The following is a 72089-nucleotide window of genomic DNA, read 5'->3' as shown; positions in this document are numbered from 1 at the left end:
TCTAACATACAAGAAAATAAATATCAGATCTAACAGGTGGCTTGTAGTATGTCCTAAGATCCTGCTTTTCTTATTCCTATGATGTGAAGTGTGTGTGTATGTGTGTATGTGTGTACATATGTGTGTACATACACATGTGTGTGCATGTGTGTGTATGCTAGTGTGTGTATATGTGTATGTATGTGTTTTATAAGTAACTATCTAATTCTACATTTTGAAAATGATTTCACTAAATTTGTAGTAGTACTTCAATATTTTGATGGAACAAAATGTGAGTTTTTTGCATGTCTGCTAATAGTTGAATTTTTGAAAATTTATGTTATGAGAAAAATTCAAGCTCATAGAAAAATTGCAAAAGCTACAAAACCCTTTTCCATCTAACTTTACTCAGATTCCCATGCCTTACTGTTTTCTGTGTGTGGAAAATACAGTGGCAGAATGATTTCCTGACAAATGCGTTGCCCTAGGAAGTTTGTATAGATATCTGTTTACAGCATACTTTGCACAGAACTTAGTATACATTTCCTAGCAGAAACAGCAACACAGCAAAATCCTCATTGAGATCGAACATCCAGAGTGTTCCTATCTATTTAGCAATATTATCTCATTAGCTAGTACCTTTCCCATTTCCCAATAATCACAATGGTGCATTGTGTAAGAAGAAAACAAAGTGTTCCTCTGAAAAATGTAAGCCAGGATTAAATATAGCATTTACTAACCTTCCTTCTCTACAGAATGCTTACATCCAAATCTTATATGGACATAAGATTAGGAAACCTATTGTCTAGGAGAAATGAGAAAATGTGAAATCCTATTTTCAGTTGTTTAGGAGCCAAGTGATAATGTCTGTAATATGCACAAATTGCTCACAGATAATGCATTATACTAGAAGAAAGAGTTGAATCACAGAAGACTTAAAATATTCAGTTTTATCACAAATATGGAAAATTGTTCTGTTTCGTGAAGATATCTTTTATCTTTATTTTCCTTTATACATGGTAGGTATTAAGCTCCTGATTCAAGTTCAAAAGTCAAGGCTTTCTACAACACTGTAGGGTTTCACCTCGCTGGCTTTTACTTTCCTTTAATGTGCAGAATGCTTTTCATTTCAAGCAACTCTACTTCTAAATACTTTGTGCAATGTCTCTATTATAGAGTCTTGTTGTGTCTACCTACATCTGTGTATTAGCAATTTCCTCTTATGGTTGTAGCATTTCAGCATTTCAATGAGTTGACAATTTTAGGACAAAGTGAGGTGATATAATCACAATCCAGTTTTTATGCACACTGATATCAATTTTATGAAAAATTATTCAGGGTCAGAAATTTTGACTACAAAACATTACAGTATGAAATTACTTTTTAAATTCTACCTGAGAACTGCTGAGTCTCAGTTGGGCAATTTGACAAAAACAAAGAGCAGGTCATGAAGCAGGAGTTGATGCAGAAGCCATGGAGGGATGTTTCTTACTGGCTTGCTTCCCCTGGCTTGCTCAGCCTGCTCTATTATAGAACCCAAGAGCACCAGCCCAAAGATGGTACCACCTACAAGGGGTCCTCCCCACTTGATCACTAATAGAAAAAATGCCCCACAGCTGGATCTCATGGAGGCACTTCCCCAACTGAAGCTCCTTTCTCTGTGATAACTCCAGCCTGTGTCAGGTTGACACACAAAACCAGCCAGTACGGAGCCTAAGAGCTCAGAATACCCAAGATTCAATTCACACACCACATGAAGCTTAAGAAGAAAAAAGACCAAAGAGTGGGTGCTGTTATCCTTCTTAGAATGGTTAACAAAATTCTCATGTATGCAAATAAGGAGACAAAATGTGGAGCAGAGACTGAAGGAAAAGCCATCCAGAGACTGCCTGCCCTGGGGATCCAGCCCATATACAGTCACCAAACACAGACACTATTGGGGATGCCAAGGAGCCTATGCTGACAGGAGCCTGATATAGTTGTCTCCTGAGAGGCTCTGTCAGAGCCTGACAAATACAGAAATGGATACTCACAGCCAACCATTGAACTGATCACAGGATCCTGAATGGAGTAGTTAGAAAAAGGACTGAAGTAGCTGAAGGGGTTTGCAACCCCACAGGAAGAACAACATTATCAACTAGTCAGAGCTCTCAGGGTCTAAACTACCAACCAAGGGGTACACATAGAGGGATCCATGGCTCCAGCTGTATATGTAGCAGAAGATGACCTTGTGGAGCATCAATGGGAGAAGAGGTTCTTGGTCCTGTGAAGGCTCGATGCCCAAGTTTTGGGGACTGTGAAGGCAAGGAGGTAGGACTGGGTGAGTTGGTGGAGACACACCCTTATAAAAGCAGGAGGAGGAGGGATAGAATATGGGGCTTCTGGAGGGAAAATTGGGAATGAGGATAACATTTGAAATGTAAATATATTGAATATCCAATAAAAAGTGGATTAAGCCCTATTTTGATTCCCCTACAAATCTTTCAGCTCTACTTCTTATTGTAATGGATGATTTAATAGACTGTGCAAGAACTGATGAAAAGACAGGAAAGCACTTACATAATAGTTCACTGGAGAAAGGAAGAAAGTAAATATCCATATAGAAAAATATAGCAATAAATTTCACAATATGTAGACTCTAACTCTGAATCTCAAGAGTAGACACCAAAGTTCAAAGAGTAACATCATGAGCAGTGTACGTAGGATTTCAAAGCTGATGAAAAAGCCAAAGAGCCATGACTATTTACTGAAATCTTCACCACACCAGTCACAAACCATTGGGGTTAAATCAGATCAGGACTGTACCTTCTGTCTCCCACATGAAACCCTCTTTGAAGAAGGGCTTTCTCGGGAGTTGATTGCATGTTCTTCAGGTGACTTAGAGAATCTAAACAAAATTATGTTTCTGTACAGACATACAGCAGTCTGAATGGGATGCAGACTGGCTTTAAGAAAGACTGAGCTTAGTAAGTGGAGATAAGAATGGATCGATTTGCATTCTTCTGCATGCTGAACTCCAGATGAACCAGCACCATTTGCTGAAAAGGCTATCTTTTTTCCATTGGATGGTTTCAGCTCCTTTGTCAAAGATCAAGTGACCATAATTGTGTGGGTTCCTTTCTGGGTCTTCAAGTCTAGTTCATTGATCTGCCTGCCTGTCACTGTACCAATACCATGCAGTTTTTAACACTATTGCTCTGTAGTACTGCTTGAGGTCTGCGATACTGATTCCCCCAGAAGTTCTTTTACTGGTGAGAATAGTTTTAGCTATCCTGGGTTTTTTGTTATTCCAGATGACTTTGAGAACTGCTCTTTCTAATTCTATAAAGAATTGAGTTGGGATTTTGATGGGGATTGCATTGAATCTGTATATTGCTTTTGGCAAGATGGCCATTGTTTACTATATTAATCCTGCCAATCCAAGAAACTGGAATATTCTTCCATCTTCTGAGGTCTTCTTCGGTTTATTTCTTCAAAGGCTTGAAGTTCTTGTCATACAGATCTTTCACTTGTTTGGTTACAATCACACCAAGATACTTTGTAATAAAGACACATGCTCTACTATGTTCATAGCATCCCTACGTATAATAGCCAGAAGCTGGAAAGAACCCAGATGTCCCTCAATGGAGGAATGGATACAGAAAATGTGGGATATTTACACTATGGGATACTACTCGGCTATTAAAAACAATAAATTCATTAAATTCTTAGGCAAATGGATGGAACTGGAGAATGTCATCCTGAGTGAAGTGACCCTATCACAAAAGAACACACATGGTATGCACTCACTGATAAGCAGATATTAACCCAGAAGCTCAGAATACCCAAGAAACAATTCACATATCAAAGGATGCCCAAGAAGAAGGAAGGAAAGGACCCTCATCCTGAAAAGGCTCAGTGCAGCAGTGTAGGGGAACACCAGGATAGGGGAATGGGAAGGGGGTGATTGGGGAACACGGGGAAGGAAGAGGGCTCATGGGACTTTTGGGAAGGAGGGATCCATGAAAGGGGATATCATTTGAAATGTAAATAAAGAATATACCGAATAAAAAAAAGTAAATCTGAATCAGAGACAAAATTTGTTAGGTTTTTTTTTCCCTTAAAATATCCAGCAGTTGGGCTGGAGAGATGGCTCAGTGGTTAAGAGCACTGACTGCTCTTCCAGAGGTCATGAGTTCAAATCCCAGTAACCACAAGGTGGCTCACAACCATCTGTAAAGAGATCTGATGCCCTCTTCTGATGTGTCTGAAGACAGCTACAGTGTACTTAGATATAATAATAAATAAATCTTTAAAAAAATATTCAGCAGTAGGCAAGACAGGAGTTGGAAGAAAGTAGAGATAGTGTATATTGAAAAGCAGTAGATAAGAATGAAAATCATGAAGCTTGCATAAGAAATCAGTAAGGGAAGGGCTATGAATTCCCAATTAAGAGAATGTCCCATAGCAGTGAGATAATTTTAGGCATCATTAACCTAGGATTCTGGGAGTTTTAAAAATAGGATGAGGATGAGAAAAAAAGTAAATATGAACTAGCTCCTTGACACATCCCAATAGCCTATATGGTGAACACCTCTCTCTCTCTCTCTCTCTCTCTCTCTCTCTCTCTCTCTCTCTCTCCCCCCCCCGTGTGTGTGTGTGTGTGTGTGTGTGTGTCTGTCTGTCTGTCTGTCTGTCTGTCTTTCTCCTTCCAGATAATGAATCTTCCTGGCAAAGTAAACTTTTTCTTCCTAAGGAAATAGGATAAGCCACTGAGCTTTACTGAAGAATTATCTTCAAGGAGCCAGGACAAATGAAATGGCTTTTAGCTGAAGACCTGGTGAATTAAGAGATAAATTCTACTTTCCAGAGACAGTGGTTCACTTTTCTCTGTGACAGAGGCTGTTTTATGCAGTCCTTCCACAGTAGACTTCAGAAGCTTACAAAGTCTTTCTCTAATAGTTTCAGATAAAATAACCAACTGGATCAACTCCCACAGTGTCCTCCTCCTAAATCCAACAGTTCCAAAGATGTGCTATAGTTCATAGAGAATCCCCTTGCATTTGTGGTTGATTTACATACGACAATGGAAAGCATGAAGGAGAAAGACGCAGGGGACATGTAAGAGAAGTGGCTGGAAGGAATGACATTAAACATAGAGCAGTTTTCACCTTCTCAAATGTGCTTTGCTCTTAATGGACAAGTCAGCATATGTCCATGAAACTGTGATTTGGGGACATGTAATTCCATGCTAATTTTTTCAGTGTATCTCCAGTCACCCTGATGGTCTCTATAAAAGCCTTGGACACTTACCAATCATTTAACTCTTGTGCTAAGGAGACTGATCTCTGTCTGTCTTCTTTTTTAAAAAAAGATTTATTCTCTGTCTTCTAATTATTGAAAATATATAGTGATTTAAAACAAATTAATAAGTCACAGAAGAATACAAAGAATTCCAACACAACATTTTTTTAAATCACTGATGCATGTTAAGTTGTAAAATGTTTGTAGTTGAGGCATTTGTCTGTATGTAATTCAAACACCGTACAGTTCACATTATCCTTTGAAGATAAACATTTGACAGTGATTGTTTATAATTAATGCTAGAAACTGTGAAACTGAAGTCTAGAACTCTATGAAGTCCCATGCTGCATAGATTAGCTTAGTTACTTGAATTTTCTGACTATCTTCACAGTATATTTGTGCTGCCTCATTGTACAAAATGCTTTCTTTCAAACACATATTCCTTTATAATTAGAAAAAATAAAAAAAATCTGAAGTTAAATATAAAATCCAAGAAATCATGACTATATATTAAGTATAGAATTTTCAAAATATTTATTTAGGTATAGGAATCAGAGGCAAGATGATCAAGAAATGAATTTGTACTACCAAATATTCTGCATCAAGAGTGGTAGAAGGAGAGAATTCTGATTAAGTAGCAAAAGTAGCAAGAAGGACCAGAAGAAAGAGGAAAAGAGAAAGAAAAAATAATCATCAACTATTGGATATCAAAGATCTATTGTAGGGTTTCAACAGATCATGGACAGTTTCATTGTTTATGATATTACTAAACTTTTTTGAGGTTAGGTAGTCTAGAGTTTTATTTGTGTTTTTTCAAATGGTTAATAATTTCTGAAATGTTCATTAAAGTGTGAATTACTTGAACTTGCAAAAAACCATAGACTTTCAACCAAAAGTTACCAATGATATGGGTAAGGACACTTTATATTCATCAAAGGAAAAATCCACCAAGAGGAATTTCAATCCAGAACATCTATGGCCCAAATTCAAGGACACTCACATTTGAAAAAAAAAACTTTAATAAACCTCAAAACACACATTCAACCTTGCATATTCATATTGAGAGACCTCAACACCACACCCTCACCAATCATCAGGTCATTAAAACAGAAACTAAAACAAGACACAGTGAGACTAACAGAAGTTTGAACCAAATGGATTTAACAGGTATATACAGAACATTTCATCCCCCAAACAAGAGAATATGTCTTCTTCCCAGCACTGGATGGAAACAACTCCAAACTGACCATATAATCAGGCACAAAACAAGCCTCAACAGGTACAAAGAGTTTGAAATAATCACAGTCAAATTTCTGAGCAAGATTGTTTATATCTGAAACAATTGCTGGGCCAAAAATGGAGGAGACTGAAGGAAAGGCTGCCCAGTGACTGGCCCAACTCGGGACCCTTCTCATTGGGGATGGAGCCAGCACAAAGACCTGACACTATTACTGATGCTATTATGTGCTTACATATAGGAGGCTGTAGTAGCTGGCCCTACCAGCAGCTGACTGAGACAGATGCAGAGACCTACACCCAGTCATTGGACTGAAGTTGGGGAAGCCATGGAGGAATTAGGGGAGGACTGAAGGAGTTGAAGGGGAGGGTGACCCCATAGGAAGACCATCGGTCTCAACTAAACAGACCTCTGGGAGATCTCTGTGACTGAGCCACCAACCAGACAGCATACACTGGCTGGACCAAGCCCCCGACCCCTCCCTCAGTGCCTCCATATGACACATATATAGCAGAGGATTGAGTGATCTGGCCCCAGTGGGAGAGGATGCACCTAATCCTGGAGAGATCTGAGGCCCCAGTAAAGAGAGATACCTGAGAAGGGAGAAACCCCCTCTTGGAAGCAAGGAGGAGGGAGAATGGGTAAAGGAACTGTGGAGGGGCATGGGAGAGGCAATGACTGGAATGTAAATAAATAAAATACTTTTAAAAAAATGAACAACAGGATTTTGGCTAGACTGTGGTGATATGCCTTTAAGCTCAGCAGAGAAGGCAGAAGCAGGAAGATCTCTGAGTTGAAACCAGCCTTCTGTACAATGCAAGTTTCAGAACATGCAGGACTACACAGAGAAACACTATCTTGTAGATAAGTTGGAGATTAAGAAAAACAGTTTTGCCCTGCATTCAGAGGTAAGCCCAACATCTTCCACTACTGTGACTGATCTACAGCCAGGAGCACCTGTGCTCCAGAACAGCTGGGACAGGGTCCGCCAGGGCCCCATCTGCACCCAGGATCTGGGCAGTACCACAGAAATCTGTGCCAGGGGAGATCCCATGAACCAGGGGTGCTGACACAGGTGTGCAGGCACACAGGAAGGACAAGCACTAACCAGAGACAGCAGGACCAACAAACACCAGAAATAACCGGATGGTGAAAGGCAAATGTAGGAACTTTACCAACAGAAATCAAAGCAACATGGCACCATCCAAACCCAATTTTCCCACAATAAGAAGACTTGGATACCCCAACACACCAGAAAAGCAAGATTTGAATTTAAAATCACAGCTCATGATGCTGATAGACGGTTTCAAGAAAGACATAAATAACTCCCTTAAGGAAATACAGGAGAACACAAGTAAAGAATTACAGGAAAGCACAACCAAACAGGTGAAGGAATTGAACAAAACCATGCAGGATCTAAAAATAGAGGTAGAAACAATAAAGAAATCACAAAGGGAAACAACTCTGGACATAGAAAACCTAGAAAAGAAGTCAGAAGTCATGGATGCAAGCATCAACAACAGAATACAAGAGACAGAAGATAGAATTTCAGATGCAGAAGATACCATAGAAAGCATTGACACAACAGTTAAAGAAAATGCAAAATGCAAAAAGATCCTGACCCAAAACATCCAGGAAATCCAGCACAAAATGAGAAGACCAAACCTAAGGATTATAGGTATAGAAGAGAGTGAAGATTTCCAACTTAAAGAGCCAGTAAATGACTTCAACAAAATTATAAAAGAAATCTTCCCTAACCAAAAGAAAGAGATACACATGAACATACAAGAACTCCAAATAGATTTGACCAGAAAAAAAATTCCTCTCATCACATAATAATTAAAATGCCAAATGTACTAAACAAAGAAAGAATATTAAAAGCAGTAAGGGAAAAAGGTCAAGTAACATATAAAGGCAGACCTATCCTAATTACACCAGACTTCTTACCAGAGACCATGAAAGCCAGAGAGCCTGGGCAGGTGTCATACAAACCCTCAGGGAACGCAAATGCCAACCCAGGCTACTATACCCAGCAAAACTCTCTATTACTATAGATGGAGAAACCAAGGTATTCCATGACAAAAACAAATTTACACAATATCTTTCCACAAACCCAGACCTTCAAAGGATAATGAATGGAAAACACCAACAAAAGAAGGGAAAATACACACAGGAAAAAGCAAGAACTTAATCTTCTTTTAACAAACCAAAAAGAAGAGAGCAACACAAACATAATTCCACCTCTAATAATAAAAATAACATGAAGCAACAATCACTTCTCCTTAATATCTCTTAATATCAATGAACTCAATTCTCCAATAAAAATACATACACTAACAGACTGGATGCATAAGTAGGATGCAGTATTTTGCTGCATACAGAAAAACCACCTTAGGCACACTGAGATTTTTACTCAGAGTAAAAGGCTGGAGAACAATTTTCCAAGTAAATGGTGCCAAGAAATAAGCAGGTGTGTCCATCCTAATATTAAATAAATTCCACTTTCAACCTGAAGAAATTAAAAAAGATAAGGGAGGGCACTTTATTCTCATCAAAGGAAAAATTTACCAAGATGAACTCTCAATTCTAAATGTATGTGCTTCAAACACAAAGGCACCAATATTCAAAAAAGAAACTTTAATAAAGCTCAAAGCACACATTGTACCCCACACAATAATAGTGGGAGACTTCAACAACCCATTCTCATCAATGGACAGATCAGAAAAACACAAAATAAACAGACAGAGTTCTAACAGAAATTATGAACTAAATGGATTTAACAGCTATCTATTGAACATTTTACCCTGAAACAAAAGAATATAACTACTTCTCAGCACCTCATGGTATCTTCGCCAAAATTGACCATATACTCGGTCACAAAATAGACCTCAGCAGATATAAGAAGATTGAGATAATTCCATGCACCCTCTCAGATCACTATGGAATAAAGCTAGTCTTCAATAACAACAAAAACAACAGAAATCCCACATACACATGGAAACTGATCAACTCTTTACTCAACAATAACTTGGTCAAGGAAGAAATAAAGAAAGAAATCAAAGACTTTTTAGAATTTAATGAAAACAAGGGCACAACATACCAAAATTTATGGGACACACTGAAAGTAGTGCTAAGAGGAAAACTCATAGGTCTGAATGTCTCCAAAAAGAAAACAGAAAGAACATACCTAAAAGCTTAACAGAACATCTGAAGGCTCCAGAACAAAAAGATGCAAATACAGCCAAGAGGAGCAGAGTGCAGGAAATCATCAAACTCAGGGCTGAAATCATCCAAGGAGGACCAAAAAGAAACTGTACAAACAATCAACAAAAGCAGGAGCTGGTTCTTTGAAAAAAACAACAAGATAGATAAACCCTTAGCCAGACTAACCAGAGGTCACAGAGACAGTATCCAAATCAGCAAACTCAGAAATGAAAAGAGAGACATAACAACAGAAACTGAGGAAATCCAAAAAGTCATCAGATCCCATTACAAAAGCCTATACTCAACAATACTGGAAAATCTAGATGAAATGGACAATTTTTATAGACTGATACCAGGTACCAAAGTTAAATCAGGATCAGATAAGTGATTTAAACAATCTGATAATTCCTAAAGAAATAGAAGCAGTCATTAATAGTCTCCCAAACAATGAAAGCCCAGGACCAGATGGGTTCAATGCCAAGTTCTACCAGACCTTCAAAGAAGATTTAACACCAATATTTTGCAAATTATTCCACAAAATATAAACAGAAGGAACACTACCTAACTCATTTTATGAAGCAACAATTATTCTGATACCTAAACCACACAAAGACCCAAGTAAGAAAGAGAGCTTTAGACCAATTCCCCATATGAATATTGATGCAAAAATGTGCAATAAAGTCCTTGCCAACCAAATCCAAGAACACATCAAAACAATCATCCACCATGATCAAGTGGGGTTCATCCCAGAGATGCAGGGATGGTTCAATATATGGAAATCTGTCATTGTAATCCAGTATTTAAAAAACTGAAAGATAAAAACTACATGATCATTTCATTAGATGCTGAAAAAGCATTTGACATAATCCAACACCTATTCATAATAAAAAGTCTTGGAAAGATCAGGAATTCAAACCCATATCTAAATATAGTAAAAGCAATATACAGCAAACCAGAAGCCAAAATCAAACTAAATGGAGAGAAAATTGAAGTAATCCTATTGAAATCAGGGCTAGACAAGGCTGTCTACTTTCTCCTTACCTATTCAATATAGTACTCGAAGTCCTAGTCACAACAATTAGACAACAAAAGTAGGTCAAAGGGATTCAAATTGGAAAAAAAAAATGGAAAGGAAGAACTCAAAGTATCACTATTTGCAGATGATATGATAGTATACTTAAGTGACCTATGGTCACTTGATCTTTGACAAAGGAGCTAAAATCACCCAGTGGGAAAAAAGACAGCATGTTCCACAAATGGTGCTGGGTCAAATGGCAGTCAACATGTAGAAGGATGCAAATTGATCCATTCTTATCTCCCTGTACAAAGCTCAAGACCAAGTGGATAAAACCAGAGAGGAGAAAGTGAAGAAGAAGCTGTAGCACATGGGCACAGGAGAAAAGTTCCTGAATAGAACACCAATAGCTTACGCTCTAAGATCAAGAATTGACAAATGGGACCTCATAAAATTACAAAGTTTCTGTAAGGAAAAGGACACTATCAATAGGACAAAACAGCAACCAACAAATTGGGAAAAGATCTTTACCAATCCTACATCTGATAGAGGGCTAATATCCAATATATACAAAGAACTCAAGAAGTTAGACTCTAGAGAATCAAATAATCCTATTAAAAAATGGGGTACAGAACTAAACAAAGAATTCTCAACTGAGGAATACCAGATGGCTGAGAAACATGGGAAGAGGGCTTATGGGACTTTCGGGGAGAGGGGGTCCAGGAAAGGAGATATCATTTGAAATGTAAATAAAGAATATATCAAATAAAAAATGCTCAACATCTTTAATCATCAGGGAAATGCAAATCAAAACAACCCTGAGATTTCATCTCACACCTCACCATTCCACCAGAATGACCAGGATCAAAAACTCAGGGGAGAGCAAATGCTGGAGAGGATGTGGAGAAAGAGGAACACCCCTTCATTGCTGGTGGGATTACAACCTGGTAAAACCACTCTGGAAATTAGTTTGGCAGTTCCTCAGAAAACTGGGCATAGCACTACCTGAGGACCCAGTTATACCACTCCTGGGCATATACCCAGAAGATGCTCCAACATGTAATAAGGACAGATGCTCCACCATGTTCATAGCAACCTTATTTATAATAGCTAGAAGCTGGAAAGAACCCAGATGTCCCTCAACAGAGGAATGAATACAGAAAATGTGGTACATTTACACAATGGAATACTACTCAGCTATTAATAATAATGAATTAATGAAATTCTTAGGCAAATGGATGGAGCTAGAAAATATCATTCTGAGTGAGGAAATGCAATCACAAAACAACACAAAAGGAAGGTACTCACTGAGAAGTGCATATTAGCCTAAAAGCTCAGAACACCCAAAATTCAGCTCACAGACCACATAAAGTTCAAGAAGAAGGAAGACCAAAGTGTGGATACTTTGATCCTTATTAGAACATGGATCAAAATACCCATGTCTCACAGCCACCTAATAGAATGAACATAGGGTCCCTAATGGAGCAGCTGGAGAAAGGACCCAAGGAGCTAAAGAGTTTACAGACTTGCAGAGGGAACAATAATATGTACTAACCAGTACAGGCAGAGCTCCCAGGATCTAAACCATCAACCAAAGAGTACACATGGCTTCAGCTACATATGTAGCAGAAGATGACCATTTCAGAAATCAATGAGAGGAGAGACTAGGGGTGTTGTGAAGGCTCGATTCCCCAGAATAGGGGAATGAACATCAGAATTGGGGCAGAGGGTCAGCAGAGGGGGATGGGAGTGGGGATTTTTGGAGGGATAATGCTGAAAGGGGATACAATTTGAAGTGTAAATAAAGCGAATATCTAATTAAAAAAAGAAAAACTTTTAAATACTAACACCTCCTTTTTTATTTTGGAAAGATCCATGGGAAAATACTATTTTAAATATCAAAATATAAAACTTGAAAGAAATAACTATTGCTAATTAATTGGAAAATTTATAGAAAATTATAAAAGTAGAAAAATTATTGAAGTGGGTATTTAAAGAACCAACATAATATTATCTTCAGATGCTAAGAAAAAAATATTTCCAATTTATGAGTCTGAGTAGTCAAAATTACATTTTAGGAAGTAAAAATGTTTAGTAAAATGCCAGTAAATAGTTCACCTCTAAGACACAGGACCTCACTAGTCCTTTGAATTTGGGTAAGGTGCCTAGCCTGATTTCTATCTTGTTGCGTAGACCTTAAGTACAATTAGACAGCTCTTGGTTAGTGCCAAGATAACAGTACCACTATTGCATTCGTAGGTCTGTCCTACCACCCTTGTCTTCATTGTGTATCAAAGGTGTTATTATAAAGTAGGATCATTGGTTGCTTCCCTCCTTCGGATGCTTGCATAGAAAGTTCAATACAACTCCATCAAAGGCTCAGGGTACATCTCCAGAATGGAAACCTGCTGTAAGATTGTATCTCTTAGAAATGATAGAGAAGCTGAACTTGTGGTACCTCAACAGTGTGACTGACTAAAGCAGACCTGAACAAGTACAGCATCAATTCTTGTGTTAACTTGGAAAGGGAAAATTTTATGGGGCTCCATCAGTGCCATTATTCAACCTTGAAATCACATACAAGTAACACTAAACATACTGAACAAATTGTGTGTGTGTGTGTGTGTGTGTGTGTGTGTGTGTGTGCGCGTGTGCATGTGCGTGTGCGTGTGCGTGTGCGTGTGCGTTTGTGTGTGTGTGTGTGTGTGTGTGTGTGTAATAATGAAAAAGGAGGGCATGACTCTGAGGGGGAGTAGCAGAGAGGACATGGGAAGGGACAAATTGGACTCAGAGTGTTACCAAAACAAAAACAAACAAAGAAACAAAGGATATGAATATGAGAAATATCAATGTATCAGAGACAGTCTGGGAAAGTCAGACTGAAGGAATCAGGGTTCAACATGATCAATATGCACTGAATTATTTAGTTTGGAATTTTCATAAAAATTTTTAAATGTTTTTTTAGGAAACAAAAGGAGCAAGGCACTGCAACCTGTAAATGGTGGGGCAATACAGCTAACTAGGATCAAGAATATGATTTTCCCTTGACTCTGTGTAACAGCCATGAGAGAGAGTTGGCTTTCATTAGAGAAATGCTATGTTTATCCTACTCCTGTTTGTCAGGAATAAAGTTGAAAATGAATATACTGATTTGTGCCTGTTATTGTTTGTGGATGTTCCATTTTAAAGGTGAGGTTTTTTTTTAAGCTGTTTTTCTTTTCTTTAACCTGTTTTTCTTTCAAGACAGGTTTCTTTATGTAGCACAGGCTGTCCTGGAACTCACTATGTTGGCCATGCTAGACTTGAACTCAGAGATCTACCGGGCTCTGCTTGTCAATTATTGGAATTAAAGATATTTTGACTCAGAAATAAGACAAAGCCATTACTCAACCTTACTTCAGATCAATAGTGAGCATCTCACTGACAAGCAACACAAAGGAAATAAGTAAGATATTCTTTATGTGGTTGTATACTATAATCATTCACATGCATTTCAGCCTTTGATATGGGGAGAGTTCCAAGGACATTACTCTATAACTGTTTTATCTCAGCAACATGCGAATGGTTTGATGATGACGAAGACAGTAGATATAAAGTAGAAACACAGTGTAAAAGGGAAGCAGATCTCCTGTTGATACTTATCTTTAATCAGAAATTAAAACTGGGACAGCAACATTAAGACTTAGGACGCTACACCTTTCTGCCCTACTACTCTCTTGTGAGTGCCCCCACATTACTGCCTAGCTTCCTTCTCTTCCTTAGTTGATATCATTCACAGGTTCACAGGCAGTGGGAGCCCCAATCATTCAGTGAGTTGCGGGCAGAATAGGGAAGAAGTTAAAAGAAAATGCTCCAAAGTCTCCTACAGAGGGCTCTACACTGACCTCCCTCACTCTGTAAATTTGGAATTCTTTCTTTAATGAAAATAAATCATGTTCCAGAGAATGTTCAGAGATTCTGATGAGTTTTTATGCAAGTGCCTTCCTGGGCAATGTAGAAAGCAACTGATCTCAATTATAATTAATGAGGGACAGTTAACCTGAAGATGAACCTTTTCCTTCAAGCTGTAAAGGATGCCAGAACATTTGATCCTGTAAATAGTGTAACTGACCAAGAGAATTGCAACACTTTTACTGAAGCAAAACAAATGGAGAGAAGATTCAGTTAGTGCATCGTAAGTTTGATCCCAAAGCTTCAAATTAAATCTCTGTAATTTTGCTGAACACGAGAGCACAAAAAGCAATGTGCAGGTGGACATCGTGGCAGAGACCGCAGAAGACGCCATGGATTCTTCTATTGCCATGCTCTACATAGCAATGCTAGGATTATAGACATCATACAGATAGATCTGGCTTTTTATGTAGGTGCTGGGAATTAAACTTCGGTTCTCTGGCTTGAACAGGTAATCTTACCCAGTGAGGAAGTAGAAGATGAAGTAGAAGATGAAACTCTGGAAAAGACTGACTTTTCTGATACAACAGACAGGTAATCAGGTCCTGTCTGTCACCACCTTTGGAAACATTTGCATCTTAGAGAACTACAATCTATTTATTTCTGGCTAGTTTTTCTGCTTTTATTAAAATACACTTGACTTTCAAAGATATCAAAAATTTTGAATTTCATGTAACAAAAGAAAATAAAAAATATTTTAAAAAAGAATAAAACACTTCAATCTATTTAGCATAACATGAGGATGTAAATAACAGCTTGTCTATCTAGCCTTGAAAGTCCCCAGGCCTCAACCCTAGTGCCACTGTTAAAGAAAAATGAGGAATCCAAAGAAATCTTTCTTCTAAAAGCCAAAAGAAGGAAGAAACATGCAAATATATAGATGCAGCAAGAAAGAAGAAGATAAAGACAACAACACAGAGAAGAGACAAAGAGAGAGGCTACATACAGACGAGTAGGGAGAAAATGAGGAAGAAAATGAGGAAGAAAATGAGGTGCTATCAGCGGTAGAGAGACTCAGCAGCAGCTTATTGGAGGAACAGGAGTCACTCTGCTGAGGGAGGATCTGAAACAGTCTACTCTGACCCGAGGTGGCAAGAGCTGCAGTTTCACACAAAAGTACATTTAAGTTCCCACTTTCTAAACAGTACCTGAGTGCCTTTCCCTTAACCTGCCTATGTCTTGAGTTTCTCTCCCTCTCTCTTTCCCTTCGTCCCTTCCTTCTTCCTTTCTGCCTTTATCTCTCCCTTCTTTACTTATTTCCTTCCTGTCTTTCTTCCACCTTCATTCCTTCCTGTCTTAGTCAGGGTTTCTATTCCTGCACAAACATCATGACCAAGAAGCAAGTTGGGGAGGAAAGGGTTTATGCAGCTTACACTTCCACATTGCAGTTCATCACCAAAGAAAGTCAGGACTGGAACTCAAGCAGGTCAGGAAGCAGGAGCTCATGCAGAGGCCATGGAGGGATGTTCCTTACTGGCTTGCTTCCCCTGGCTTGCTCAGCCTGCTCTCTTATAGAAACCAAGACCACCAGCCCAAAGATGGCACCACCCACAAGGGGCCCTCCCCACTTGATCACTAATTGAGAAAATGCCTTACAGCTGGATCTCATGGAGGCACTTTCCCAACTGAAGCTCCTTTGTCTGTGACAACTCCAGCTTGTGTCAAGTTGACACACAAACACTGCCAGCACACTGCCCTTTCTTTTTTCTTTCTTTTTTTAAAATTTCTTCCTTCTTCCCTTTATTCTTTCTTCCATCATTCTTGTTTGCAGCAGAGATTTTGAAATATATTCTTAATACATATTTTAAGTACAACTAAGATTTGGAGAGATACTCAGGAAGAAGTTAAGAGCACATGTCTGCTTTCTTCAAGAATTACTTTCTAATGTGTTTTACGTTTACTATTCCTGTGCTGTGCTCACTTATCTCAGTGCTTGATGACACCATGGTTATGCCTGTAACCTTGAGAGGTGAGTCTCTGCTGAAACCATAGTGAGATACTCCCCATCACTGAAAGGAGTAATGTTCTCCTGGTGTTCTTTCCCAGAGGGTTGGGGATTTTTAACCCAGTTCTGGACCCCTGATAACAGCATCTCCACAAGAATCTTCTGTAACTTTTATCACTTTCCTCTCATAAAAATATATATATATAACCTATTAACCCAAGATGTGTAAATTACAGGAGCTACCTACCCCAAGGAAGCAATTAGAAATCTGAACAGGAACTTTTTTTGTCAGTCTTTGGAGCAGAAAACTTATTGTAACGTGGAACAGAAACTAAACTTCAGAGCAATTAAAGTATAGGAAAGGTTTATGGACTTTTCCCTAAAGGGGCTTCCCCTACCACCCAGCCTCTCAGACAGTTTCCAAATTAAAAAAAAAAATTGGTATACAGACACACAGGACAACTTGCTAAATTAGGTGCCTATTAACACCCTAAAAACAGATCCCAGCTGCCATGCTCTCAGAGCCTTTCAAGTTCCTCTACAGAGTCTTGGATACTCTCCACAATTCTCACCCCAACCTTGTACGTTAATGCTGTTTAGCATTCTGTTCAGGTACTCTTCCCCTGTTCAGGTACTCTTCCCCTGTGCCTATGTCCTCAAGGATTTTCCCCAGGTTTTTTTTTTCTATTAGTTTCAGTGTGTCTGGTTTTAGCTTATGCTCTAAGATCAAGAATTGACGAATGGGATCTCATAAAATTACAAAGTTTCTGTAAGGCAAAGGACACCGTCAAAAGGACAAAATGCCAACCAACAAATTGGGAAAAGATCTTCACCAACCCTACATCCGATAGAGGGCTAATATCCAATATATACAGAGAACTCAAGAAGTTAGACCCCAGGGAACCAAATAACCCTATTAAAAAATGGGGTACGAACCTAAACAAAGAATTTTCACCTGAAGAAATTCGGATGGCCCAGAAGCACCTTAAGAAATGCTCAACATCATTAGCCATTAGGGAAATGCAAATCAAAACAACCCTGAGATTTCACCTCACACAGTCAGAATGGCTAAGGTTTAAAACTCAGGAGACAGCGGGTGTTGGTGAGGATGTGGAGAAAGAGGAACACTCCTCCACTGCTGGTGGGTCTGTAAGAGGGTACAACCACTCTGGAAATCAGTCTGGCGGTTCCTCAGAAAACCGGACATGCTGTAGCACAGCCTGCTCTGAGGTTGAAGTGGACTGTCTGACTGGGGCTCACAAGCTCCTGAGGACCGACATCTTTGTGGATGCTGTCTTCAGCATTAACCCCGCCCTGGATATCGGGCAGATTGAGGGAGCCTTTATCCAAGGCATGGGATTCTACACCACAGAGAAGCTGAAATACTCCCCAAAAGGTGTGCTCTATTCTCGGGGTCCCAATGACAACAAAATCCTCATTGTTACTGAGATACCAGAGGAGTTCTACATCACTCTGGTGCGCTCTCGAAATCCCATAGCCATCTACTCATCCAAGGGATTTGGTGAGGCTGGAATGTTCAGGGGTTCCTCAGTTTTTTTTTTTTTTAATTTTTTTATTCGATATAATTTATTTATATATCAAATGATTTCCCTTTTCTAGCCCCCCCACTCCCCGAAAGTCCCGTAAGCCCCCTTCTCTTCCCCTGTCCTCCCGCCCACCCCTTCCCACTTCCCCGTTCTGGTTTTGCCAAATACTGTTTCACTGAGTCTTTCCAGAACCAGGGGCCACTTCTCCTTTCTTCTTGTACCTCATTTGATGTGTAGATTATGTTTTGGGTATTCCAGTTTTCTAGGTTAATATCCACTTATTAGTGAGTGCATACCATGATTCACCTTTTGAGTCTGGGTTACCTCACTTAGTATGATATTCTCTAGCTCCATCCATTTGCCTAAGAATTTCATGAATTCATTGTTTCTAATGGCTGAATAGTACTCCATTGTGTAGATATACCACATTTTTTGCATCCACTCTTCTGTTGAGGGATACCTGGGTTCTTTCCAGCATCTGGCAATTATAAATACGGCTGCTATGAGGTCAGGGATACTGATTCCCCCAGATTTTCTTTTGTTGCTGAGAATAGTTTTAAACAAAGAATTCTCACCTGAAGAACTTCGGATGGCGGAGAAGCATCTTAAAAAATGCTCAACTTCATTAGTCATTAGGGAAATGCAAATCAAAACAACCCTAAGATTTCATCTTACACCAGTCAGAATGGCTAAGATTAAAAATTCAGAAGACAGCAGGTGTTGGAGAGGGTGTGGAGAAAGAGGAACACTCCTCCACTGCTGGTGGGGTTGCAAATTGGTACAACCACTCTGGAAATCAGTCTGGCGGTTCCTCCGAAAACTGGGCACCTCACTTCCAGAAGATCCTGCTATACCACTCCTGGGCATATACCCAGAGGATTCCCCACCATGTAATAAGGATACATGCTCTACTATGTTCATAGCAGCCCTATTTATAATTGCCAGATGCTGGAAAGAACCCAGGTATCCCTCAACAGAAGAGTGGATGCAAAAAATGTCGTATATCTACACAATGGAGTACTATTCAGCCATTAGAAACAATGAATTCATGAAATTCTTAGGCAAATGGATGGAGCTAGAGAACATCATACTAAGTGAGGTAACCCAGACTCAAAAGGTGAATCATGGTATGCACTCACTAATAAGTGGTTATTAACCTAGAAAACTGGAATACCCAAAACATAATCCACACATCAAATGAGATACAAGAAGAAAGGAGGAGTGGTCCCTGGTTCTGGAAAGACTCAGTGAAACAGAATTTGGCAAAACCAGAACGGGGAACTGGGAAGGGGTGGGAGGGAGGACAGGGGAAGAGAAGGGGGCTTATGGGACTTTCGGGGAGTGGGGGGGGCTAGAAAAGGGGAAATCATTTGAAATGTAAATAAATTATATAGAATAAAAAAATTAAAAAAATTAAACAATCCAAAACAAAGTTATCCATAAAAAAAAAAAAAAGAAGTGCTCAACATCATTAGTCATTAGGGAAATGCAAATCCAAACAACCATGAGATTTCACCTTACACCAGTCAAAATAGCTAAGGTTAAAAACTCAGGAGACAGCGGGTGTTGGCCAGGATGTGGAGAAAGAGGAACACTCCTCCACTGCTGGTGGGGCTGTAAGATGGTACAACCACTTTGGAAATCAGTCTGGCGGTTCCTCAGAAAACTGGACATGACACTTCCGGAGGACCCCGCTATACCTCTCCTGGGCATATACCCAAGGATTCCCCAGCATGCAATAAAGACACAAGTTCCATTATGTTCATACCAGCCTTATTTATAATAGCCAGAAGCTGGAAAGAATCCAGATGCCCCTCAAAGGAGGAATGGATACAGAAAACGTGGTATATTTACACAATGGAATACTACTCAGCAATTAGAAACAATGAATTCTCAAAATTTTTAGGCAAATGGTTTGATCTGGAAAATATCATCCTAAGTGAGGTAATACAGTCACAAAAGAATACACATGGAATGCAATCTCTGATACGTGGATATTAATTAGCCCAGAAGCCCTGAATACCCAAGGTACAAATCGCATAACAAAAAACTCCCATGCTGATGCTCATGTCTTAGCAATGTCACAGATATTTAACAAACAAAATATCAATGCTTCTTAAGAACAGCATGCTGGGTGATGGTGGAACATGCCTTTAATCCCAGTACTTTGGAGACAGAGGCAGGTAGACTTCTGTGAATTCAAAGCCAACCTAGTCTATAGAATGATTTCTAGGATTTTCAACATACATAAATAGACTATCACCAAAAATATAACAAATTAAAGCAAAGAAAGGAAAAGAATGGCTAGGTGTACTACAGAGCTATAATAATATCACTTATTGATATAAGTACAGAAATGCTGATCAATGGAATTGGATTAAGACCAAGAATTAAATCCACCAACCCCAGGATAACAGAATTTTGAGAAAGACTCAACAAATACACAATTTGGGGGAGGGGCATGTTTAACAACTGGTGCTGGTCTAAATAAAGAAGAATGCAAATCGATCTACAATTACATCCCTGAATAAAACTTAAGTCCAAGTGAATCAAAGACCTCAATATAAACCAGATAAACTGAATCTGATAGGAGAGATGTGGGGAACAATCTGAACCACTGGCACAGGGAACAATTTCTTGAACAGGACACAATGGGATGGGCACTAATATCATCAATTAATAAATTGGAATTTATGGAACCGAAATATCTTTAAGGCAAAGGATACCATCAATAGGACAAAATGGCTGTCAACCTAATGGGAAAAGACTTTTACCAACCCTCCATCTGACAGTGCACTAATATCCAAAACATATAAAGAACTCAAGTAATTAGATACCAATAAAACATATAACCCAATTAAAACTGGGGTACAAATCTAAACACAGAACTCTCCACACAGGTATCTCAAAAGAAGCATTTAATGTAATGTTCAATATTGTTAGATCCTTAAACATAGCCATCTGTAAAATGCAATAAACAATAACTTTGCAATTTCCTATGCTTCTGTCAGAATGGCCATGATGAAAGCCACAAGTGACAGATAATGCTGACAAGGACACTCAGCAATGGGAACGCTCTTCCCATGCTGGTGGTAGTAAAGTCTTGCACAGCTTCTTGGATAGCAACATGGCAATTTCACAGAAAATTGGGAGTCAGTCTACTTAAAAGCTCAGCTATAACAAATTTGGGCACATATCCAAAATATGCCCTATCACATCAAAAGCACTTACAAAGCTAGGTTCATAGCCACTTAATACATTATAGCCTGTAACTAGAAACAACTGAGATGTTCCTCAACAGGAGAATTGAGAATGGATAAAGAAAATCTGTCTTATTTCAGAAATGGAATATTCATCACCTATTAAAAACAATGCCTTCAGGAAGTTTGCAGACAAATGGATGGAACTAGAAAAGAGCTACCTGAGTGAGGTAATCTTGACCCATGAAAAATATGGAGCTTGCTTATAATTGATATTAGTTGAAAAGGAAAAGATGATAATACTATCATCAACAGGGCGAGAGAGGCTAGGTACAAATGAGGACTATAGGAGGAAACTTAAGGATGTCCCTGTTAAGGTGAACTAGAATTGATTTTTCAGGTGGACTGTGGGAGATAGTGCTTGATCATAAAAGTGAGCAAGTTGGGGAATGGTGAAAATACTTTGAGAACTGACAGAAATTAAGGACAGAATTTTGTGGATGAGATAGAAACCTAGTCAATAGAAACTTCATGGAATCTATGACAGCAGCACAGAATCCGTCACTGGCAGCTTCCTAGAGGGAAATGGACAGAGCTACAAATCTTCAACCTCCAGTTTGCTTTGCTTGCAAAGTGTTCTGGGACTGGAATCTGTCATAATTAACATCAAAGAGACCAGAGAGATTTTATCTATGCAACTGATGATAACAGAAGCAGAGTTCTACACACAAACATAGCCAGAGCTCTGAAAGTCATTCAGCTTGGATAGGGAGGAATCGTAGGAACTGGAGGGTTATGGACACCATCAGAACATGGGCTAGAAAATCAAATAGTTGGGACTTATAGGGAATCACAGAGATCAATGTGCTTGTAGAGATGTGACGTAGGTCCTTTGCATATTTTTTAATGGTTTCATAGCGTGATGTTACTGTAGGAAGCCTATCAGAGTAAAGAAATAGACACAATGGAATATTATTCAGCTATTAAAAGCAATGAATTCATGAAATTCTTATGCAAATGGATGGAACTAGAAAATATCATCCTGAGTGAGGTAACCCAATCACAAAAGAACACACATGGTATGCACTCCCGGATAAGTGGATATTAGCCCCGAAGCTAGGAATACCCAAGATACAATTCACAGACCAAACCAAGCTGAAGAAGAATGACCAAAGTATGGAGACTCTTGTCCTTCTTAGAAGGGGGAACAAAATAACCACAGGAGGTGATATAGAGACAGAGTGTGGAGCAAGACTGAAGGAAAATCCATCCAGAGACTGCCCCACATGGGGATCCATTCCATATACAGTTACAGAATCCAGACACTATTGTGTAGGCCAAGAAGTGCTTGCTGGCAAGAGCCTGATACAACTGTCTCCTGAGAGGCTCTGCCAGTGCATGATAAACAGAGTAAGGGATGCTCTCAGCCAACCATTAAACTGAACACAGGGCCCAATGGAGGAGCTGGAGAAAGGACCCAAGTTGCTGAAGGGGCTTGCAGCCCCATAGGAACCAACCAGTACCCCAGAGGTCCCAGGGACTAAACCACCAACCAATGAGTACACATATTCAGCTGCATATGTAGAAGAGGATGGCCTTGTTGGACATCAAAGGGAGGAGAGGCCCTTGGTCTTAAGAAGGCTCAAAGCCCCAGTATAGGGGAATGCTAGGAGAGGGAAGTGGGAGTGGGTGAGTTGGTGAGCTTGGGAATGGGAGCTGGGTTAGGAGGGTTTTGGAGGAGAAAAATAGGAAAGGGGATAGCATTTGAAATGTAAATAAAGAAAATATCTAATAAAAAAGAAAAATGTAAATAATAAAATAACCAATAAAATCTTTTTAAAAGGAAGAAAGAAAAAGAAAATATTGTCTGTTCCCTTGCTAGGTAGATCCTTGCATGTAGGATTGTGAGGCCTGCATCAGCTCCACCCCAGGGCACTGCTGCTCAGAGAAGCAGGACACAGGAATTGAGTGAGATTACTCCAAGCCAATGCTGGGTGCCTGTTGGGCAGTAGGGAAGCCCTGGGACCCTGCTCAGGCATGGGGAAGAGAAGTCTGAGGTGCTGGACAGCTGGGGCTGGCTCAGGGTAGTCAGGCTTACAAAGAGGTTGGGGCAATCTGGTTCTCTCACTATGGGACACCCAAGTGATGCTGTGAGCCATGGAAGAGCCTAGAGAAGAGTGGGGTCCTGTGGGCTGGATCTAGCCTGGGGTAGGGGCAAGGGGGAGCTCAAGATGGTCCCACGATAGAGTCTTTGGCTTGATGGTGATAGACTTGGCTTGAACTTGGTGGTAGCCATTACTGCGAGTGCAGATGCCTTCTACGGGAGGTTGGACAGCTGTGTCTATAGGTGAAGGACTTCTCCATGGCTCCCCAAGAAAAGATCCCAATGAAAAGATGCACGGCTCTAAGGCATTTATTGTCATGGCAGAAGTTGGATATGTAGAACCACACCCCACTTCACAGAATGGGCCTGAGATAAGTCACCTTTTGCAGGAAGGAGTGTCTGGGAAGGGAAGCTTATTGGCTGCACCCTCCAGGCCTCTATCTAGCTCATTAGCATGGCGATCTGTCTTGAGCAGACATGACCTGTGGTCACATCCTTTTCCTCATCTATATGTGGAGGGCTTAGGGTGTTGTCAGTACATGAGTGATGACCACAAATGGGGCAATGGGCTGCAGCTAGTGACAGGTGCCTGGATCCAGGATCAGGCAGAGCTCCTACTGTCCCTTCAGGGTCTCTGGGGCTTCTTTCCTTAGTTGTACTGGGGACCATGCTGCCTTTCACTGTCCCATACTTACTTCCTGACATCACCCCACCTCGTTACCCAGCCTCTCTGAATCTGTGGATTGTAGCATGATTATTTTTTATTTTACAGCTTATAAGTGGATATTCTCATTTATAAGTGAGTACATATCATGTTTGATTTTCATGCTCTGGTTTTCCTCAATCACAGTGATTTTTATTTTCTAATTCTGTTCAGCATGACTCTTTAGCCTATTCATAGGAACTTTCTCCTCATACTGGATTGCCTTTGTCCAGCCTGATGCCATCAAAGGTGTCTATTCTTATTGTAACTTGTTATGCACTCTTAGTTTGTTGTCCATGGCAGGCTAGATCTTTCTGAGGGAAGGCAGCAGGGGCAGTGGACCTTGTTTTTGGCAGATCTGTGTGACAGGACAGGTGGTAAGGATATACTTGGGGAGGGTTGGGAACAGGAAGCTGATGTAATATATGAGAAAAGAGTTTTTTTTTTAAGGCCAGAAAGGATGTTGCTAATGGCAGAATTTGAAGAATGCCTATTTGTTAATGTTTCCTCTCACCATGGAGATAGTGTCACTGTTCACACCTAGACTGTTAATACTTATATTATCAATGTGTGTATCCTCTGAGGAACAAAAGGCACTCAGCCAAGAACATTTTCATCTTTGTAGAAAAAGAGAATTTATTCTTAAGAAAAATTGCTATAAATTACGTGTGATAGACATGTAACTCCTCAGGAAAATGAGGAATCCAGAGATATTCTTATAAATATATGCAAAGAACATAATTGTACAAATTAAAGTATTTTAATGAATCTTCTGAAAACTGGATGTTATAGAAAATGGCATGGAGGAGCTAGAGTAGGGGAGATCATCATGCAAAGAAAATGAAGCAACTGGGCCACAGGCCTGTGATGACAGGTTTTAAATACATTTTATTTGAAAGAGGATATTAGTGATACATAAGAGATGATTGCACTGTGAAATTTCATATTTCTGTGTTACGTACTTGTCACATTTACCATTCATTATCACAAATATTTCTTCTTAATAGTTTATATTTCTACAACCATTTCAGCCCAGTAATGACACTGGAAGAACTGTATTGTTTTCATTTGAGAAGGAATAAACAACAGCTTGGAGCTATAAACAACATTATGCTGTGTGAGATCCAGTCGAAATGTAACTCACTGGATACTTCCAGTCTCAGAGAATTAACATTTTTTTTTTACAGAATGTAGGAGTAAGCCTTCCTTCAGAGTCTCTGTTTGTGGAATTCATCTGTATATACTGAAAGTCTGTATGTTACAAACAAGTTGCCGTGTGATTTGCCCTCATAAAGTTTTACATGTATATACATTTCAATGTTCTTATGATTAGAGGTATTTCTATATATATATATATGATTAATACCAGATTAATTTGACTGTAATTTGTCAGCTGTGGAAAGCCTTTTCTGAGCTATGCAAATTGCCTCACCTGTATTACTTGATAAACATAATTGTTGGTTTGTTTAGACAGGATTAGGGCATGGTCCCTCACTAGCATGATAATTTGAATCCTTCTCCCTCAACCTCTTGAATGATGGTTTTTAATCTTCCTAATACTGCAGACCTTTAATTCAGTTCATCATGTGGCCCCTACCCATAAAATTATTTTTGTTGCTACTTCATGATTATAATTGTGCAACTTTTATGAAATATAATACAAATGTCAGACATACAGCTCTATGAAAGTGTCATCCAGCCCCAATGGGGTTGCAACCCCCAGGTACAGAAGCCTGGTCTTGAAAGACAGTGTCAGTGTCAGAGAATTGCCCCTGCCCTGCCCTGCCCTGCCCTGCCCTGCCCCTGCCCTGCCCTGCCCTGCCCTGCCCCTGCCCTGCCCCTACCCCTTCCCTGCCCTGCCCTGCCCCTGCTTCTTCACCTGCCCTGCTCCTGCCTCTGCCAAGCACCCACAAAGGCCCCTGCCCAGGCCCCTACCTTTGCCATTGCCTTTTGAGTGCTAGGATTAAAGATTTTCCCCTCCATATCCTGGGATTTCTGTGAGTCTTTTTTATTCTTGCTTTGTTGTGTTTTAATCTACTGACTTTAGGAAAACTCTCTTTTTGGCTAAGGTAACATTGAAAACTCCTTGTAAAAGGGAATGCTTGAACTTCCATTTGTCCTGTTCACATATCCCAGGTGCAGTGGTTTCCAGAATGTTGCATACATTCTGGTAATACACCATTATCAGCTGTTATCTTCTGCTTCTCACCGGTACAGGGCTTAACCACCAATGTTAGGTTGTAAATTTCTCTGAAAAGGGCACTGATTCTAATTTAAAACTCTGGAATGTTTCAAAGGCTAGAATCTCAAAAGATAAAAGTCTAAAATATTCCCCAAACTCCAATACAGGAAGCTTTAATGTTAAAACCATGAGAACCTAAATCACCCAACATCACTAAGAAAAGAAAGATGAGAACACATAACATAAGCAATGGGATTAGAAAGCTAACTACTGAGGACTGGGTCCATAATAGGATATGCTAGAAATAAAATCCTCAGTGTGGAAATGCATAACTGGTGTTGGTATTCATGTTGGTATTCAGCTGAGGAAATTCTATATAATGGAAACTGGAACTGTCTGATTGCCTGCTGAAAGGCTGCACCAGGTACATCAGGGCAAAGTCAGAATATATCCTCAAAGCTTCTACATGATATGGGAACTTAAGTAACTCAGGGAAATCATGAGCACATACATAGATCCCAACAACTCAATCAGCCTATGCCCTCTTACTGCCGATCTGCATAGAATCCTGTTTCAAACATGACTCTTATTCCATTTAACATTCTTGACATTATTTCTTTTTGCTGTTATTCATGGAAAAAGATTTGCCTTTGTCAAATATTTTTCATCATGTAAAGCAATCTTCCATATAATCACCTCTACTCTGCAAGTTTTTATATAACCTAAAACCAGATCTATGCAGAGCATGGTAGGACCATAATGGACCAGGTAGGGGAGGCTCCTCTGAAGCACTGTGGATAACTGTAGCATTCCTTTTACTTTGGAAGTTTTTCTACTAATACAGAGAAATATTCTTGAAGTGTAAGCAGTACACAAGAGATGGGAGATGTATGAGAGGAAGATCCACTTACCTAATTAGCTTAAGACTTGAGTTGAATCCACAATGGTGTAGAAAAGTTCAGAGAGAATGGCATTTTACTGAAAGGGACCTCTACACATAGATGGGAACTGAAGACCAGACAATGTTTGGAATCTCTAGGGTCAGAAAGACTGGTGTATAAAGCTGCCAATGAAAAAGATCATGTCTCAAAGCAAGCCATCACTCAAGAAATGACTTCTAAGAATTATACTATCAATGCATGCTGTAGAAATAATAATGAAATACAGACAAAAAATATCACCCACACAATCACTACTCAACATATCCAAAATTGGAAATCCGGAAGTTACATGTTACATCTTTATTGGCTAAGTACTATTTAGTAGCTATATTCTTATTTGAACATGATGTAATGATCCCTCAGGAACTCTACTTGATAACTGGAGTTGCTTTGAATTCTTGTTCTGTTACCCCCATAAAATCCAAAGGAAATTCCTCCCCCTTCATGCTCAGCATACTACTCTTTCTAGGTAAAAAGGGGATGCATCTCATTTCCAGTACAACTGTCACCAATGTTTACTTCAGTAGAGCATCCAAGGAAGTATTGCAGCTATTTTCACTTTTTTTGTCTAGTGGAAAGAAGACAATCTATGATAATATGCCCCAAAATGGAACCCCACACAACATGCTTCTTCTGCTCAGGTTCCCTACTTACCTGTGGCCAGTAGTATATCTTGTGGGATATGCACTGAGTCCTTGAATTCTTCTTTATCTGACTAGCTGCTGATTTCTCTTGTTTCAAAAGCTTAATGAAATCTTTTAAGGGCATGCTTACTGAAAAGGGACCTTCCTGCCCCTGCATGGAGGCACAGACCTGCAAACAACACAAGGTTACTGTTGTCAGTGAATCTGTGGATTACTGATTCCTGCCCTCAACCTGCTTCTGAAGATTATTGGTCTACGGGTTAGCTCATTTGTCTAGGCCTTATGTCTAATGATCTTTTCCAGCCTTACACTAGTTCTGTTCCCTAAAGTCAATAAGAAATGCTGTGTTTTCAAATATTGAGTCACTGTTCTTAGAGAAGCACAAAGATATGTTCCTGTGAGCTCTGCACACTGTATTTTTGTCAGCTGCTAAATTCATTGAAGGAGCATTAGCTTTTCTTAAATGGGCCAGCTTATGTTTCCAGATAGCCCTAACATTACCTGATGGTCCTTCAAGTACATTGTCTCAAAGAAGCACAAGGTCTCTGCTCTTATGCTCATGACATGATATTATGGGAGCAGTATACTTGGAATGCAGTTTTAATCATGAAAGGTTTCATGGAACATGATACTTAACTCTCAGTGTGTCTTGGTCAACACATTTACCCTAGCACTAGAGAAACAGAGGGAGAAAAATTCATCTTATTCCAAGGCCAACCAGGACTACATTAGGAAACCATGTTGCATGTGACAAATACAAGACACCAACCAACCCAGTAACTGAACAAGGAAACAAATGATAACCCAAACAAAAAAATCTTAAATAAAAGGAAGTAATGTTTTTACTTGATGTCTAGGAGGTGTGTTTGAAATTTTTCAGGTCCTTGGCTAATTCTGTCTATGACTGAATTATGCCAATCAAATTTGGAAAACAGATCCAATGAATTATCTACATTAAGTCTATCTAAATTTGAAAATTTTGACTGAAGCACCATTATTCACCAAGGAAATTCTATGTGTATAATACTGTGTGTAGACATCTACCAGCCATACTGAAACATCAAAACCTTACCCTACCATTATGACTACTCAGTATTCTAGACATAGAATCATGACATGTAGTAGTCAATTTGGTAACCCATGTAGTCAACATCATCCCCAGTTTCTGACACACAGGTCCTGTATCATAAGAGAGTGCTGTGAACCCTGTTTTGAAATGTGTAGGAGAGGATGTAACACAGTTCTCATGATTACAATCTAAGCAACTCCCTGACCAAGACATATCTCAGACCTAAGGTATCTTCTGTAAACCTTAAAGACTTTGCCATATGTCAATTCCTCAATCTCTTTCCTAACATGTAAATGGACTAGATTTAATTATGCTCCTCAAACCCAATTAATGGGCTCCTCTCTACTGTACTCACATTTATTTGGAGCCATATTTCTTATTCATTATAAATAGTTTCACTTCAGGAATACAATCTCATTGATATAAAACAGCATAAGCCAGAAACCGAAACAAAACAAAAACCCCTACTTTTACCCAAACCCAGATGATTGCTGCCTTTCCTCCTAACTAAGCCATCGATTATCCCAGGTAATCACCATGATAAGTGAGCACAAATTAGTCAGACTATACATGAATCTCCTCATGTTTCTGCCACTAGATTTCTACTTCTCCATCATGGCAAACTTGACCTTGTCGTGCCTAGTGATGAGAAACTGCTTCAAGACCAACTGAGAAATCATCTGATCCTTGCTCTGCTTTTCTGGCTGAGACCATGAGGTAAACATCTCTATAGAGTTTGCAGCTCCTGCTTTGCCCAGCAGTCATTGTTAATTGGAGACAAGATGAACTTAGCAATGGTGAGTTATAGATGTCTTCTCACTCTAGAGCAAAACCATGAGTTGGAATAAACTCTAGATTGTCTATATGAAAGTTTTTGGATGTTGACTTGGGCTTAAGCCCAGGAGTCTATAAATTGGGATGCCATTTTGCTGACAATATTTAGAAAGATTCAAGTATGGCAGTATCTGTTTTGCAACTTGAGGACCAGTACAAACAATGGGTTGATGTACTATATAGTTATGACTTAAGAAGAATTAGATGAAGAAGAGGATAAGAAGGAGAAGAAGCAGGAGGAGGAGAAAGAGGAGGAGGAGGAGGAGGAGGAGGAGGAGGAGGAGGAGGAGGAGGAGAAGAAGAAGAAGAAGAAGAAGAAGAAGAAGAAGAAGAAGAAGAAGAAGAAGAAGAAGAAGAAGAAGAAGAAGAAGAAGAACCTGATTAAAGTAAAAAGTCAACTAAGATTTTTGTCACAGATTTATGGTTTTATGTTTTTCACAGTTTTATTGTTTCTATGGAAAGGTTTTGGGCCTGCTTCTATGAATTTTGCAGGAATTTGATATTGGGCTGGGACAATGAAGTAGATTCAAGGAATTACCACAGGGGAATGTATTGTATTTTTCTGGAACATCCTGATAAACCACTAAACATACTGACCATGGGATGTTGTTTCCTGCCTTGCTTTATTACTTTGCTTTTGTCCTTTTTGTTACATGACTACTTTGTTTATGCTTTGTTTGTTCCTGTAGTCTTTGTATGTACCTGGAATGATATAAAAGCAGACTGGAAAAAAAATAAAGTGACTTTTAGCTTCAGGACTGGCTGGAGTCATGCTGCAGTGTTATCTAATAGTTTTTTTATTCTTTTTAATCCTTGCTCTTTCTCTAGAGAACCGGTTGACTGACTGAGCTAGCTGGCTTGGTCAGGTTTCCTGACAGCTATTATTTCATTGTACTCCTATACAAATGCTTCTTGTTATGAAGGCTTGATAGATGCTCCAGTGTAGGGGACTTGAGGCTGAGGAGGTGGGAAGGGTGGGTAGAGGAGCACCCTCATAGAAGTAGTGGGAGGAGCATGGGATAGGTGCTATGGCGGAGGGCTGGAAAAAGGGATAACATTTGAAATGTAAATAAAGAATATATTCAATAAAAACAAAGAAAAATGTTTCCAAGGAAGAAAAAAAATGGACAGAACAGCAGATACAAAATAGAAAGATTCTTGACTCAATAGGGAGGAAATTCTGAACCAAGGATGGGTGGGCCTCTCCGCGAGGTTATCTAGTCCTCTCTTGGAAAAGGTGAAGTTATTTTAATGCTTCTCAAATTTTAATTCATCCTTGAGTGATAGTTATTTTTAGTGTTTTTCAAAATTTAGTTCATACTTGAGTATCATTCTAAAGTATCAGAGAATAATACTTTCATAATAAAAAATATTTAAAGTGAATGACCAGCAATATTAAATTCACAGCAAATCAAATATATTTATATATATATATATATGTATATATATATATATTCATAAACACACATAGATAGTACCCAAGCTACTGTTTCATTTAGAGTTTACAATATCAACCACTTGAACAGAATTGCTGCTCAAAGAAAATATTTAACCATTAAGCACCACATATAATTCACCCCATAATTGTGATGAGGAGTCTCTCAAGCTTACAAAACACACAATACAGACACACACACACACACACACACACAGACTCACTTCCACTCCCACACTCAAGACCACAAAGAAGGTTGGGATTATGTCAGACCTCCTGTGCCTGGGGGCAGCAGTGTACCACTTTCTCATTAGTTCTCAAAGTCATAGAAGAAGGGTCAGGAGGGTCTCCAGGCCCAGTACCCAGTAGCCTAAGAAGTCCAAGGTCAGTCTGGCCTAAGAGAAGAGATAATACCTAATAAGAGCATCAAATAGGGGAGATCTTTTCCTGCTGACTGAATCATAGAGGAAATCTTAACACAGCCCTAGCTCTGCATGTTTAATGCAATGCTTGAAGATTCCCTGGAAGGAAAATACATCCTAGGGATGCATTGTAAGTTGCTTCAGTGAAAGTGCTACATTTGAAATGAATACCAAGACTGGCATTTATCTCCCCTGACTTCTGATCCAGTCTACTCACATAGTACTCATTCAAAACTCATTAAAATTCTTGGCTTCCATCAACCCAGGAGGACACATGACTCCAGCTGCGTATGATATGTAGCAGAGGAGTGCCTTGTTAGGCATCAATGGGAAGTGAGGTCCTTAGTCCTGTGAAGACTTGATAGTTGCCCCAGAGTAGGGGGATTGAGAATGGGGAGTTGGGAGTGGGGTGTGTGGAGGAACACCCTCATAGAAGCAGGAGGAGGGAGGATGGGATAGGGGGTTTCCAGGAGGGGGAGAAACAGGGAAAGGGGATGACATTTGAAGTGCAAATAAAAAAAATATCCGATAAAAAAAAGAAAAATATTCTTGACTTCCTGATATATTTGGTACTCTTCAGTGAACTCTGTAGAATCCTTCACAGTGGAATCAGAAAGAAGGCAGGGAAAACCCAGAAGTTGTCTGTAGTAAAATACAGTAAAGATGGAGGCTAAGAGGAGCTTATCACTTTCAGTTGGTAGGGGCATATATGTAATTTTTGGAAAATATGGACCTTAAGTGAGCACTGTAGTCTAGGGAGAAATCAAAATGTGTGACAAAATCAGGTAGTCTTTGTAATTTTCTCCCTCTCCCTTTGGTCTCCTTTTCCTTCTCCTATTTGCTCCTTTCCTCCTCCCCCATCACTTGTTTGCTTGGTTTTTCAAACGGCTGTGTGGTAGCCTCGTCTCCTCACAACCTCACTAAGTTCTTCAGAACAATCATGTACTACAATCCAATGGTTTCCCACTCCTCAGTGCTGAGGTCCCAGAACTTCACTATTTCCGGGATCCTGTCTTGGTTTTGTTCTGTTTCCTTTTGAGATGTTGCCTGCCTGTGCATGCCTCGCTATAATAGTTGTGCCTGTTCCCAAACCCACAAGACCACTAAAAAGCCAACTCCATTGCAATCACACACACTCTATTTACAAGCCACATGCAGCCCAGCATTCTCAGCAGGACATAGTTTTATTGGAAATCATAAGCAAGCAAGGAGGTTACTAGATTGGCACACACGTGGTTGGGGTGCCATTATGGCAACTTGTTGCCCTTTAACACAATTGATTAGTGCTGGGAGTCAAACCATAAACTTAACTTTTGCCTTTCTCCTGATTGGTGGTTGTTAGGAAGTGAAGTACCAGGGACAGGCTTGAAAACTGGAAGTGCAGATTTGTTGGGGAGTAACTTGGAAACTGGTGCTAGGTGCCTGCTCATTGGTTAACTCCAGTTCAACCTTAGGTCAGGATCTCTAATGTGGATTAAGAATCTAAGATCTTGTCTCTCATAGTGGTCCTACTATGGGGATCAGGTTGATCTGAAATTGACACACACTTTCCTCTACCTCCCAAGTGTTGGAATTAAAGGTGTTTGCCTTGTGAATGACTTTTTTTTCCCCAATTGGTAGATGTTTGTCTCACACAGGGGTGTTCTTTGCGGTTTTTAAACACTATAGCATTCACTCCTCAATGAAAACAATGCATATTTCCAGAAATATCATAAACAGCATATATCTCTTATACTTGTAAAATTAAACTAGGAGATGGGACAGCCTTTAGTCAGGTCTCACCATTCTTATAACAATGCATTTTACTAAAATCTTGAAAGCCTTCTTTGTATTTGTCATTTGCCTGTGAAATATGCTGTTATATCAAAATGAAATTTTATTTTGAAAAGATTTACATATTATTTCTTTTTTATTTTGGGGGGCATGAATTGTTTTAGCTCCACATATGTAATGCTCGCTGTGTGAATCCAGTGCCTGCAGAGGACAGGAAAGGGTGGGTGAATGCCTTGTAATTGGAGTACCAGGCAGATCTACACTACCATGTGGGCCTGGCGAACTAAAGTCATGTCCTCTGCATCACCACTAAGTGTTCTGTCTCTCTACAGCACCACCTTTCAAGATCCCTCAACTGAAAATTTTCTATAACTAAAGCACACAATAAGTATCAACAAGGCAACCAAAATGCAGAGCAAAAAGTGCATTGAAGGCTAGAATATGTTTGAGAACATCTCTAATGGCTTTGCAAGCACAGACTGAGGTGACTGTGTTTGGACCACATTTACTCATGTTCAAGATTTGGCTGTCTCCACTCTGCCTCTAAAGAGCTTTTGCAAATACAGAGTCAGCTTACTCTTGTGCTTCTAAGATCTGGTCTTGACAGTGAAAATAATGTTATTCTCTACATCATATAGTTATAAAAATCAAAGAAGGTGTCAAGGTAACAATATAGCAATAACTCATAAATTGTTATCATTGTTAATAAAAAGACATGTCTGCCATTTCAAATATATCTTCCAGAATTCAAGAAGATGAGTGCACAATGCAGTAGAAAACAACCATAAGATCTAGCGTCTCCTCCATACAGAGGAAAGGATGGAGTGTGACGTGGCATCTTTGTTATGACCCAGTACTGTGAAATTAGAGAAGACCTTAACTGAGATGCCTACCTGGGGGACTTTTAAGAACACAGATGGAAAGCATCCCTCTTAACCTGTCTAATGAGGTCACTGAAAATCAGTCTGAAGTGAGAACTTTGGAAGCAGAAAAATTGATAGGAAATGTACACATATGAATCAGTACAAGATAAATATGCCCCTATTTGCCTGGCTTTGAGGGGGGTCTTAATTAGGGTTTTACTGCTTTGAAACAGACACTGACTAAGGCAACTCTTTGAAAGGAAAACATTTAATCAGGACTGGCTTAGAGGTTCAGATGTTCAGTCCATTATCAACAAGGTGTGAGCATGACAGACATGGAGGAGGAGGAGCTCAGAGTTCCACCTCTTGTTCCAAAGGCAAAGAGAAGATTGGCTTCCAGGCCCCGAGGACGAGGGTATTAACCCCCATGTCTACAGTGAAACATTGACTCCAACAAGACCACGCCTACTTCAAGGCCACACCTTCTGATAGTGCCACTCCCTAGGCCAAGCATATAGAAACTATAACAAGGAGTTACTAGGGACACTTTATCATATCTGGCTGATACATCAGTGAATATAAGGGGACAGAAAGAAGATAGAAGATAGTCAGGCACAATTAAGAGAGCTGGACACAGGAAAGACAGCTACTATTATCCAGTTCTCTGGGTGGCATAAGACTGAGTCCACTGTTGAGTTAAGAATGAGTCAGATCAGTGAAACCTCAGCACTGGTGTTATCTTTAAGTCTTGTGCGGATCCACTCCAAGAGACACAAAGATGTAAGAAAGGCTGTGGGACTTGAAAGATACAGAACAGTACACATATACAATTAACACATATGAATCTTTTTAAAAATGTTTGTCATTATACATTTAACTCTTAACAAAATAGAATGAGGTGAATATTTACCAGTGAGAATGGGATTTTAGCGGATGCAATAAGTACGACCCCATTGCCACAATGTTCAAAATGCCACGGCTCTGAAGACAATCAATTTCCCTACTTGGGAATAATAACCTCACAGACATGAGCACAGGAATGGTCTCACACTGCTATAGACACTTGTTGCTGTTTCTGCCTTTAACATTGCGTAGTTTTGGAATATATTGCATGCATTTGGATAACCAAATACTCAATTCTTAAGCACATCATACACATACTTCTTAGTCATTGTCATTCAAAGAGTCTTAAATGTCACAGTATCTCTTAGGATGAAGTACCTTGTCAACTGTAATTTTTTCCCATCCTGACAGATACAGTGGGATGGATCCACTGGTATCATCTTCCTGGGAAAGTGTATGAACTCTCATTAAACACAACTCCAAGTACGTAGAACTTTAAAAAACTTTCCTGAAATGTTGCATTTCACCAGTCCACTGTTGAACACTGTGTATGCTAATGATGTCATATATCATATACCTGTGATCATCATATGGAGAACTTTAGATCTGAAGCTACCTGTTGTGGTGGTCCATGCCTTTAGTCCCACCACTCTGGAGGCAGATACCAGAGGATATCTGGAGTTTGAACTCAGCTGGGTATACATAGCAAGTTCTAGTACTGCACTGAAATATCATGTCTCAAACAAACAACAGTAAAACTAAGCAAACTGAACCTGTACCAAAGGAAATCTGCCAACTAAACAAACTAGCGAGGCTTCCAAGGACACTAAAGTTTCCCCAGGTCTTTGTTTGAAAATGAGTATCTTAGATAATTAAACAATATTAATCATATTTCCTGTGTGTATGATTTTCAGATTGGGAAGCAAAAATATAAAGAACAGGTTTGAGATAAGTTTGTGATGGCATTTCACTGAATCACACCTCAGTCAGCATCAGTGTTGACAAATATTGGGTGATGTTTGTTGAGATTATAGTCACAAACCATGATTTTATGAGTTTCATATAGAGATACCAGCTATCATTCATTTCATTCCCTCCCTTCCTCCCTCTCTCTCCTCCAGTTTCTTTTCTTTCTTGCAGCCTTTTTTGGTTTTCTTCTAATTTCTATCTATCTATCTATCTATCTATCTATCTATCTATCTATCTATCTATCTATCTATCTATTTTTCCTTCTGTCCTTCCTCCCTCCCTCTCTTCCTCCCTCCCTCTCTTACTCCCTCCCCCTCTTCCTCCTTCCCTCTATTCCTTCCTTCCTCTCTTCTTTCCTTCCTTCCTTCCTTCCTTCTATCCTTCTGTCATTCCTTTCTTCCTTCTTTTCTGTGGTGGTTTGAATAATCTTGGCCTATTGCAAGTAGCACTATTAGGAGATGTTACCTTGTTTGAGTAGGTGTGGCCTTGTTGAAGGAAATGCATCACTGTGGGAGTGGAATTTGAAACTCTGCCCAGTGCAGAAAAGACCATCATCCTGGTTGCCTTTAGAAGACAGTCTCTCCGCATTCCAATCAAGATGTAGAACTCTCAGCTCCTTCTCCAGAACCATGCTTGCTTATAGGCTGCCATGCTTCCTGACATGATGATAAAGGACTAAACCTATGAAACTGTAAGCCAGCCCCAATTAAATGCTTGCCTTTATAAGAGTCACCTTGGTTATGGTGTCTCTTTACAGCAGTGGAAAACCTATTTAAGACAGAAATTGGTCCCAGGGACTGGGGTATTGTTGTAATAGGCCTGGCCATGTTTTTGTTTGGAGGAATATAGATTTTTGAGACTTTGGGTTTGGAAAGCACTGTGATGCTTTAAGTGGCGCTTGATGGACCATCCCAGGTAGTAGTAGTTTTGAAGTCATGAAAGGGTCATGGAAAGCAGCCAAGGCTTGGCACTGTGAGAGGACAGAAAAGGCCATTGGTAAAGGTGCAGGTTACGAAGCAGTTCATGGCCCAGGATTGAAGGGGTCATGCTTCTTTCATGCTTGAGGCTTGGAAAAGTTCCTAAGCCTCTTCTAGAAACTTGGGGTCAAAATGCCTCCTTGTTAGCTGCTTGATTATGGCTTCTGTGAAATAGATTGTTTGCTTTACTTCACCCTGACAGCTGCCAACCAAGATAGTGTGTGTGTGTGTGTGTATGTGTGTGTGTGTGTGTGTGTGTGTGTGTGTGTGAGAGAGAGAGAGAGAGAGAGAGAGAGAGAGAGAGAGAGAGAGATCTTTGCCTTAAAATGTTCTTTGTAAAATGAATTCCAATGAGAAGTGTTTCTCTTCAGGAAATAGTCTAATAAAGACTCTATTGGAACTTTGATTATGCTTAATGGTCTTTTGAACTCTGCCTACAATTGCAGTAGATACGAAAAAACTATTAGAACACAAAACTTATTTAAATGATGGTCCAAGTGACAACTTAAATCATACTAAATTAAAACTCTTATGAAACGTCATAGCACAGAGACACACATGCTGTGTGGAAACATTGGTCAAGACTGTGATAGAGCATCCAGTGTGATGAAATATTTAAGAATAACAAACAAACAAACAAAAAATAAATGATGTAAAATATGCCAAGAGAAGTCTGATTATTTCCCAGTTTTCTGAGGATCTCCATATTGATTTCCATAGTGGCTATACAAGTTTGTACTCCCACCAGCAATGCAGAAGTGTACCACTTGTATCCATGCCACCATGAGCTGTCACAATTGTTATTGATCTTAGCTATTCTCACAGGCCTAAGATGAAATTTGAAAGTTGTTTTAATTTGATTTCTATGATATCTAAGGATGTTGAACATTTCTTTAAGGGTTTATCAGCCATTTGAGACTCCTCTATTGAAATGTCTGATTGGATTTGTTTCCTATTTTTAAATTTTGATTATTTTGCTTTTTATTTCTAATTTCTAGAGGAGATATACATATGTACATATGTGTGTGTGTACATACACACACATACATGAGAGAGAGAGAGAGAGAGAGAGAGAGAGAGAGAGAGAGAGAGAGAGAGAGAGAGAGAGAGAGAGATCTCCTTTCACATGTGGTGTTGTTAAAAAAATCTTTTCAAATTTCTGTAGAGTGCTTTGTCTGGCTATTGGTGTCCTTTGCCTTACAAAAGCTTTACAGTTTTATAAGGTTTATTAATTGTCGGTCTTAGTACCTACACTATCAGCATTCTCTTCAGAAAAACTTACCTTGTGATTAAAAAGTCCTATGCTTTCTGTTTTATCAGGGTCAACATATCTGGTTTCTTGTTGAGGACTTTGATCCACTTAGAACTGAAGTTTGTGCTAGGTAATCAACATGGATCTATTTGCTTTTTTCTCCAAGCAGATATCTGGTGTTACAAGTACCATTTGCTGAATCTATCCTTTTCCCCTGTGTATTTTTTCCCTTTTCCATCTAAAATAAGGTGTGCATAGATGTGTGGATTTATGCCTCCAGTTTCTTTTCAAATCTAGAGTATTCAGAAGTGATGTTAAGTTGCTAGTATGAGATCTGCCATCCTCCTTTTTCTTATTTGCTTGTTTTGTTTTCTTTTCCAAGATGTGGTTTCTGAGTAAAGGTCTGAGCTACTTGGATCTCTCTTTGTAGATCGGACCTTATCTGACAGACTCAACTGCCTCAGCCACCATAGTGTTGGGATTAAAGGTGTATGGCAATATACCCAGCTTCACTTCTTTATAAAGGTACTTAGTATTATGAACTTTCTTCTTACCGCTATTTTCATTGTGTCCCATAACTTTTGGTACACTGTATAATCATTTTCTTTGAAATAAAAAAGGCTTTTTTTTATTGGTTATTTTATTTATTTACATTTCAAAGGTTATCCCCCTTTCAGATTTCCCCTCCTTAAAGTCCCTATCCCATGCCCTTTCCCAGCTGCTTCTATGATGGTGCTCCACCCACCCATTCCCCCATGCTGGGACATCCAGCTTGCACAGGACCAAGGGCCTCCCCTATAACTGATTCCAGATAAAGCAGTTCTCAGTTACACATGCAGCTGGAGCCATGGTCCCTCCATGTGTACTCTTTGGTTGGTGGTTTAGTCCCTGGGACCTCGCGGGGTGGTGCTGGTGGTGGTGGTCTGGGTGTTTGATATTGTTGTTCTTCTTATGGAGTTGCAATCACTTCAGCTCCTTCAATCCTTCCCCTAATTCCTATGCCTGTGCTCGGTCTGATGTTTGGTTGTGAGCACCCACATATGTGTTGGTCAGGCTGTGGGAGAACCTCATTATACCAGGGCGACAATTATACCAGGTTTCTGTCAGCAAGTGCTTCTTGGCATCAGCAATAGTGTCTGGGTTTGGTGTCTACAGATAGAATGGTAGTCTCTGGTAGGCCTTTCCTTCAGTCTCTGCTGCACTCTTTTTCCCTGCATTTCTTTTAGATAGGAACAATTCTGGGTTAGTATTTTTGAGATGGGTGGATGGCCCCATCTCTCAACTGGTGGCTGTGTATAACCATTGGGCATGGTCCCTACAGATTCTATCTCCCCTTTGTTGGGTTTTTGGACTAACCCCCTTTTCCTTCCCCCTCTTCTCTCCCTCCTAAGTCACCTCCTCCCTCCTTCCTCTACTTCCCATGATGATGATTATGATGATGATGATTATTATTATTTTTGGTTTTTCGAGACAGGGTTTCTCTGTGTAGCCCTGGCTGTCCTGGAACTCACTCTGTAGACCAGGCTGGCCTCGAACTCAGAAATCCACCTGCCTCTGCCTTCCAAGTGCTGGGATTAAAGGCGTGTGCCACCACTGCCGGGCCCCATGATTATTTTGTTCCCCCTTATAAGTAGGACTGAAGCATCCACATGTTGATCTTCCTTCTTGAGCTTCACATGGTCTGTGAGTTGTATCCTGGGCTATCCAAACTTTTTGGCTAGTATTGACTTATCAGTGAATACATATCATATGTGCTCTTTTGTTACTAAGTTACTTCACTCATGACGAACTTTTCTACTTTCATTTGCCTATGAAGTTCAAGAAGGCATTGTTTTATATTATTGGATATATTTGTTTACATTTCAAATGTTATCCCCATTCCCAGTTTCCTCCAATTCCAGAAAACCCCTATCCTGTCCTCTCTCCCCCTACTTCTATGAGGATGTTCCTCCATTCCCACCTCCTTGCCCTTAATTCCCATACTCTGGGACATCTACGGAGCCTTCATAGGACCAAGGACCTCTCCTCCCATTGATGCCTGACAAGGCAATCCTCTGCTACAAATGCAGCTGGAGCCATGTGTAGTCCTTTGTTGATGGCTTAGTCTCTGGGAGCTCTGGGGGCGGGGAGTCTGGTTGGTTGATATTGTTGTTCTTCCTATGAGGCATTGTTTTTAATAGCTGGGTAGTACTCCATTCTGTAAATGTATGACATTTTCTGTATCTATTAGAAAGTCTTTAAATAAGTTCTTATTTTCTGTTTTGACCCAGTTGTCATTGAGTAGATAGTTGTTCAATATTTAAGCTTTCTATTGTTTCTACTTTTAATTTACACCCAGCTTTTATCAGTCTGATAGGATGCAATTTTCCTGTGTCTACTGAAACTTGTTTTGAGTATAACGATGTGGTCAATTTTGGAGAAAATTCCTTAATGTTATAAAAAGAGGGAATGCTGTTTTGTGTTTGGATGAATTGTTTTGCAAATATCTGTTCTTTGTTTTTGTTGTTGTTGTTGTTGTTGTCCCGAGACAGGATTTCTCTGTATAGCACTGAAACTCACTCTGTAGACCATGCTGGCCTCAAACTCAGAAATCTGCCTGCCCCTGCCTCCCAAGTGCTGGGATTAAAGGCGTGTGCCACCACCGCCCAGCTGTAAAAATCTGTTCATTCCATTTGATTTATAACATTTGTAAGCTCCAGTATTTTTATTTGGTTGTTTAATTTGAATGACCTCTTAACTGGGGAGTCTCTGACTATCAGTATATGATGATCAATATGTGATTTGAACTGTGACAATGTTTCTTTTAGAAAAGTGGGTATCCTTCTATTTGGGCCATAGATACTAAGAAGTGAAATGTCATCTTGAACTTTATCGTTGATGAGTCAGATGTGTCCTTTCCCATCTCTTTCGATTTGTTTTGGTTTAAAGGCTATGTTGATAGATATTAAGATACCAGCTTGTTTTTTAGGTCCATTTGCTTAGAAAATATTTTTATAATCTTTTTCCCTCGGGTAATGTCTTTCCTTGATGTTGATGTGCATTTCCTGCATACAGCAGAAGGATTGATCCTGTTCTTTCATTTTATTCTGTCACTTTGTGTCTTCTTTTTGTGGAATTGAGACCAATAAGATTGGGAGATACTGATAATAAATGCTTGTTGATTTCTACCATTTTTGTTGTTACTGCTGATCATGGTGATAGTGGGGGTGAGCGGGGAGAGAGGGTGCCCTTCCTTTTTTGGGTTTTGTTACTGCTATTTATCTCCTGTGTTTTCATTGTATAGTTAACTTCCTTAGGTTTTTTTTTTTTTTTAAGTAACTTCTATAGGGCCGTATTTGTAGACAAATATTATTTAACTTGACTTTATCATCTAATATGATATTTTCTGTATCTATGGTGATTGAAAGTTTTGCTGGGTACACTTGTCTGGGCTGGCATATGTGGTGTCTTTGAGTCTGTAGTATATCTGTTCAGTCCCTTGTGACTATTAGAGTCACCACTGAAAAGTCAGGTGTAATTTTAATAGGTCTGGCTTATTTTTTACATTTCCTTTGAAGCTTTTAATATTCTATTTTTGTTCTGTATATTTAGTGCTTGATTATTACATAGCAAGAGGACTTTCTTTTCTGGTCCAATCTATATGGAATTCTGTATGCTTCTTGTACCTTCATAGGCATCTTATTTAGGTTAGAAAATTTTCTTCTACGATCTTGTTGAAGATAATTTCTGGGCATCTGAGCTGGAATTCTTCCTATTCTTCTATTCCTATTATTCTTCAGTTTCTTCTTTTCAAAGTGTCCCAGATTTGGTGGATGTTTTGTGTCAGAATTTTTTTTAGATTTAACATTATCTTTGACCAATGTATCCAATGTATTCATTTCTCCTACTTTATCAATGACTAAGCCTTTGTCTTTCATCTCTTGTATTCTGTTATTGATGCTTGCCTGTGTATTTCCACAGTTCCCTCAGTTTGTGATTTCTTTATTGCTTCTATTTTCAGATCTTGAACAGTTTTGTTTGCTCTTTTAAACTGATTCCCCCTACATCCTTGGTGTTTTTTAAATGATTTATCCATCCCCCAGTTATTTTTTTGTGTTTTCCTGTTTTTGTTTTGTTTTCCTTTAGAGATTTATACATTTTCTACTTGTTTGCTTTTTGTTTATCTGGATTTGTTATTAAATTATTTTATTTACTTATATTTCAAACTTGGCCCCCTTCCAGGCCCCTCTACCCACAGTCTTCACCCATCCCCTCTCTCCCCTTCCCTGAGAGGGTGCTCCCCCACTGGCATACCCACCTCCACCTCACCCACCACCAGCATCCCACTCCCCTAAGGCATCAATTTTCTACAGGTTAAGCTCAACCTCTTATGCTGAGGTCAGACAAGGCAATCCTCTGCTACATAGATAACAGGGGCCATGGATCAGTGTGCTCTTTGGTTTGTTGCTTAGCCTCTTGGATCTCAGGGCTCCAAGCTAGTTGATATTGTTGTTCTTCCTATTGGGGTTGCAACCCCCTTCTTCTCCTCAGCCCTTTCCTTTACGCTTACATAGGGGTCCTAAGCTCAATACAATAGTTTGGCTGTGAGTATCTGGATCTGTCTCACTCAGTTGCTGGCAGAGCCTCCTAGAGGACAGCCATGCTAGGCTCCTGTCTGTAAGTACAACATGGTATCAGTAATAGTGTGGGGTTTGGTGTCTGTGCATGGGTTGGAACCTAAGTTGAACAGGTCTCTGGATGCCCTTTCTTTTCAGTCTCTGCTCCATTTTTGTCCCTGCATATCCTTTGGACATGAACAATTCTTGATCTAGAATGTTGAAGATGGGCGGGTGAACCCATGCCTCAAATGAGAGCCATGCCTATCTATTGGAAGTGTGGCTTCATTGTCTATCTTGCCACTGTTGGGCATTTCAGCTAAGACTATCTTCATTGGATCCTGGGAGCCTCTCATATCCCTGGTTTCTGGGACTTTCTAGAGGTTCCCCCACTCCCCACCCCACACTGCTGCATATTCATTCTCCTGAGCCTCTGGGCTTCTCTCCTATCTCTTCACTACCTGATCCTGTCCTCCTTTTTCCTCAACCTCCTTTCTTCCGAATAAGCCTCAAAGTCCTGCTGCCTCTTGTGATTCTAAGTGGGATGGAAGTGTCCAAAACTTGGCGCTCCCTGTTGCTGAATTGTTTTATGGGTATTTGGAACTCCTTGGCTAATATCCACTTGTCAGTGAGTACATACTATGTATGCCCTTTGGGGTATGGGCTACCTCATGAAGAATGATATATTCTAGTTCCACTTACTGGCCTCCAAAATTCATGATGTCCTCCATTTAATAACTGAGTAGTACTCCATTGTGAACCATCTTTTCTTGTGCCCTCCCCCACCACAGCCTTTAAGCAGGAATTCCAAACCTCAGTGCTAGCCACAACCTCCCCCACCTAGGGCGGTGTTTGGACCAAGGAGAAGTCCATTGTTCTTCCAGATCTACAACTTCCTAAACTAAGCAGGCAACCTTCTGAGCAGTGGGAGCCAACAACCAATACCCGCTGAGCAGCCAAACCAAACCAGTTCTCCAGAACAGACACTGGAAACTTGGGGGAGGGTTTTGCCCCCAACTTTATATTCTGTGTCAGCCACTAAATTTGGGGCCTTGATCAGCAACCATTGTGTTGATTTCATTCTTTTCTCAATGCCTTTCCATCCATCCTCAGCTCCCTTTCCAGGTAATCTGTTCGCTGTAAATCCGGGCAGCATTCATTCATTTTTTTCTAAATTCTTTGTTTACATTCCAAATGCTTTTCTCTTTCCCAGTTCCCCCCTCCCCATATGTTCCATAAGCCCTCTTCTCTCCACCCATTCCCCAATCATGCCCTCTCCCATTTCTCTGTCCTGGTACTCCCCTACATTGCTGCATCAAACCTTTCTAGGACCAGGGCTCTATCCCTACTCCTTCTTGGAAATCATATGATATGCTAATTGTGTCTTGAGTATCAGAGCTCTGGGCTAATTAATATCCACTTATCAGTGATTGCATTCCATGTGTGTTCTTTATGATTGGGTTACCTCACTTAGGATGATATTTTCCAGTTCCAACCATTTGCTTAAAATTTCATGAAATCATTGTTTTTAATTGCTGAATAGTATTTCATTGTTTAAATATACCACATTTTCTTTATCCATTCTTCCATTGAGGGACATCTGGGTTTTTTCCACCTTCTGGCTATTATAAATAAGGCTGCTCTGAACATAGTGGAGCATGTGTCCTTATTTCATGTCAGGGAATCCTCTGGGTATATGCCCAGGAGAGGTATAGCAGGGTCCTCCGGAAGTGTCATGCCCAGTTTTCTGAGGAATCACCAGACTGATTTCCAGAGTGCTTTTACCATCTTACAACCCCACCAACAGTGGAGGAGTTTTCCTCTTTCTCCACATCTTCGCCAACACCTGCTGTCTCCTGAGTTTTTAACCTTAGCCATTCTGACTGGTGTGAGGGGAAATCCCAGGGTTGTTATTATTTGCATTTCCCTGATGACGAAGGATGTTGAACATTTCTTTAGGTGCTTCTCAGCCATTCGATATTCCTCAGGTGAAAATTCTTTGTTTAGCTCTGTACCCTGTTTTTTAAGTGGGAAATTTGGCTCTCTGGAGTCTACCTTCTTGAGTTCTTTGTATAACTTGGATATAAGCCCTGTGTTGGATGTAGTGTTGGTAAAGATCTTTTCCCAATTTGTTGGTTGCTGTTTTGTCCTTTTGAGAGTGTCCTTTGCCTTACAGAAACTTTGTAATTTTATTAGGTCCCATTTGTCAATTCTTGATCTTCCAGCATAAGCTATTGGTGTTCTGTTCAGGAAATTTTCCCCTGTGCCCATGTGCTCAAGGCTCTTCCCCAGTTTCTTTTCTATTAGTTTGAGTGTGTCTGGTTTTATGTGGAGGTCCTTGATCCACTTGGACTTGAACTTAATTCAAGGAGGTAAGAATGGATCGATTTGCATTCTTCTGCATGCTGACCTCCAGTTGAACCAGCACCATTTGTTGAAAAGGCTATCTTTGTTTCCATTGGATGGATTTAGGTCCTTTGTAAAAGATCAAGTGACCATAGGTGTCTTGGTTCATTTCTGGGTCTTCAATTCTATTGCATTGATCTACCTGCCTGTCACTGTACAATACCATGCAGCTTTTAACACTATTGTTCTGTAGTATTGCTTGAGGTCTGGGACACTGATTCCCCTGGGTGTTCTTTGAGAATAGATTTAGCAGCCCTGGGTTTTTTGTTACTCCAGATGAATTTGAAAATTGCTCTTTCTAATTCTCTAAAGAATTGAGATGGGATTTTGATGGGGGTTGCATTGAATCTGTAGATTGCTTTTGGCAAGATGACCACTTTACTATATTAATCCTGCCAATCCAAGAACGGAATATTTTTCCATCTTCTGAAGTCTTCTTAGATTTCTTTTTTCAAAGACTTGAAGTTCCTGTCATGCAGATCTTTCACTTGTTTGGTTAGCATCACAACAAGATACCTCATATTGTCTATGACTATTGTGAAGAGTGTCATTTCCCTAATTTCTTTCTCAGTCTGTTTATCCTTTGAGTATAGGAAGGCAACTGAAGTTGTTTATCAGCTGTAGGAGTTCTCTGGTAGAGGTTTTGGGGTCACTTAAGTATACTATCATAGCATCTGCAAATAGTGATAATTTGACTTCTTCCTTTCCAATTTGTATCCCTTTGACCTCCTTTTGTTGTCTAATTGCTCGATCTAGAATTTCAAGTACTATATTGAATATATATGGAGAGAGAGGGCAGCCTTGTCTAGTCCCTGATTTTAGTGGGATTACTTCAAGTTTTTCTCCATTTAGTTTGATATTGGCTACCGGTTTGCTCTATATTGCTTTTACTATGTGTAGTTATGGGCCTTGAATTCCTGTTCTTTATAAGGCCTTTAACATAAAAGGATACTGAATTTTGTCAAATGTCTTTTCAACATCTAATGAAATGACCATGTGGTTCTTTTCTTTGAGTTTGTTTATGTAGTCGATTACATTGATAGATTTCAGTATATTGAATCATACCTGCATCCCTGGGAAGAAGCCTCCTTGATCATGGTGAATGATCATTTTTATGTGTTCTTGGATTCAGTTGGCAAGAATTTTATTGAGTATTTTTTCACCAATATTCATATGGTCTAAAGTACTCTTTCTTTGTTGGATCTTTGTGTGGTTTGGAAATCAGCGAAACTGTGGCTTCATAAAATGAGTTGGGTAGTGTTCCTTCTGTTTCTATTTTGTGGAATAGTTTGAAGAGAATTGGTGTTATGTCTACTGTGAAGGTCTGATAGAATTCTGCACTAAAACCATCTGGTTCTGTGCTTTTGTTTGGTAGGGAGACTGTCAATGACCACTTCTATTTCTTTAGGGGTCATGGGACCATTTGGATGGTCTATCTGATCCTGATTAAACTTTGGTAGTTGGTATTTGTCTAGGAAATTGTCCATTTCATCCCCATTTTCCAGTTGTGTTGAGTATAGGCTTTTGTGGTAGTATCTGATATTTTTTTAAATCTCCTCAGTTTCTGTTATTTCTCCCTTTTCATTTCTGATTTTGTTAATTTGGATACTGTCTCTGTGCCCTCTGGTTAGTCTGGCTAGAGATTTATCTATCTTGTTGATTTTTTTAAAGAACCAGCTCCTGATTTTGTTGATTCTTTGTATAGTTATTTTTGTTTCTACTTGGTTGATTTCAGCCCTGAGTTTGATGATTTCCTGCTTCCTACTCCTCTTGGGTGTATTGATTGCTTTCTGTTCTAAACTTCTCAGGTGTGCTGTTAAGCTGCTAGTGTATGCTCTCTCCAGCTTCTTTTTGTAGGCACTCAGAGCTATGAGTTTTCCTCTTAGCACTGCTTTCATTGTGTCCCAGAAATTTGGGTATGTTTTGCCTTCATTTTCATTAAATTCTAAATTGGTTTTGCCTTCTTCCTTTATTTCTTCCTTGACCAAGTTATCATTGAGTAGAACATTGTTCAGCTTCCATGTGTATGTGGGCTTTCTGTTGTTTTTGTTGCTAGTGAAGACCACCTTTACTCCATAGTGCTCTGATAGTAGGCATGAGATTAGTTCGATCTTCTTATATCTGTTGAGGTCTGTTTTGTGACCAATTACATGGTCAATTTTGGAGAAGATACCATGAGGTGCTTGGAAGAAGGTATATTCTTTTGATTTAGGATGAAATGTTCTACAGGTATCTATTAAATGCATTTGGTCCAAAACGTCTGTTAATTTCATCCTGTCTCTGTTTCATTTCTGTTTCCCTGATCGGTCTACTGAGAAGAGTGGGGTGTGATGTGAAGCCTTAAGTTTTGGTAAAGTTTCTTTTGTGCTTGAGGGTGCCCTCGTATTTGGAGCATAGATGTTCAGAATTGAGAGTTTTTCCTGGTCGATTTTTCCTTCCATGAGCATAAAATATCCTTCTGTGTCTTTTTTGATGACTTTTGGTTGAAAGTCTATTTTATTCTATATTATTCTTTATTAGAATAGCTACTCCAGCTTGTCTCCTGGGACCATTTGCTTGGAAAACTGTTTTCCAGCCTTTTACTCTGAGGTAGTGTTTGTCTTTGACACTGGGATTCATTTCCTGTATGCAGCAAAATGTTGGGTCTTGGTTATGTATCCAGTCTGTTAGTCTATGTCTTTTTATTGGGGAATTGAGTCCATTAATGTTAAGAGATATTAAGGAATAGTGATTGTTGCATCCTGCTATTTTTGATATAATGTTTTATGTTTGTGTGGTTATTTTCATTTGGTTTGTTGAAAGAAGATTACTTTCTTGCTGTTTCTCATGTGTAGTTTCCCTCGTTTTGTTGGTATTTTCCATTCATTATCCTTTGAAGGGCTAGATTTGTGGAAAGATACTGTGTAAATTTGTTTTTGTCATGAAATACCTTGATGTCTCTATCTATGGTAATTGAAAGATTTGCTGGATATAGCAGTTTGTGTTGGCATTTGTGTTCCCTTAGTGTCTGCATGACATCTGCCCAGGCTCCTCTAGCTTTCATAGTCTCTGGTAAGAAGTCTGGTGTAATTCTGATAGGTCTACCTTTATATGTTACTTTACCTTTTCCCCTTACTGCTTTTAATATTATTTCTTTCTTTAGTATATTTGGTGTTTTAGTTATTATGTGATGGGAGCAATTTCTTTTCTGGACAAATCTATTTGGAGTTCTGTAGGCTTCTTGTATGTTCATGGGCATCTCTTTCTTTAGGTTAGGGAAGTTTTCTTCTATAAGTTTGTTGACAACATTTACTGGCCCTTTAATTTGGAAACCTTCACTCTCTTCTATACCTATAATACTTAGGTTTGGTCTTCTCATTTTTGTCCTGGATATCCTGGATGTTTTGGGTCAGGAGCTTTTTGCATTTTCTTTGACTGTTGTATGAATGCTTTCTATGGTAACATTTGCATCTGAGATTCTCTCTTATATCTCTTGTATTCTGTCGTTGATGCTTGTATCCATGACTCCTGACATCTTTCCTAGGTTTTCTATGTCCTGAATTGTTTCCCTTTGTGATTTCTTTATTGTTTCAACCTCCATCTTTAGATCTTGGATGACTTTGTTTAATTCCTTCACTTGTTTTGTTGTGTTTTCCATTAGTTTTTCAAGGGCTTCTTGTGTTCTCCTGTATTTCTTTAAGGGAGTTATTTATATCCTTCTTGAAGCCCTCCATCAGCCTCATGAGCTGTGATTTTAAATCTAAATCTTGGTTTTCTGGTGTGTTAGGGTATCCAAGACTTGCTGTTGTTGCAGAGTTGGGTTCGGATCATGCCATGTTGCCTTGATTTCTGTTAGTAACATTCCTACATTTGCCTTTTGACATCTGGTTATCTCTGGTGTTACTTGGTCCTGCTGTTTCTGGCTGGTGCTTATCCCTCCTGTGTGCCTGCAAGCCTATCTCAGAAATCCTGGGTGACCAGCTTTCCCCTGGTGCAGATTGCTGTGGGGCTGTCTGCCTCTTGGGTGCAGGTTGGGCCCTGGCAGACCAAGACCCAAGTGATCTTACCCTCAGGTGTTCTCTGCATTCCTGGCTTCAACAACCCACTCAGTCGTAGGAGAGAAGATGTTGGCCTCACCTCTAATTGTGGGAATCAATGCAGAGCAGATATATCCCCTAGCTGTGGTGGTGCTGTCCAGCTCCTGGGAATAGGTGGGACCCTGGTGGGCTGTGTCCTAAGAAGTCTTCTATTCTGGTAATCCCTGCACACCTGTCTGCTCCCTACATAGTCACAAGATCAAAAATGGAGGTGCCTCATCTCTAAACGTGGAACTCCTAACTGCCTCCCTACAGGGCAGATGACTCCTGGTAGGGTAGGTGCCCAGCTGGCTGTGGTGCTGCTGAGCTACTGAGTGCAGGCTTTATTCTTTTTTAATTTTTCATGAAATTCTATGTAAAGTGTTCTTAATGGAGTATTTCCTTCAGTGATTAGCAGAGTAAGTTTTTAGGCACATTCATCTTCTTCTCCCTGAGAATATGGCACAGGATGAAAAACATTCTCTGAAAAGGAACACTCCTCCACTGCTGGTGGGGTTGCAAATTGGTACAACCACTCTGGAAATCAGTCTGGTGGTTCCTCTGAAAACTGGGCACCTCACTTCCAGAAGATTCTGCTATACCACTCCTGGGCATATACCCAGAAGATTCCCCAGCATGTAATAAGAATACATGTTTCACTATGTTCATAGCAGCCCTATTTATAATTGCCAGAAGCTGGAAAGTACCTAGGTATCCCTCAACAGAAGAGTGGATGCAAAAAATGTGGTATATTCAGCCATTAGAAACAATGAATTCATGAAACTCTTAGGCAAATGGATGGAGCTGGAGAACATCATACTAAGTGAGGTAACCCAGACTCAAAAGATGAATCATGGTATACACTCACTAATAAGTGGATATTAGCCTAGAAAACTGGAATACCCAAAACATAATCCACACATCAAATGAGGTACAAGAAGAAAGGAGGAGTGGCCCCTTGTTCTGGAAAGACTCAGTGAAGCAGTATAGGGCAAAACCAGAACAGGGAAGTGAGAAGGGGTGGGTGGGAGAACAGGGGGAGTGAAGTGGGCTGATGGAACTTTTGGGAATGGGGGTCTAGAAAAGTAGAAATCTTTTGAAATGTAAATAAAAATGTATCAAATAAAAAAAAGCATTATCTGATTTAAATACCCCACACTTGCCAGGACACACACCTGGACAAATCATTTTGAAATCTCGACCTGAGAGATGTGGTGAACGTAGATCTATGTCTCGTCCTTCTCTCATACCTCTTAGTGCTTGGACATTTTGTATTGAAAATGTGAACCTAACCATTCCAAGGGATAATCAAGGAGAAAGAATTATTGTACATATGTGGTGTAAAACATCCAGATACATCAGGAAGCATCTTGAGCAGGTCTAGAAGGTAGTACATGGCCAGTGGACTGAATGGGCCATGAGAAGAGAGAGGAGGTAGAGTGAGAGAAGCAGAGAAGAAGGAGGAGAGAGGACAACTAACAGAAGCAAGAAGACAAAGTGCCAAGAGAATGACCAAGAGAAGGAGAGGAAGAGAAGAATAGAGCATGAGCACATGGTGAACGTATCTGGCTTTAAAGGAAAGAGAAGCAAGGGAAAATGAATAAGGCCTATGGACTACAGAGGTTTAGGGTAGGGAACTGGGATGAGAACTCTAAGAGTGACTTGCAATGCTGTGAGAGTCTGGCAGCCAGAATCTGCTTTGGTTTATCAATAGGCATTTTAGTTAGCCATTTGTCCTGAGTGTCTTTGGGAACAAAGGAGTTTGATGTGCTGAAACAGTCTGGAATGCTTGGGTGATAGGAATGGCGCTCCAGGGGCAAGGCCGTGCAACTTGCTTATACTTTACTAGCACTGAAGTTCCTTCTGCATGTCTATCTGACATAACTTCTCTGCTCCAAGTACTGACATAAAAGTTCAGCCCTGATTCCTAATTGATTCCTTGGATAGCTCGTTTAATTTTAACTTCTTGTTTTGCTAAGTTTTGTATTGTTTCTGACAGGAAGATTACTATAAGTTACTTTAGACCCTTGTGGAGGGAAAACAGTTCAAGGCCTAGATTAGGTGGGCAAAAGGGACACACACATGGCTCAGGAAGTGGGAACTGTCTCATGTGAACACTGTTCCTCCTGTAAGCTACTACTGAGTCTCTCTTTTTACTGATACCACCTCACTGTCTTATATACTTTCTTCATTTAGCATGCATCAACCTTCTTTGCAAAGGATAAATGCTATACCTCTGTATGTATGCATCATGCTGTGTGCGTGGAATTGTTTGTTGCTAGACATTTGGAATGATTTAATCTTTCAGCTGTTTTGGAAGGTTCTGCTATGGAAGTGACTAAGGAAGTATCAATTCAAGACCCTAATTTTAATTACTTTTTTTAAAATTTGTTTTTTTTTTTTTTGAGACAGTGTTTCTCTGTGTAGCCCTGGCTGTCCTGGAACTCACTCTGTAGACCAGGCTGGCCTCAAACTCAAGTCCGCCTGCCTCTGCCTCCCAAAGTGCTGGGATTACAGGCGTGCACCACCATTGCCTGGCTTTTCAATTACTTTTTAATTATGCTAAGAAGTGGAATTGGTGGATGAAACAGCACTTTCTCTTCCACATGAAAACGTATTTTATATACATAGGACAATACACTATAAGAACATCTCCAGAAAGGTATTTATAATAGCAAAAAATTAATAAAGCATAAGAAATGTCTTAGATTACAAAAAAGAAATGTCTTAGAAGATTCATTTCTTATAGGAATGAAATTATTAAAATATATTCTACACATCAAGGAGGAATATACATTTATTCCATAGAAGAAACCATACAACACAAGAATGACCATGGCAATATAAGTATAGAGTGTAAATTGGTAATATTGCACCAACTGTAAGAACAGTCATTATTCCATGGCAATATTTACTATAAAACTATAATCCTTTATTAGTGTGGGTTTTTCTAACTAGCATACATAGTATTAGGTTTCATTCTGACATTTTCAAACAAATTTATTTTTGACTCTCCTCTTGCAAATTTCTTCAGCAGTCCCTTCAACACCTTTTTGCACCTCTGTGTATCCTGTATAATACTATTCACTTCATTGACACATATGCTCTGTATATTATTCTCCCTTTGATTCCTCAAAATGTCTTTTGTCTCTATCTTTTGGTCTCCCTTTAGCCCATAACTTTTTTGTCTCCACGTACATTCATATGACCATGTCCCTATTTAACAAACAACATGTGACCTTGGTTTTTCCTGAGTCTGTTACCTTTCTGAATTGTTTGCAAGTGATCTAGTTCCTGAAAGTAAAGATACCATACATCCATTATCTGCTGATGAACACCTAGGAGGGGCATCACTTATTTGTTATTGTGTATAAGGCAGCAGCTTACATGGATGTGCAAGCATCTCAGTGGTAGGACATAGAGTCCTTTGGGTGCATGCCCAGAAATTATATGGCTGCATTATATGGTAATTCTATATTTAATTTCTTGAGAAATCTTTGTTTTATTTCTATAAGGAATGTAGCACTTTGTCATCCCACCAGTATAGAATGAGGATTACTTTTCCCCCACACCATTGTCAGCATTTGTTCTCATCTATTCTCTTGATGATAATCATTCTAAGGTGTGCTATGTATTGTCAAAGTGTTTATAATTTGCATTTCCTGGAAAGGTATTTATGTTGAACACTTCTCAAATGCTTTTACTGTACTTCTGGGTTTCTTTATAGTGGAATCTCTGCCCATTTCATCAAATAATTTGATGACTGGAATTTCATTAATTGACTGATTACTGTTTAATCTTTATTTTCCCCTATCAATTCTAAGTATTAAGCTCGTGATTAAAGTGCAAAAGTCAATGTTTTCCTCCTACTCTGCAGGTTATATTTTCATTCCACACTTACTGTCCCATAAAATGCAGAAAGCTTTTAATTTTACAAAGTTCTACTAGTTAATTCTTGGTGCGTTCCCTATTCTCCTGAGTGCAGTTGCCTCAACCTGTATCTTGTTTTGCTAATATTTTCCTCTGAGAGTTTTAGTATTTCATCTTTTGAAAAATGTAATTCTTAAAAAAGTTATTAATTTTTGTGCAATGTGAGGGAATATAAACATAATACTGTTTTCTGCAAGTGATTATCCATTTTACAAAAAGTTATTCAGGATCAGAAGTTCTGACCACCAAATCCAACTAAACATTCAAGTAAACATGATCGTGTGTTCTCAAATTGTCCTGAGAACTGCTGAAGTTCAACAGAGCAAATGACAGGGAAACTCAGACTCCTAATGTATCTATTTTATGAAAAACTCGTCCTTTCTTGGCTTTCGTTGGATTCTTTCATATCTGCTTATGTTTGTATCATTATAATTGGAACTGGGTTATAATTTACCCATTATTTTTAAAGAAAATCAATACTAACTTGAATAGTTGCTAGGCATGTGGCAAAATAAGGACTCCTGGGCTTTAACCCCTGTTTTATTCATTTGAATTTGCTTTGATTAATATCTGTTTATACAGTATGTGATGATCTCTCATCACAACTTTGATTTACATCCACTCATAGTGTTACCTTAATTTGTGATGTTGAGCCTGATTTTGCATACATTTTGGAAAATGTAAATTTTCGAAAATATAAATATAAATTTATAGGAAAATTTTCCAAGTGTAGAATTCATCTTTCTTATCTTTTGTTTTAGTTTTCTTCTTATTATTTTTTAAATTTTCTATATTCTTTGTTTACATTCCAAATAATTTCCCCTTTCCTGGTTCCCCCCTCCCAATAAGTCCCATAAGCCCTCTTCCCTCCTCCCATTCCCCAATCACCCCCTCCCATTTCTCTGTCCTGGTACTCCCCTACAATGCTGGATCAAGTCTTTCCAGGATCAGGGTCTTCTACTTCCTTCTTCTTGGGAATCATTTGATATGTTAATTGTGTCTTGAGTATTCAGAGCTTCTGGGCAAATTAATATCCATCTCTCAGTGACTGCATTCCATGTGTATTCTTTTGTGATTGGGTTACATCACTTAGTTTTCTTCAAATACAGTTTCAAATATTTTTGTTGGGTAGATGGATAAACCAGTGTTTATGAGTGCATATTACTATTACCTTGGATTTGAGTTCAGTTCTTACTTTCAATCAATGACTCACAACCATCTTCAAATCCAGATACAGTAGACTGCAATATTCTGGGCCCTACTAGCTCTCACACTCACATACAACCAACCCCAGCACACACACATAATTTAAAACAAAATAAATATTAAAATGAAATATGTTTTATAAATTCTGAGGATTTAATACATCTTTCTAAGTCCAACTTTCAAATATTTTCTGTTGGGTTTTATTTTGGTGAAATTTGAATTCTGTTTCTTCTAAATTTATGAAATAATAGCATGTCTTAAAAAATTCTTTCTTTGAAAATAGACGCCAAATCATTGTGTTTTGTCAAAAGAAATGAAAATGTTAATCATTTGGGAGGCACGTTATTAGAGACAGGGTTTTGCTTTATAATTCATTTGCTGTCCTGGAAATAACACTATAGAGTAGGCTAGCCTCAAATTTATATGTTTGTCTGCCTCTACCTCTTGATTGCTATGTTAAAAGTCATTCAACAACTTGGGCAGTGAAAACATTTTTTCTTCAGTAAATATATCCCAAACTTTCCATTTAAAAATAGAGAATATTTACTTTGATAAGGAGTAAAGCTTTAAATATTATTCAATGGGAAAGCTATATAAATACAATGAGGTAATAAATGTATTATTTTAGCTAACATCATACAATAATGCAATCTTTAATGTATTTCTAGGATCTCATATCAATAATAAATTTATTTTCTTCTTTATTAGAATGAAAATTGCATTTGAAAATAAGACAAATCTGTGACCTACAGATTGGGAAAAATCTTCACTAACCCCACATCCAATAGAGGGCTAATTTCCAAAATATATAAAGAACTCAAGAAACTAATCACCAAAACACCTAACAACCCAATCAAAAATTGGGAATTGAGCTAAACCAAGATTTCACAACTGAAGAATCTCAAATGGCTAGAAGCACCTAAAGAAATGTACAAAGTCCTTAGTGATCAGAGAAATGCAAATCAGAATGACTCTAAGATTCCACCTTACACCAATCAGAATGGCTAAGATCAAAACCACAGGGGACAATGCATGTTGGAGAGGATGTAGAGAAAGAGGAGCCACTGCTGGTGAGATTGCAAACTGGTACAACCACTCTGGAAATCAATGTGGAGGTCCCTCAGAAAATTGGAAATAGATCTACTCAGCAATACCACTCTTGGGAATATACCAAAAAGATGCCCCACCATGCCACAGGTGCACATGCTCCACTATGTTCATAGTGGCATTATTTGTGATAGCCAGAAGCTGGAAACAACCCAGATGTCCCACGACAGAAGAATAGATACAGAAAATGTGGTTCATTTACACAATGGAATATCACTCAGCTATTAAGAATGAGGACATCTTGAATTTTGCAGGCAAATAGATGAAACTAGAAAATATCATGCTGAGTGAGGTAACTCAGACCCAAAATGACAAGCATGGTATGTGATCACTAATAAGTGGACGTTAAAAAGTAGAGAGTTCCTGAGATATAGTCCACATTACTCATAAAGTACTCACTTCAAGCTGAAGTGCCCAGGTGAGGACGCCTCTGTCCTACTTGGGAGGGAGAATAAGCCAATCACAAATGGGGATGGAGGGAGGGATCTGGAAAGGATCTGGAAGGAAAGTAGACGGGGGTGGGGGGGAGTGAGTGGAGGGAGAGGGGAACATGATCTGGTATTGGGTGAGGGAAAAGGACTGAAGCCCTGAGGGACAGCAGAAAGAGTGGAAACAGGCAATCTCGGGAGATAGGAGGTTGGGGAGACCCTCCAGAATGTACCAATGACCAGGGAGGTGAGAAACTCTTAGGACTCAAAAGGAGGGACCTTAGATGAAATGACTGACAGTAGGGAGAGGGAACCTCAAGGGGTGGTCCCAAGACACAATTACTGAGGCTATGGAGCACTCACAAAAAGGAACCAAGCATGACAGCACTCCAGAAGACTCCACAAGCAGGTGAAAGATCCATATGCAGATATGTTCACTCAACCAATGGACAGAAGCAGCTGACCCTCGTTGTTGGATTAGGAAAGGCTGAAAGAAGCAAGCTGAGGAGAAGGGCAATCCTTTAGGAGGACCAGCAGTCTCGTTTAATCACGACCCCTGAGATCTCTCAAACACTGGACCACCAAACAGGCAACATACAGCTGGTGCTGATATGAGGTCCCCAACACACATACAGTAGAGGACTGCTGGGTCTGTATTCATTCAGAGGTGATGCACCTAACCCTCAAGAGACTGGGGGCCCCAGGGAGTTTAGAGGCCAGTGGGGTGAGGGGTGGAGACATCCATGTGGAGTCAGGGGCGTGGGGAGGAGGTAGAGGTGGATGGGGTGGGGGGAATAAAATATGGAGTGTAAAAAATTAATTAATAAAAACAAAATGTAACTAAAAAAATAAAATAAAAAATAAATGGGAATTTAAAACAAAAAGAAAAGATTGCACTGGGAATTTTCCTCTTCTCCCAGATTATGGTGAGAACGCTTAGCAATTCCTCAATACTATTTTGTCATTTTGAAATTCACTGGAAAACATTTAATGCCCAAGGACCTGATCATAGAGCACTTGACTCTTGTCAATTGCCTGTTTATCATCTCAAGACACTCCACAGACACTGTTAGATTATGAATTAAAAGATTTCCTGATTTTTTGGATGTAAATTGATAATGCATATTTACCAAATAACCAGGGGGATGTCCCTTTATACAATGTGTCTATTGAGTTGCTCTAAGCAATCACAATCAGCCCCAGCAACTCCAGAAGAATGATGCTTAAACACAGAGCTCCAAGTACCTCAGTCCCTCCTGCTCACTTAGCTGGAATGTGCATTTATTTCTAAACATCTTGACTCCTACAAAAGTGTCAGGTCCAAGTTACAACAAAAATACGACTCACAGGATGAGTTATGGTTACTCTTTATGGTTTGCTTCAGGTAATTTTGAAACTGCACTGTATGTGCTCTTCTTGTGCTTCTGTGATGGACTGTGTCTGGGTTTCCTGATCTGTTCAAGTGTCTCCATGGTGAGTATGCTCTACAGGCCTAAGAAACAAGTCATTCATGTTTACAATGCTCAAGATTTTTTAAAAATCTCTCTTGAAAACATGAAAACTACCCTCATCCTGGTGTTCACTTTTGTCCTTTCTTATTCATTCTCCTCCGTTGTGGCTGCCATTACAACCTACTCTAAATATCCGATGCTACAGGGAGTAAGTGTATTTACACTTCTAGAAATAAACTTTCCTATATTTTGCCCTTTTGTTCTCATCAGCAATATAAAGGCTAGTTCCAGCCTCTTTCTACCCTGCTTTCATAATAATTAGCTTTCTCAAAGAAAAGCATGAGACTTCATTGTCTGGTTTTTTTTTTGTACACTGGCATAAGATTTTGTATGTGGTGCAATGTTAGCACAGCATTTTGAAAATATAAATCTTTCTATATCTGATGTCTATATCATGTAGATTAGTTATTTTATCATGGTCATTCCACAAAGTTTTACTATCAAATGTTGAGCAATTTTTGAACATATATATACAGGATTATTATTTTATACAAAATGGTATGTGTTAATTGTCAAAGTAAGGTGAACATGAAAAATTAAATACTGTGGGGAGACTAGATATTATCTTATGGCTCAGGAAAAGATATATGCTTGCTTTGTTTTGATATGTGCGGTGTGTGTCTCTGTGTGTGTGTTGTGCGTGTGTGTGTGTCTTCTTGTGTACAACATCATTTTTATTTTTTTATAAATGGTTATTTTTCTTGCATGTATGTTTGTTTACAACATGTGAAAAATAACTGAAGAGTTAATATCCAGGCATTGTACCACTTAAGATATTAGTAAGCAATAGATTTGCACCACCATTGATGTGGAAATAACACTTGGGCAGTCAGTGCTCTTAAGTACCAAGAATTCTCTCCATTTCCAAAACATTTTAATAAAATTTTAAAACTTTAAATGTTTAAAACGTTGTGTATGTCAGTGTGCATGATATATGTATATACTCAACATGCACGCCTACTTCACACAGAGGCAAGAAGTGTGTGTTGGATCCTTTGGAAATGTAGCTACAGTAAGTGGTGAACCACAGTGAATTTGCTGGGAACTATACTCAGTTCTTTTGCAAGATCATCACATGCTTTTAAAGGCGATCCAGCTCTCTAGCTCCAGGGCATTGTCTGTTACTTCTCATTTATGGGTGTAAGGTTATTTATTAATCCTCTACACCAGAAGTGGCATGATTCAAATTGGCTCTTCTGCCGTCAATTGAACCTCACTGGAATATCTTCATAGTCATAAGGACAATAAAGGCTAACAATCCCAAGTACATATTGTCAATTTGACATTCCTACATATGATTTTTAACCATAAAATCAATCTTTTAATAAAAGTCTATATTTTTAGGTCAAAATGGCACAATAATGCCAACTTTAAAATGCATAATTAATCATAGGAAGATAAATTCATATATACCACAATTTGTGGAAGAATTCCCATAAAGAAACAACAAGGATACATATGTATATATAAAGACACACACATACATACATACATACATACATACATACATACATACATACTCATATATATTTCTGTTTATGGAAACCCCCAAACATTTATGATCATGATACATTTTAACCATTCCAGAAAACTGAATTTCATTATATCATCAGGGAAATGGCTAAGGATGGACCAGGGGTGGGGATGTGGGGAAGGATAACTGACACTAAAAGTCCATGAAAATGCCATACGATAGGCCTGTGAATGCATGAGTGTTTCTTTTGGGTTATGCTACACGGAATATTATGTTCATCTTAGAAGCCAGAACTTGCCACCTAATAAGCAGTGTGTAAGATGTCTCCCTTGAGTTTTTGGAGACACCCCAAATAATACAGACTATTGCCTGTGCTCTTAGTTACCAACCAGAAATTTATGGTAAGATCCTCTTGCTGAAGACAACACATGCTTTGAACATGAGATATGACAAATCAAATTCATATTGGCCAGATGTTTCAACCTTGCTGGGTTTATTCCATACCACATGAGATGCATTCAAGATTTTGGAAGAAGGAATTCCTTAATAGTATTAGTCAGCTATGAATACTGTGACCTACAATATTGGCTGTCCTAGTAAATAAAATACTCTCGTTGTCACATTGGTAGCACAAGTATTATGGCACAAGCAGTCACTTTCTGTTTGGATATGGTGCTTGTTTTATAGTAACAGTTTTCAACTAGTGACTTGTAACTGTTGGAAAACACTTATTTCCAATGCTCTTAGGACCTGAGTCACTGCTCCATAGAAAAATTAGAATTGTGGCAACAAAAATAAATTTATGAGTGCAGGTTTAAGATATGAAATATAGCTTCACAAATGTTTGTGGCCCAAAGATTGAGAATCACTGTTCTACACAACACCTAATGTTACAAATTCAGCCAGGAATTCATGGTTGGGGACCTCCCAAGCATCATAAATGGCACTATTTTCATAAATGGACATAGTTTCACACTACTCCAAATTTTTATAACTTCAGCTCAATTAGCGCAACACTCAGAACTCATAAGAGAAATTTCAGTGTGTTGTCAAGGTGGTTATCACACTGACCAAATTGCAGAGAATGAGTTGCTCTGTAATGTCCAGTCATACATGGGAAATCTACATCATGCCTCTCCCTAAAGGCTCAGTAACATCATTGCAAATACAGTGGAAATTTTCAGGGAGCAAGATGTGAGAGAGGATCAGACAAAAACTATATCTACTGGATATGTCAGGACTGCTGCACTCATAAACTCACAACATTTGTGGTTGTCTACATAAAACACACACACAACAGTAGACCAGTCAACTTTCTATTATGAGGGTGGGATTCCTGACACTCCAGCCTTAACTGAGGAGCCATTGACAGCTCATGGCTTCTGGGAATAGAGAGGAAGTGTTTCATAAATGTTTGAGCCTAGGAGATGAGCCAAGCACCAAATAACCTTACACATCTTTGAATATACATATACCAGAACTTGTGATGGGCAATAGAAAATACAATGTATGAAGTTTGAAGAAGTTATGAATGTAGAGATAGATCTATAGAAGGTAGGAAGACTGCCAAATGGGTGAATACAATCTAAGTGCATTGCATACATGTGTGACATAAAAAAAATTCAGGATCATTTTAAAGTACTCCAATAACCATAATTTGTTCTTTTTTTAATTAGATATATTCTTTATTTACATTTCAAATGTTGTCCCCTTTCCTGGTTCCCCCCTCCCCTGAAAATCACATAAGCCATCTCCTCTTTCCCAATTAACCCTCCCCTGCTTCCCTGTCTTGGTATTCTTGTACTTGATGGCATAAAGTCTTCCCATAACCAAAAGCCTCTCCTGCCATTGGTGTCTAACAAGACCATCCTCTGCTGCTGATGTGTCAGGAGCCATGGGTAACTCTGTGTGTACTCTTTGCTTGGTGGTTTTGTCCTGGGAGCTCAGGAAGTACTGAGTGATGCATATCATTGTTCCTCCTATGGTGCTGCAAAACCCTTCAGCTCCTTGAGTCCTTTCTCTAGCTCCCCCACTGCAGACTTTGTGCTCAGTTCAATGGCTGGCAGGGAGTGTTCCGCTCTGTATTTGTCATGCACTAGGAGAGCCTCCCAGGTGGTAGCTATATCCAGCTCCTGTAAGCCAGCACTTGTGGGCATCCACAATAGTGTCTGGGTTTTGTAACAGTATATAGGATGGATCCGTGGGTGGGATAGTCTCTCGGTGGTCTTTACCTCAGACTCTGGTCCACATTTTGTCTATATATCTCCTTCTGTGGGTATTTTTCCCCTTGCTACAAAGAACCCTATTAGCCATACTTTGTTCTTCCTCCTTTTGGGGCATCATTTAATATGTGAAACGTGCCTTGGGTATTCCAAGCTTCTGGGCTAATACCCACTTATCAGTCAGTGCATACCATGAGTGTTCTTTTCTGATTGGGTTACCTCACTCAGGATGATATTTTCCACTTCCATCCATTTGACTAAGAATTTTATGAATTGTTTTTTAGTGGCCAAATAGTACTTCATTGTGTGTATATATATATATACCACATTTTCTGTATCCATTCCTCAGTTGAGGGACATCTGGGTTCTTTCCATCTTCTGGCTTTTATAAATAGGGCTGCAGTGAACATAGTGGAGCATGTGTCCTTATTACTTGCTGGGGAATCCTCTGGGTATATGCCCAGGAGAGGTATAGCAGGGTCATCTGATAATATTATGCCCAGTTTTCTGAGGAACTGCAAAACTGATTTCCAGAGTGGTTGTATCAGCTTACAATCCCACCAACAGTGGAGGAGTGTTCCTCTTTCTCCACATCCTCTCCAGCACCTGCTGTCTCCTGAGTTTTTTTATCTTAGTCATTCTGACAGGAGTGAGGTAAAATCTCAGGGATGTTTTGATTTGCATTTCCCTGATGACTAAGGATGTTGAACATTTCTTTACATGCTTCTCAGCCAATTGATATTGCTCAGGTGAAAATTCTTTGTTTAGTTCTGTACACCACTTTTTAATATGGCTATTTGGGTCTCTGGAGTCTAACTTCTTGAATCCTTTGTATATATTGGATATTGGCCCTCTGTGGGATGTAGGGTTGGTAAAAATCTTTTCCAAATTTGTTGGTTGCTGTTTTGTCCTATTGACAGTGTCCTTTGTCTTATAGAAACTTTGTAATTTTCTGAGGTCCCATTTTTTTTTATTCGATATAATTTATTTACATTTCAAATGATTTCCCCTTTTCTAGCCCCCCCCACTCCCCGAAAGTCCCGCAAACCCCCTTCTCTTCCCCTGTCCTCCCACCCACCCCTTCCCACTTCCCCGTTCTGGTTTTGCTGAATACTGTTTCACTGAGTCTTTCCAGAACCAGGGGCCACTCCTCCTTTCTTCTTGTACCTCATTTGATGTGTAGATTATGTTTTGGGTATTCCAGTTTTCTAGGTTAATATCCACTTATTAGTGAGTGCATACCATGATTCACCTTTTGAGTCTGGGTTATCTCACTTAGTATGATATTCTCTAGCTCCATCCATTTGCCTAAGAATTTCATGAATTCATTGTTTCTAATGGCTGAATAGTACTCCATTGTGTAGATATACCACATTTTTTGCATCCACTCTTCTGTTGAGGGATACCTGGGTTCTTTCCAGCATCTGGCAATTACAAATAGGGCTGCTATGAACATAGTAGAACATGTATCCTTATTACATGGTGGGGAGTCTTCTGGGTATATGCCCAGGAGTGGTATAGCAGGATCTTCTGGAAGTAAGGTACCCAGTTTTCGGAGGAACCGCCAGACTGATTTCCAGAGTGGTTGTACCAATTTGCAACCCCACCAGCAGTGGAGGAGTGTTCCTCTTTCTCCACACCCTCTCCAACACCTGCTGTCTCCTGAATTTTTAATCTTAGCCATTCTGACTGGTGTAAGATGAAATCTTAGGGTTGTTTTGATTTGCATTTCCCTAATGACTAATGAAGTTGAGCATTTTTTAAGATGTTTCTCCGCCATCCGAAGTTCTTCAGGTGAGAATTCTTTGTTTAACTCTGTACCCCATTTTTTAATAGGGTTGTTTGGTTTTCTGGAGTCTAACTTCTTGAGTTCTTTATATATATTGGATATTAGCCCTCTATCTGATGTAGGATTGGTGAAGATCTTTTCCCAATTTGTTGGTTGCCGATTTGTCCTCTTGATGGTGTCCTTTGCCTTACAGAAACTTTGTAATTTTATGAGGTCCCATTTGTCAATTCTTTTTTTTTTTTTTTGTCTTTTTTTTTATTTGATATAATTTATTTACATTTCAAATGATTTCCCCTTTTCTAGCCCCCCCCCACTCCCCGAAAGTCCCGTAAGCCCCCTTCTCTTCCCCTGTCCTCCCTCCCACCCCTTCCCAGTTCCCCGTTCTGGTTTTGCCAAATACTGTTTCACTGAGTCTTTCCAGAACCAGGGACCACTCCTGCTTTCTTCTTGTATCTCATTTGATGTGTGGATTATGTTTTGGGTATTCCAGTTTTCTAGGTTAATAACCACTTATTAGTGAGTGCATACCATGATTCACCTTTTGAGTCTGGGTTACCTCACTTAGTATGATGTTCTCTAGCTCCATCCATTTGCCTAAGAATTTCATGAATTCATTGTTTCTAATGGCTGAATAGTACTCCATTGTGTAGATATACCACATTTTTTGTATCCACTCTTCTGTTGAGGGATACCTGGGTTCTTTCCAGCATCTGGCAATTATAAATAGGGCTGCTATGAACATAGTAGAGCATGTATCCTTATTACATGGTGGGGAATCCTCTGGGTATATGCCCAGGAGTGGTATAGCAGGATCTTCTGGAAGTGAGGTGCCCAGTTTTCGGAGGAACCGCCAGACTGCTTTCCAGAGTGGTTGTACCAATTTGCAACCCCACCAGCAGTGGAGGAGTGTTCCTCTTTCTCCGCACCCTCTCCAACACCTGCTGTCTCCTGAATTTTTAATCTTAGCCATTCTGACTGGTGTAAGATGAAATCTTAGGGTTGTTTTGATTTGCATTTCCCTAATGACTAATGAAGTGGAGCATTTTTTAAGATGCTTCTCCGCCATCCGAAGTTCTTCAGGTGAGAATTCTTTGTTTAACTCTGTACCCCATTTTTTAATAGGGTTGTTCGGTTTTCTGGAGTCTAACTTCTTGAGTTCTTTATATATATTGGATATTAGCCCTCTATCTGATGTAGGATTGGTGAAGATCTTTTCCCAATTTGTTGGTTGCCGATCTGTCCTCTTGACGGTGTCCTTTGCCTTACAGAAACTCTGTAACCTTATGAGGTCCCATTTGTCAATTCTTGCTCTTAGAGCATACGCTATTGGTGTTCTGTTCAGAAACTTTCTCCCTGTACCGATGTCCTCAAGGGTCTTCCCCAGTTTCTTTTCTATTAGCTTCAGAGTGTCTGGCTTTATGTGGAGGTCCTTGATCCATTTGGATTTGAGCTTAGTACAAGGAGACAAGGATGGATCAATTCGCATTCTTCTGCATGCTGACCTCCAGTTGAACCAGCACCATTTGTTGAAAAGGCTATCTTTTTTCCATTGGATGTTTTCAGCCTCTTTGTCGAGGATCAAGTGGCCATAGGTGTGTGGGTTCATTTCTGGATCTTCAATCCTGTTCCATTGATCCTCCTGCCTGTCACTGTACCAATACCATGCAGTTTTTAACACTATTGCTCTGTAGTATTGCTTGAGGTCAGGGATACTGATTCCCCCAGATTTTCTTTTGTTGCTGAGAATAGTTTTAGCTATCCTGGGTTTTTTGTTGTTCCAGATGAATTTGATAATTGCTCTTTCTAACTCTGTGAAGAATTGAGTTGGGATTTTGATGGGTATTGCATTGAATCTGTATAGTGCTTTAGGCAAAATGGCCATTTTAACTATATTGATTCTACCGATCCATGAGCATGGGAGGTTTTCCCATTTTTTGAGGTCTTCTTCCATTTCCTTCTTCAGAGTCTTGAAGTTCTTGCCATACAGATCTTTCGCATGTTTGGTAAGAGTCACCCCAAGATACTTTATACTGTTTGTGGCTATTGTGAAGGGGGTCATTTCCCTAATTTCTTTCTCAGCCTGCTTATCCTTTGAGTATAGGAAGGCCACTGATTTGCTTGAGTTGATTTTGTAACCTGCCACTTTGCTGAAGTTGTTTATCAGCTGTAGGAGCTCTCTAGTGGAGTTCTTTGGGTCACTTAGGTAGACGATCATGTCGTCTGCAAATAATGATAGTTTGACTTCCTCCTTTCCAATTTGTATCCCTTTGACCTCCTTATGTTGTCGAATTGCCCGAGCTAGTACCTCAAGTACAATATTGAAAAGATAAGGAGAAAGGGGGCAGCCTTGTCTGGTCCCTGATTTCAGTGGGATTGCTTCAAGTTTCACTCCGTTTAGTTTGATGCTGGCTACCGGTTTGCTGTGTATTGCTTTTACTATGTTTAGGTATGGGCCTTGAATTCCTGTTCTCTCCAAGACTTTAAGCATGAAAGGATGCTGAATTTTGTCAAATGCTTTTTCAGCATCCAATGAAATGACCATGTGGTTTTGTTCTTTGAGTTTGTTTATGTAGTGGATTGTATTGATGGATTTCCGTATATTGAACCAACCCTGCATTCCCGGGATAAAGCCTACTTGATCATGGTGGATGATCGTTTTGATGTGTTCTTGGATTCGGTTGGCAAGAATTTTGTTGAGTATTTTTGCATCGATGTTCATAAGGGAAATTGGTCTGAAGTTCTCTTTCTTTGTTGGATCTTTGTGTGGCTTTGGTATCAGCGTAATTGTGGCTTCGTAGAAGGAATTGGGTAGTGTTCCTTCTGTTTCTATTTTGTGGAATAGTTTGAAGAGTATTGGTGTTAACTCTTCTTTGAAGGTCTGGTAGAATTCTGCACTGAAACCATCTGGTCCTGTGCTTTTTTTGGTTGGAAGACTTTCTATGACTCCTTCTATTTCTTTAGGCTTTATGGGACTGTTTAGATGGTCTAGTTGGTCCTGATTTAATTTTGGTATTTGGTATCTGTCAAGGAAATTGTCCATTTCCTCCAGATTCTCCAGTTGTGTTGAGTACAGGCTCTTGTAGTAGGATCTGATGATTTTTTGGATTTCCTCAGTTTCTGTTGTTATGTCTCCCTTTTCATTTCTAAGTTTGTTAATTTGGATACTTTCTCTGTGCCCTTTGGTCAGTCTGGCTAAGGGTTTATCTATCTTGTTGATTTTCTCAAAGAACCAGCTCCTAGTTTTGTTGATTTTTTGTATGGTTCTCTTTGTTTCTACTTGATTGATTTCGGCCCTGAGTTTGATGATTTCCTGCCTTCTACTCCTCCTGGGTGAAATAGCTTCTTTTTGTTCTAGGGCTTTCAGGTGTGTCATTAAGTTGGTAATGTATGCTCTCTCCATTTTCTTTTTGGAGGCACTCAGGACTATGAGTTTTCCTCTTAGCACTGCTTTCATTGTGTCCCATAGATTTGGGTATGTTGTGTTTTCATTTTCATTGTGTTCTAAAAAGTCTTTAATTTCTTTCTTTATTTCTTCCTTGACCAAGGTGTCATTGAGTAGAGTATTGTTCAATCTCCACGCGTTTGTGGGTTTTCTGTTGTTTCTGTTGCTATTGAAGACCACTTTTATTCCATAGTGATCAGATAGGAGGCATGGGATTAGTTCGATCTTTTTACATTTGTTGAGGTCTGTCTTGTGACCAATTATATGGTCGATTTTGGAGAAGGTACCATGAGGTGCTGAAAAAAAGGTATATTCTTTTGTTTTAGGATAGAATGTTCTATATATATCAGTTAAATCTAATTGGTCCAAAGCTTCAATTAGTTTCATTGTGTCCTTGTTTAGTTTCTGTTTTCCTGATCGGTCCATTGAGGAAAGTGCAGTGTTGAAGTCACCCACAATTATTGTGTTAGGTGCAATGTGTGCTTTGAGTTTTAATAAAGTTTCTTTTATGAAAGAGGGTGCCCTTGCATTTGGAGCATAGATGTTCAGGATTGAGAGTTCTTCTTGTTGTATTTTTCCTTTGACCAGCAAGAAGTGTCCCTCAGAGTCTCTTTTGATGACTTTGGGTTGAAAGTCAATTTTATCTGATATTAAAATGGCTACTCCAGCTTGTTTCCTGAGACCATTTGCTTGTAAAATTGTCTTCCAGCCTTTTACTCTAAGGTAGTGTTTGTCTTTGACCCTGAGGTGTGTTTCCTGTAAGCAGCAAAATGTAGGGTCCTGTTTACGTATCCAGTCAGTTAGTCTGTGTCTTTTTATTGGGGCATTGAGTCCATTGATGTTAAGAGATATTAAGGAATAGTGATTGTTACTTCCTATCATTTTTGACGTTATTTTTTAAATTTGATTGCTTAACTTATTTGGGTTTGATGAAAGGTTACTATCTTGCTTTTTTCAGGGTGGAGTTTCCCTCCTTGTATTGGTGTTGTCCTCCTATTATCCTTTTTAGGGCTGGGTTTGTGGATAGATATTGGGTGAACTTGGTTTTGTCGTGAAATATCTTAGTTTCTCCATCTATGGTGATTGAGAGTTTTGCTGGATATAGTAGTTTTGGTTGGCATTTGTGTTCTCTTAGAGTCTGCATGAGATCTGCCCAGGACCTTCTAGCCTTCATAGTCTCAGGTGAAAAGTCTGCTGTGATTCTGATAGGTCTTCCTTTATATGTTACTTGGCCTTTTTCTCTTACTGCCTTTAGTATTCTTTCTTTGTTTAGAACATTTGGTGTTTTGATTATTATGTGACGGGAAGTATTTCTGTTCTGGTCCAGTCTGTTTGGAGTTCTGTAGGCTTCTTGTATATTCATGGGCATCTCTCTCTTTAGGTTAGGGAAGTTTTCTTCCATAATTTTATTGAAGATATTTGCTGGCCCTTTAAGTTGTAAATCTTCACTCTCATCTATGCCTATAATCCTTAGGTTTGGTCTTCTCATTGTGTCCTGGATTTCCTGGATATTTTGGGTTACAAGCTTTTTGCACTTTGCATTTTCTTTAACTGTTGAGTCCATGGTTTCTATGGAATCTTCAGCATCTGAGATTCTTTCTTCTATCTCTTGTATTCTGTTGTTGATATTTGCATCTCTGTCCCCTGATTTCTTCCCAAGGCTTTCTATCTCCAAAGTTGTCTCCCTTTGAGTTTTCTTAGTTGTTTCTACTTCTGATTTTAGATCCTGGATGGTTTTGCTTAGCTCCTTCCCTTGCATGTTTGTGTTTTCCTGTAATTCTTTAAGAGATTTTTGTGTTTCCTCTTTCATGAGCTCAGCCTGTTGACCAAAGTTCTCCTGTATTTCTTTAAGAGATTTTTGTGTTTCGTCTTTCATGACCTCAGCCTGTTGAGCAAAGTTCTCCTGTATTTCTTTAAGTGTTTTTTGCATTTCCTCCTTGTTGGCTTTTGTATTCTCCTGGATTTCTTTCAATGATTTTTGTGTTTCCCTTGCAAGGGCTTCTAACTTTTGATCCATTTTCTCCTCAAAGTCCTTCATGTGTTCCTGTACCAGCATCATGACCAGTGATTTTAAATCCAAATCTTGTTTTACTGGTGTGATGGGGTATCCAGGACTTGCTGGTAGAGGAGAATTTAGTTCAGATGTTGCCATATTGCCTTGATTTCTGTTAGTGACGTTTCTGCGTTTGCCTTTTGCCATCTAGCTCTCACTGGTGTTACTTGGTCTTGTCAGTGCTGGACTCACCAGTGCAAGCTGCCCCTTCCCCGTTGTTGGCCTCTGGTGCACAGCTTACACTCTGCACTGCCTATAGACAGGGTGCTGTTGTCCAGGCTGTTCAGATCCCAAAGCAGGCACCTGAAGGCTCCCGCTGGGGCCCGCAGGATTTATTGGAGCACACTGACTTCTCCCAGCTGGCCGCCCGGAAGCCCCCACTAGCCTCTTGAGGGACCTGGAGATGTGGCGGCCACCCAGGCTGATCTGAAGCGGAGAGAGTTGAGCTGGGGGCTTCTGCCTGAGGCCTTGCCCCAGATTGTGTCTGTGGACCAGGTGGAACCCGTGTGCACCCCCAGGGAGCTCCGAAGGTGAATGTTGCTGTGACCTCCCCTGTGCTCCGCTCACTCCGCTGGGCAGCCGATTTCCCCAACCGGGCTGGCGCACACTAGGTTAGCCTTGTCGCCTGGGCCCAGAGTCCAGGCAAACGCCTGGGAGGCCAAGGTCCGAGCAAAGTTCCCCTAGGGCTATGTCTGTTATTTGGGTCCGCCAGGTGACCCGGATGGCGGGCGTGCGCGTCCGCGCTCCGCGAAAGCACCGGGAGAGTCTGTTGTGCTAATAACCTCCTGGGCTGGTTGACACACAGATGGCCCACCAAGCCGCCCAGTTCTTGGGGTCAGTCCTGTGCCTTTTGGGGCCTAGACCCCCGTTTTGTTAGCCTCAGGCTACGCTTGTTAGCAGTCTCTGCCCTCCCGAGCACTCTGGCTCCTGTAGGCAAAATGGCGGCGCGTGCACCGGCCGGGGCAAAAAAAAAAAAAAAAAACTCCTGGCTGGGTTGGCACCCCAATGGCCACTCGAACAGCCCAGGGCCTGGGTGCAGGCCAACGCCCGTCTGGCTCAGACCCCTGCGGTGTTGGGCCTAGGATTATATTTGTGTACCTCAGTCTGACTGATCTCTGGAGCCCGGGATCAAGATGGCGGTGAGTCTCTCCTGACTGGCGGGCAGCCGAGTTCTGAAGTGGCTTCCGTGCAGCGAAAGGCTCCGCAGAACCGCAGTTGCTTGCCGCCCGGCTGGTCAGCGAAGGTCAGTGGTCGTGGGCGCAGGGCCTAACTGGACCCTGTGTCGCCTTGGTTCCACTGCTGATGGCCCTTCAGCTGGAGCAGCCACTGCTACCGCCGCCGCCGCCGCCGCCGCCCTGTTGAATCCCCATTTGTCAATTCTTGCTCTTAGAGCATACGCTATTGGTGTTCTGTTCAGAAACTTTCTCCCTGTACCGATGTCCTCAAGGGTCTTCCCCAATTTCTTTTCTATTAGCTTCAGAGTGTCTGGCTTTATGTGGAGGTCCTTGATCCATTTGGATTTGAGCTTAGTACAAGGAGACAAGGATGGATCAATTCGCATTCTTCTGCATGCTGACCTCCAGTTGAACCAGTACCATTTGTTGAAAAGGCTATCTTTTTTCCATTGGATGTTTTCAGCCTCTTTGTCGAGGATCAAGTGGCCATAGGTGTGTGGGTTCATTTCTGGATCTTCAATCCTGTTCCATTGATCCTCCTGCCTGTCACTGTACCAATACCATGCAGTTTTTAACACTATTGCTCTGTAGTATTGCTTGAGGTCAGGGATACTGATTCCCCCAGATTTTCTTTTGTTGCTGAGAATAGTTTTAGCTATCCTGGGTTTTTTGTTGTTCCAGACGAATTTGATAATTGCTCTTTCTAACTCTGTGAAGAATTGAGTTGGGATTTTGATGGGTATTGCATTGAATCTGTATAGCTGAGGTCCCATTTTACAATTCTTTTTTTTATTGTTATTTTTTTATTCGATATAATTTATTTACATTTCAAATGATTTCCCCTTTTCTAGCCCCCCCCCACTCCCCGAAAGTCCCGTAAGCCCCCTTCTTTTCCCCTGTCCTCCCTCCCACCCCTTCCCAGTTCCGCGTTCTGGTTTTGCCAAATACTGTTTCACTGAGTCTTTCCGGAACCAGGGACCACTCCTGCTTTCTTCTTGTATCTCATTTGATGTGTGGATTATGTTTTGGGTATTCCAGTTTTCTAGGTTAATAACCACTTATTAGTGAGTGCATACCATGATTCACCTTTTGAGTCTGGGTTACCTCACTTAGTATGATGTTCTCCAGCTCCATCCATTTGCCTAAGAATTTCATGAATTCATTGTTTCTAATGGCTGAATAGTACTCCATTGTGTAGATATACCACATTTTTTGCATCCACTCTTCTGTTGAGAGATACCTGGGTTCTTTCCAGCATCTGGCAATTATAAATAGGGCTGCTATGAACATAGAAGAGCATGTATCCTTATTACATGGTGGGGAATCCTCTGGGTATATGCCCAGGAGTGGTATAGCAGGATCTTCTGGAAGTGAGGTGCCCAGTTTTCGGAGGAACCGCCAGACTGCTTTCCAGAGTGGTTGTACCAATTTGCAACCCCACCAGCAGTGGAGGAGTGTTCCTCTTTCTTCGCACCCTCTCCAACACCTGCTGTCTCCTGAATTTTTAATCTTAGCCATTCTGACTGGTGTAAGATGAAATCTTAGGGTTGTTTTGATTTGCATTTCCCTAATGACTAATGAAGTTGAGCATTTTTTAAGATGCTTCTCCGCCATCCGAAGTTCTTCAGGTGAGAATTCTTTGTTTAACTCTGTACCCCATTTTTAATAGGGTTGTTCGGTTTTCTGGAGTCTAACTTCTTGAGTTCTTTATATATATTGGATATTAGCCCTCTATCTGATGTAGGATTGGTGAAGATCTTTTCCCAATTTGTTGGTTGCCGATCTGTCCTCTTGATGGTGTCCTTTGCCTTACAGAAACTCTGTAACCTTATGAGGTCCCATTTGTCAATTCTTGCTCTTAGAGCATACGCTATTGGTGTTCTGTTCAGAAACTTTCTCCCTGTACCGATGTCCTCAAGGGTCTTCCCCAGTTTCTTTTCTATTAGCTTCAGAGTGTCTGGCTTTATGTGGAGGTCCTTGATCCATTTGGATTTGAGCTTAGTACAAGGAGACAAGGATGGATCAATTCGCATTCTTCTGCATGCTGACCTCCAGTTGAACCAGCACCATTTGTTGAAAAGGCTATCTTTTTTCCATTGGATGTTTTCAGCCTCTTTGTCGAGGATCAAGTGGCCATAGGTGTGTGGGTTCATTTCTGGATCTTCAATCCTGTTCCATTGATCCTCCTGCCTGTCACTGTACCAATACCATGCAGTTTTTAACACTATTGCTCTGTAGTATTGCTTGAGGTCAGGGATACTGATTCCCCCAGATTTTCTTTTGTTGCTGAGAATAGTTTTAGCTATCCTGGGTTTTTTGTTGTT

The 72089-nt window shown here is 39.8% G+C and overlaps 1 pseudogene; it reads left to right on the top strand.

Annotated features, from left to right (window-relative positions):
• The first annotated feature begins 16613 nt into the window (after nucleotides 1–16613).
• On the top strand, nucleotides 16614–57872 carry LOC127676045 (vomeronasal type-1 receptor 4-like; annotated as a pseudogene).
• The last annotated feature ends 14217 nt before the right edge of the window (nucleotides 57873–72089 follow it).

This window comes from Apodemus sylvaticus, assembly GCF_947179515.1.
Source record: "Apodemus sylvaticus chromosome 5 unlocalized genomic scaffold, mApoSyl1.1 SUPER_5_unloc_1, whole genome shotgun sequence".
Lineage (NCBI taxonomy): Eukaryota > Metazoa > Chordata > Mammalia > Rodentia > Muridae > Apodemus > Apodemus sylvaticus.
This window is presented reverse-complemented; position numbering and strand designations above follow the sequence as displayed.